The following is a 72,089-nucleotide window of genomic DNA, read 5'->3' as shown; positions in this document are numbered from 1 at the left end:
GGTGGGGTGCCACTTCCATCACATCTTATCAAGGGCACGTGGGCTCAATGTGATTTATCATTGCTGATGTTGACTTTGATCATGTGGCTAAGGCAGTATTTGTCAGGTGTCTCAGGGTAAAGCTACTCTTTTATACTTCTTTGGAAGACAGTTACTATCTGCAGTCTTCTTGGAAGATAGTTACTATCTGCAGCCCACACTTAAGAAGTGGAAAGTTGTACTCCACCTCCTTGAGGACAGAGTATCTACAGGAATTATTTGTAATTTTTCTGCATGTGGTGTTTGTCTAATGTAATCTAATTTGTCTAATATAACAAATGCCTCCCTCATTTATTTATTCAAACACATATCAGTATGGACTCATGGATATTTATTTTATAAGTTGAGTCTACCCACATCTACATTATTTATTTTCTTGCGCAATTTATTCTGGCTTTCGATTAAAAAAAATGATTTTTACTATAATCCAGGAATAACTTCATACACACTCGAGTTTTAAGTATGCCTCCAGAAACAAATTATCTTCAGTAATAATTTACTGCTTGATTGTGCCTTTTTATAAGTCCGGCACAGTAGTAAATACTTTAAGCATCATTTTAATCCCTGAAACACTGCAAAAGTTCTTAAAGATGTGTAAACAGGGGACCCACTTACTTATCTCTAATATTTTATGGACATGTCCGGTTTTTAATTTCATTCACATGATGGAACGAGTCTCCGGTCACCTCTGTTATCCATATTTAGTTGGTTTCATCCATTTTGCTGGAGCTGCAGTACATGTATGAAAAACTTGTCAGCTACTAAAAAAATAAAAATGCTACTTTTTCCCAAAAATGTATATATGAAAGCCTTCACTAGATTCTAATGTTTGATAATTCAACTTTGCTCTCAAGGGTATCTTTTAGCTCAACTAACTCTTCCTGTAAAACTTGGCTAGTATATTCCATCTCTATTTTAAATTAATTAATATCCTAACCTCCTATTTAAGTTCATATGGATTTTTAAGTCCAAACATCGTATCTTTTTAGTAGCCTCCACATGGGAACACATTATTTACTCACAAACATTTATAAACTTATCACTTATCTCATTATCTAAAAAAAAAAAAACAAAAAACCCTATAAAATTCTAGATCTGACAGACATTTTTAAAGTAACCACTTTATTGATAAACCAGTGGTAATTTTGCTCACTTTAAGAAAATCTACTGCATATCGTTACACATTTAAAAGAAACTCTTTGAAATATTTTAATACATAAAAAAACTTTGTCAAACGATTTCACATATTTACTGTTTTTTAATTGAATAAAAAATCTATAACATCAAAAATTGAATGAAATATCATAAAAGAGGCATAGAAATTATATCATTTGTTTTTCCCTCCATTCTAAAGCATCCTAATAATGTCTTGGATAATTATAATATTAAATTTTCTCCAGCAGTGTGGACTTACTACAATTTGTTTTTTGTGCTGCTCTATTATTGTCAACTAGAACTTTCTTCTTTTAATGAGGTTTTCCCAAATACTCCAGTGAGTATGTTTACAATTTTCAAATTTTTCATTAAAAATCTTTCCAACTTTCAAACTGTTTCTTTGTAGAATGTTTATTTAATCTTGACAGGTTTCTTTGTCAAGTTTAAAAAGTAAGGAAAAAAAGTAACGATTTTAAAACTTAGCTCACAATGAACTGTGAACCTTCATTTGTGAGCTAAGTTTTAAAGTCTATTCTCAAACATTCAATTAAATATTTTATCACATTTTTATATTTAACAATTGAAAATAATGGCCAAAGACATTTTTTTAGGTATATATACACGCATCCACACACGGAGAGAATTTGCATTTCTTTCTTCTTGTTTTTTTTTTTTTTTAATCTCTCTCTTTTGTTTAGCTTTGGTTTGTAGAAACAAAGTTAGTAAGGTTCTTAAATCAGATTTAAAAGATGAATTAACGTGCAGATATAGTAAATGCAGCTGTTTGAAGAAAATGTTTTTACACCTGGAAGGAAGAGCATGTTTTGTTCAGGAAAAGACCTGGGGAACTCACTTGGAATAAGGACGTTCATTGTTGTCTGGCATCCTTGGCCATTAGCCACACTAGACCCAAAGCTTATTCCCGGCCAAACCGTGAAGGTAAATAATACCCCACACTGCAAACCCTAGCAAATTTCAAAAATGATCCTCTAGGGGGCGCCAGATTTCCTGCTATTTTAGATGAAGGCTGGGGAAACTGCAGGGGTTTTACAAAACAAAACATCATTGTTCTTAGAAGTTCTTTATTTATTTGATTCTGGGGCAGCCACAATGCCCACCTTTCCTCCAGCTTCTGGTCTTCTGCTATAATGCATGGGCTTTCTCTTATCACTCTTCCAGCTCCTTACCTATTATGCAGCACAGGGCGTACTTCTAATCTGGCAGTTCAGGTTTCTTTGGGAACTAAATCCTCAGGGCTACCACAATATCTCCTCCAAAGTAGTCTGTCAAAGCATTTCCCTAAATGACTATACAGAGCAACAAAGTGATCATTTTTCTTTCCTGGTACATTTTTATCAGAGTTTTCAAGAACTAGCAAAGACACTAACCACCACTTATAATCTTAATTCTCTGAAACACACACGCACGTGAGTGCACACACACACACATGCATTCTAAATTAATGATTTTTAAATTTATTTTAGACCATCATTCCTTCATAAATGAATGATCCTCAGTAATAACCAAAAGTCAATACAAATAACAAATAACAAAAAGTCAATTTTCATAATTTCTTCCAAAGTGCCTGGTTTCTTTCCTTTGATTATAATATGTTACATCGGGTTATCTTCATTCCTAATCTGCCTTGCTGAGCAAGAGGCAAAGTTAAATAAACAAAATTTCAGGAGAAAGTGAGTCGTGGTAATATCTTTCTTTCAACTTCTTTATAAATGAGTAGAAAATCATATTTGAGCTTCAGCAGTTTACTCCCTTTCCCTCTGCTCCCCGCAAAGCCCTCATCTACTGCTTCCCAAATATTTTGAACTTCAATCTGAATCGTAATTATCTGCAAGAATAGTGGTCAAGGGAACGCTTCCTATGTTCTTAGGGTCAAAAATTTTCACTACTTACCAAGGGCAAGAAAACGTAACTTTAGCCCTCAGAGATCCTGCTTTAAAGCTATCCTCTAAGGTCTCACTTTGGGGGCTCTATTAATACCCACAGTCTATTTTAAATAGTTTATAGTAACATTTATACCCTTGGATGATTAAATTTACTGTGAAATAAATGCCTCATTTTAAAAGTGTAAAAGTGTTCCTATTTCTCCACATCCTCTCCAGCATCTGTTGTCTCCAGATTTTTTAATGATTGCCATGCTTTTTTGTTTTAAAATACATAGATTTACCAGAAGAGGGAGCAATCTATCTAGTCTGTGTTTACTTGATCTATCTTTTAAAAAATTGTATACACATAAAACATTTGAAAATTACGTACAGTTTTATGTGAATGTGTTTTTTGGTGCTTCAAAGTTTTACTTTGTATTTATATAAACAAAGGTAAGAGAAATTAAGAATTCTAAATCGTATTAAGGGCAATAAATATTTCAGGTACAAATAGGTTTTTAAATTGCCTTCCTTTCCTGAAGAAATTAAGTGAACTGTTGATATAGTTAGGATAAAACCATAGAAGAAAGTTTAATGGGCTCACGGGAGTTATTGTTACTAATTTCTTTTTTTCCATTGTACGATGCCATTTTGACCATTTAACCATTAAATAATTAAGTGCTATTAAGTGATGTTTATGAACGTTTCCCTCTGGCTTTTACAATATTTTAGTAAATATAACATGTGTAAATCTACTTATGGCCAATACGCAATTATTTTGAGTTGTCACTTGAATGGAGGAAAGGGATAATATGGCATATACACTTTTCTGATTTTTTCACTTTTATTACCAATTATACAACATGTTTTCTTTTTTATTTTTATTTTTATTTTTTTATTGCATTTTAGGTTTTGGGGTACATGTGAAGAACATGCAAGATTGCTGCATATGTACACACGTGGTAGTGTGATTTGCTGCCTTCCTCCCCTTCACATATATCTGGCATTTCTCCCCATGCTATCTCTTCCCAACTCCCCACCCCCCCGCTGTCCCTCCCCTATTTCCCCCCAACAGATCACAGTATATGGTGTCCATGTGTTCTCATTGTTCAACACCCGCCTATGAGTGAGAGCATGTGGTGTTTAATTTTCTGTTCTTGTGTCAGTTTGCTGAGAATGATGGTTTCCAGATTCATCCACGTCCCTACAAAGGACATGAACTCATCATTTTTGATGGCTGCATGATATTCCATGGTGTATATGTGCCACATTTTCCCTGTCCAGTCTATCGTCGATGGGCATTTGGGTTGATTCCAGGTCTTTGCTATTGTAAACAGTGCTGTAATGAACATTCGTGTGCATGTGTCCTTATAGTAGAATGATTTATAATCCTTTGGATATGTACCCAGTAATGGGATTGCTGGGTCAAATGGCATTTCTATTTCTAGGTCCTTGAGGAATCACCACACTGTCTTCCACAATGGTTGAACTAATTAACTCCCAGCAACAGTGTAAAAGTGTTCCTATTTCTCCACATCTTCTCCAGCATGTGTTGTCTCCAGATTTTTTAATGATTGCCGTTGTGACTGGTGTGAGATAGTATCTCAATGTAGTTTTGATTTACAACATGTTTTCTTAAATGACTTCATCCAAAAATGTGTCAGTGATTATTTTTCAATTTAAACAATGAGGAAAATGTTGAGATTCATTTCCATGGTAGATATGATGTTTATTGAGATTGTTGCATTTCTCTGTGTATGTCCTTTAAATAACAAATTGGTTGACTACATTAAACATTAGAATTATGGAAAATATAAGACATATGAAATCATAAATATACAGGTGTAACTTAGAATACACCTGTTATATTTAAATAATCATTTTTTTTACAGAGGCTATATTGGGAGAAGGCAAATTTTGGTGGCTCTGTGGCATGGTATACCATCAATCTCAGGCCAGTTAATTAGTGAATTCGAAAAAACTAGTCTGCTTGTCAGAGCTGTTTACTTGGCTCATCTGCCTGCAAGAACCACGTTGCTGAATGCTGTTCTTCAGGGTCTCTTTTGAGCAAAAAGGCACTCCTCAGCTCTCTCTGTCTTGGGAGAGAGCCTTGGGAAGAGTGGATGCAATCCAAGGGTGTTACTGGAATTAGGGTTTCACAGGGCCAGGTTAGTGTGAGGGTGGTTGTGGTTTGGTTTTAAGGGCTTTTTTTTTTTTTTTTTAAGCTGCTTTCTCTGTGAAGCTGTCCCTATGTGAACTTCCAGTTCCCTCTTCCTTGTGGCATAGATGGAAAGGAAAATGAGAACTGGATTTCACATTGAGCCCTATTTCTCTCTGTGCCAAATATACTCTCTGGTTATAATAACATATATGTTATTTTGCTGTAGGCACACAGTGTTTCTTTAAGCTGCCAGATTCCATGTAGCACGTGGAAGGATCTGTTCGTGGAAACCCAATAAGCAATCTAATTCACCTGTGTTGCATCCTTTCCGCCCCTTTAGTGCCCAGGGTAGTAACACACAGCTTTACTAGTGCCAGCTGGACCTCTCTAGCCTCAGAGTGTTGAAGCATCTTCCGAAATATCAAATGCATTGTCATGGAGTCATGAAATTCTCTCCAAAAGTAATAGAAGCCATTTCTGTCAGGCTAATTTACTTTAAACATCAATGAAATGGCATTTGGTTTTTTAATTTCTTTAACAGTGGAAGAGCATGAGCTTTGGCAGGAAGGTAGTGTTCTCTTCTACAGTTTCCACTGGAGAGGAGACTAGAAATTCTCGCCAGTTTTCAGGCAGGCTTGACAACTAAGATCATTACTAGTACAACAGGGACTCACAGGTGGGAGGGCAAGGGCTGCTCCTCCTCTCCCTAACTCTTTATTACCAGCTCCTTTACCTCTCCCTTGGAGTATCTCAGCACCTACAGGACACACAATGGAGAGCACTGCTTGGAGGAGAGACAGGCAGATAAATGCTGAGGCTGATGAAGATGAAGCTTCAGGGCCCATCACCTGCCCAAGCTCTTTCCAGGAACTCATGAAAGGAATTAACAATATGTTCACCTGGTCTTATGTTTTTACAAACTTTGCAAAATACCACATTTTGATAACAGCCAGTTAAGAACTCTGACTCTGTCATTCCTCACACTTCCCCTCCTGTTCAGTGATATTGAAGTAGGCCTAGAGATTACTGAGTAAAGAAGGATGGAGTTGGGCAGCTAACTGTCACGTTGAGAATTAGAGGGATATGTTTAATTCACAGTCTCTTCTAAATATAGTTAAGGTATTGCTAGCAGCTGCCTTAGGAATGGCTTCTTTGATGCTGAAGGACAGGCAGTATCTTTCATCCCTTTAGAAACTATCAAAATGTTGTTATCATCCAAAGACTAAATGAATAGGTATCATAGTGTTTCATGCAGTGACAGATTAATGCCTTATACTATTTTTCTGTTCTAGCCTGGGATCTTTTACTCCTTTGTAGGGCAATGTATTTGTATGAGACTTTGATAGAGAGCTGCCAGATCTGGTTGACTTCTAGTTTTCTGTGTGGACAAGGTCAACATTACCATCAACAAATATTTATTGAATGCTTATTAGGTGCAAAGCACTGTGCTAGGCAATGGAGATTTTAGGTTGCTAATTCCTAATCCGAAGAGATTACTTCATCTTTACAATGATTAATTTTAGGTATCGGCTTGATTGTATTGAAGTATACCTAGATAGCTGGTAAAGTATTGTTTCTGGTTGTGCCTGTGAGTGCATTTGAATCAGTGGACTGGAAAAGGAAGACCCGCCCTCAGTGTGGGTGGACGCCGTCAAATTAACTGTCAGTGTTCCTACAACAAAGTAGCTGGAAAAAAGTGGGATAAGTCTTGCCGAGTCTTCCGGCCTTAGTCTGTTTCCCATGCTAGATGTTTCCTTCTGTTTCTCCTGCTCGTGGACATCAGACTCCAGATGCTTCAGTCTTCGGACTATTAAACTTACACCAGTAGTTTGCCAGGATCTCCGGCCTTCAGTCATAGACAGAAGGCTATACTGCTGGCTTCCCTGCTTTTGAGGCTTTGGACTGGGGCTGAGTCACACTGGCTTCTTTCTTCCCCTGCTTGCAGACAGCCTATCGTGGGATTTCGCCTTGTGATCGTATGAGCTGATACTCCCTAATAAACTCCCGTTTTATTTTTTATTTTTTGAGACAGAGTTTCCCTCTGTCACTCGGCTGGAGTGCAGTGATGCAATCTCCACTCGCTGCAACCTATGCCTCTTAGGTTCAAGCGATTCTCGTGCCTCAGCCTCCGTAGTAGCTGGGATTATAGACGTGCACCACCACACCTGGTTAAGTTTTATATTTTTAATAGAGATGGTGTTTCACCATGTTGGGCAGCCTGATCTCAAACTTGACCACCCACCTCAGCCTCCCAAAGTGCTGACATTACAGATGTGAACCAATACACTGAGACCCTAATAAATTCCCCTTCATATATGGTAAGAAGGCTCAAGAAGGTACTCAATCTAGCAGACATACTCATGATTCAGATCTCTCTGTCTCTCTGTGTAAAGGTAACAGATGCAGACAAAGCTTCTTTGTAACTGTCTCCGCTGTTTACATCCCTCGGTCACTCTATTATCCTCCCTAAAGGGAACCTCCAGTTGATACTGATGTGTATTCATCTCAGGCATGTGTTACTTTATTTACTCATGTACAACTGTCTATGGGTAATGGGATGTGCTTTGCAGACTTCCAGCATATGGCAAGTTCCATTAATGTCAATATGAGAGTCCATATTTCACTACATCCTGGCCAGAAATTATTGGTATTCATTATTTTAATTTCTCTCATTATTAATGAGATAGTATATTTCATAAGTTTGTTGCCATTCAGTTTTCTCCTTCTATTCTTTGACCAATTTCACCTGTTGAGTCATTTGTGTTTTGCATGATGATTTTTTTTTTTCTGAGATGGAGTCTCGCTCTGTCACCCAGGATGGAGTGCAATGGCACGATCTCAGCTCACTGCAACCTCTGCCTCCCGGGTTCAAGCGATTCTCTTGCCTCAGCCTCCCGAGTAGCTGGGACTACAGGCATGCACCATCACGCCTGGCTAATTTTTGTATTTTTAGTAGAGATGGGGTTTCTCCATGCTGGTCAGGCTGGTCTCAAACTCCTCACCTCAAGTGATCTGCCTGCCTCAGCCTCCCAAACTGCTGGGATTACAGGCATGAGCCATCGCGCCAGGCCTTTTGCTTAATGACTTTTGAGGTATCTTGCTTACTGTGAATACAAACTTCTCATTGATATATTATCTTTTAATCTTTTATTCTTTTAATCTTTGGTTTGTCTTTTAATTTTATTTTTGATTTCTCTTATTTTATCAAAGCTATTTATTTTTATTATTGCTAAATATATCATTTTATTTGGAGCATTGTGGTTTTTTCTTCTTAAGAAATTATTTTGTTTCCTGATGGTAAAAAGACATTCTTCCTACATTTATTCTACAAGTTTTCAGCACTCCTTCATGAGGATCTTTAATGTAACTGGTACTGTTTTTGTGTTATGAACTAAGTCTACAAATCTGTTTTTCCCTAATGAAGGTAATTACTCACAGCACCATTTATAGAATGGCCCAGTCTACTACTTTAAAAAATGCCACATCTATTAAATATCAAGCAGGTAGAGAGAACGTTGTTAATAAAATGCAGTCAATCACATGGGACAGTATTGGCTATTATTTTTTCAGGTCACAACTTTAGTTACCGCCTTTAATTGGGCAGAAATCATCATGGGATGCGATCTACAAAGAGTGGCTTCCTGCCAACTTAGTGCTGCATTCTTAACATGTTGAACGCTTCAAGGGCAATAAACTTCTCTAAGAAGACACATGAAAATGATTTGGCTGGTCATGGTGCTCAGTTATAGATTTGATTCCTCTAGAAAGCTGATTTCAGAGAAATGGAGTTTTAGAAAGTCTGCTGGAAGTGTCTCTTAATAAGACAAATTCCACCAAGCTTTGCCAACCGTGGTACTCCAACCTGCGGTAGTAAGCACTCTTTTCCTAATAGCTTATCATTGACCAAAGGAGATGACCCCATTCAAGTTACCTACTTTTGTTAATGATTTTGTTTTCCACTTTTTCCAAAATCAAAAATTCAAAAATCTTCTGAACGTGCAACTAGGGTCCTTTCATTTCTTCAAAGTTTGTCCAGGTCAACTTTAGAAAGGATGAGAGTTGGTGTCTACACAGAAGGACTTTGTCCTGTTTTGGCCTCAGAAGTTGAAAAGAATATGACTTTGATATATGGAAAGAATTGAAATCCTATCATATATTATAAAATTTTCACCACCATAAACTAGAATCAGTAAAAAACAATATATGTGGAAATCGTCCACCTGGATAGAGCAATCAGGTGGAAGCCATTGGGTCCAGTTTTATAATCAGACAGTTCACTCAATCATCTAATCAAAAGCTGCATTTCCCCGGTGATTTTTTCCGTCTCCCTTTATTCTATTAGCACCTGTGGCAGGGGAGGCAGTTGGTCTTGATAGGTGTCTGTCAAGACTCCTGAGAACCCCATCTCATGCAGCTTCGGGAACCAATCCTCAAATTTCATCCAAAGTAGTATAACAATTCCATTGGAAGCCCAATCAAGCAAAAGCTTCTTTTATTAGAGTACACAATGAATACAAAGTTGAGTGGCTGAAATTTAATTGGAAACTTATTCTTCTACTTAGAAAAGTAATAATTTGGCTATAAAAACATAGAAAACGACAAAGAAAATGTCCATGAGCTTTGAGTCCTCCATTCTTTTGAATCAATTAAGTTATATTGGTTAAACAATGATTCTATCAGACTTGAGTCCAGAAACAAAGATTATTTCTTGTACTGAAAATCTCGAAATAGCAATGAAATAAAATGAAAATAGTGAAGCTGGAAAAATAGGTGGAAATATTTTCTCAGAATATGGAACCGATGTTGTTAGCTATCCTTAGCAGGCATGATGGCCTTCAAATTTGCCATAATTAATTAAATGCATATAATTATGAAATTGATATATTGAACACATTTTATTTTTTCAGTTACTAGCTTCAGTGGTTAAACTTCAAGACTAGACCAACCTTTGGCTTTCATATTCTCTCATCATTGTGAAAGATATGATCCTTACATTTGAAAACAGAGTAAGTCAAACCAAATTATGACATTTTCTTGGCATAAACCTCTTAAAATTAGGACAGTTTTAATTTTAAAAATTGACAATGCTTTTCCAATAATTTGGCTTAGTAAATTTATATACACAAATGTAGTTGTGATTTTTTTTTACTTGTGCTTACTTTTTCATAAATATGAGTAAAGAAAATTTTCTGCTAATGTAACTTTTTATCTATAATTATGCTAATAATAATTTGAAGTTGCTCCTTTTTATAATCACCCAAAGGTTTTTACCTTGTTTTTATAAAATAGATGAGTAAGTGAAAACTAAATTGATGAATAAAATACATTTCTAGAGGTTTGTTGAAACTCTCTGCAGGTATTTTCATGATGTTGATTGCCAATGAAAAGTAATGAAAGTCAAGTATACTTATGAATCAGTAAGTCATAATTACTGAGTATTCATGAAATACCAAGACAGAGCTGTTTCTGTCTGAGGATATTATATTCTCCCTTAGACGGCCACAGCAGTACGGTGACGCCAGGGCTATGCCACAAGCTGAAGATCAGTAGCAAGGTATATTTTACCAAATTAAATAGCTAAAAATTTTTTTTCAGAATATGATTTTCAGTTAAATAGGTTTTAAAGATATAAACATGTTAGAATTAAAAGTAAAGTGAAGCATCACAAACAAAAATTTGTCTATTAAGATAGTAAGAAAGGGGAATTATGGATAGAATAGTAAAAAGGGTAACAGTAAAAGAAAGGGTTTATTATATAACTTTATATTCTTTTTCTTCATGTTTGCATTTCTTTAATTCTATTCCTATCCCTTGGTTTAACAAAGTGAGCCAAGAGCAAACTTTAAACAAATGGTGAGAAGCCAGAAGGGGAACAGGAAATCTGGTTTGATAAAGTAAAGGCATTTTTTTCAACATGTGAGTGCTTCATCTTGTTAATAGATGGTTGGTGGGCTGAATTGTTACTAACAGATAAGCTATTAATTTAAAATAGAAATCGAATCTATCTTATGGGATTTGCAGAAGTAATGGTTTTTCTTACCTGCTGCTTTCCATATGTTCTTTTTATAACTACAGGCAATCTTAATTTTCAAATGTTCCAAATGTATAATTAAAGTTACGGTTTCACCCCAATTTAAAGTATTAAATCTTGAACAAACTTGGATAGACTGCTGCTTTGGCAAACCAAGAAATGTGTCTTGCATTCTTCTGATTCTTTCTTCAGCCATTCTGTCTGCCATCTGGCTATCAACCACTCTTCACTTCTTAAAACACACACACCTACTTCTTCCTTCCTGGCACAAGCGTGACCCTACATTTTAGAACATGAGTTCCTTTACATAATATTGTTCAGGGCAGGAAGCCATTGTATTTCATTTTTCCTTTCCTAATATCAAGAAATATGTCTTACCTTGGATTTAAGACTGTATGCTTCCTGTTGTTCAAGTCTTTAGTCAAGTGAATGTGACTTTTTATACCACCAGACCCTTCTAAATTCAAGAATCCCACTTAGTTTGAACCACTCTTTCAAAGCTTTTTTAAAATAATATGCCTTATTTCTTAAAATATAACATTAGCTTGTCATTGACTAAATCAGCATGTTGTGAAGACTCACAATAAAAGTTGTCAAAAGTTAAGTGACTAATAAGGGTATTTAGATATTAATTAGTAAGATTTAGAAACTTCAAAACAGAATGCTCAGCATGCATCTTTGCCATTAGTTTGCTATTTCTTATCTACTGTTCCCTACCTCCAACACCATTTTTACATTTTCAAAATATGCTTATACCTGCAAAGCAAAGAACTGAAGGTGAGACAGGTTTGGTAGCAAAAAGAGGGAGGGTATGGCAAGCACAGGAGCTTTGAGAAAAAGGTTTATCATCAAACTCTGTTCAGACTATTCATAACAGCAAAGACAGGGAATTAACCTAAATGCCCATTAATGGTAGACTGGATAAACAAAATATGGTACATATACACTATAGAATACTACACAATCATAAAAAAGAGCAAGATCATGTCCTTTGTAGGAACATGGATGGAGCTGGGGGCAATTATCCTTAGCAAACTAACACAGGAACAGAAAACCAAACACCACATGTTCTTTTTTTTCTTTATTTTTTTGAGACAGAGTCTTGCTCTGTCGCCAGGCTGCAGTGCAGTGGTGCAATCTCTGCTCACTGCAACTTCCACCTCCCAGATTCAAGCTATGCTTCCACCTCAGCCTCCCGAATAGCTGGGACCACTGGTGCCTGCCACCATGCCTGGCTAATTTTTTTGTATTTTTAATAGAGACAGGGTTTCACCATGTTGGCCAGGATGGTCTTGATCTCTTGACCTCGTAATCTGCCTGCCTCGGCATCCCAAAGTGCTGGGATTACAGGCGCGAGCCACCACGCCTGGCCCACATATTCTTATTTATTTATAAATAGGAGCTAATTGAGGAGAAAACATGGACACATAGAGGGGAACAACAGACACTGGATCCTGTAGGAGGGTGCAGGATGGGATGAGGGGGAAGACCAGGAAAAATAACTAATGGGTACTAGCCTTAATTCCTGGGTGATGAAATAATCTGTAAAACAAACCCGCATGACAAAGTTTATCTATATCATAAACCTGCATGTATATCCTTGAACTTAAAATAAAAGTTAAATGAACAAACAAATATAAATTCTGTTCAGGTCATGATCTCTGTGAACCTCAAAAACATTTATTTCACAGTTGTTATAAGATTGGCACATTAAATATAAAAGTATTTATCAGTCTTTTGCTGTGACAGTTTTGTGCAACAAACATTAAAATATTAATATTTTGGCCTGGTGTGGTGGCTCACAACTGTAATCCCAGTACTTTGGGAGGCTGAGGCAGGCGGATCATCTGAGGTCAGGAGTTTGAGACCAGCCTGGCCAACATAGTGAAACTCCATCTTTACTAAAAATACAAAAATTAGCTGGGTGTGGTGGCATGAACCTGTAATTCCAGCTACTCGGGAGGCTGAAGCAGGAGAACCGCTTGAACCTGGGAGGCAGAGGTTGCAGTGAGCTGAGATCGCGTCCCTGCACTCCAGCCTGAGTGACAGAGTGAGACTGTCTCGAACAAACAAAAAACAAAATATTAATATTTCTATAAGGGCTTACAGAAACATCTGTTGGGCATTCATGTGTGTTTGTGTAACTGACAGTTCTAGATACTCTGATTATTACACATTATCTGTATGTATTAAACAAAATATCACAGATATCCATAAATATGTACAATTATTGTGTATCAATAAAAAGGAGTAACTTTCCTTTTAGACAGAAGCAAATCTTAAACAACAATTATCACTTTCTCTGATCTAGTCAATGAGCGGAGAGAAAAATTAGAGGAATCAATAATGAAAGAAACCCAGTAATACATTAACAAAAAATATTAGGGGCTTATAGAAACCTTTACTGGGTGTTTGTATATCTGGCAGATTGGCTGGGTCTTGGCTGGCCTCAGCTGGACTAGGTTAGACTCCAGGGTTTAGGTCAATTCAGACATACTCAAACTAAAACAACAACAGCTACCTGGGTATGCTGTTCTGATGGCAGAAGGTAGAAATTCAAAGAGGGCAAGCAGAAATGGCCATGCCCCCAAAAATCTTAGCTTGACATAGATACTCTGTTACCCCCACTCACATTCTATTGAGCAAGGCAAGTCAAATGTCCCAGCCCAAAGTCAATGGCAAGAGAAAGAAGATTTAGAGGCAAACACTTCAGTCTATCACTGCATGGAATATACTTGGTTATCAATAAATGGTTTTTTTTTTAAAGTCACTTCCATGAATAGTTGCATTTTTGCACCTAAATTCTAGCAAGTACCTATTAAATTTAATTTTGCTTATTATGAGTTTGCATAGCTAAGTAATACTTTAAATAAAATGTACCTGTTTTAACGATCCTAGTATCTGGATCAACAGTGTCATTAAACTTTCCACTTAGAGAAGAGGATTTTCTTAATTCTAAAAAACATGTTCTTCCTGTTGAACTTTGCTTTCTTTGGGTATTTGAGGATATGTGTAGATTTTATATTGTGGGTAGAATAGTTCTATGTGAGGATGATTAGAAGTCATTGGAAGACTTAGGATTTGAGATGAAACTTGAAGGAGAAGAGAGATATAGGCAGCGATTGAGAGATGTTATAATGTGGGGAATAATTTGGGGAAATAACACAAGGACAAAACTATTTAGAGGCAGAGAGAATGGGTACCCATGTTAAGAGCACTGCATAAAGCAAGATAGAAGAAAAGCAAAAGGCACCTTCTGTGAACAATGCAATTACATATAACAGAGGTTATGGATGCTTTAGATCTGTATGTGAAAGCTGGTTATTTAGGCATATTTCTATCTTTGTGCTCTGTTTATTGTTTTTAAAATTGTTATTTAACAAAACCTTTATTTTGTCGTTATTTCATTTTTTTAAAACAATATTTCTAAACCTGTTAATTCTTGGACTTATTCTCAGGAGATAGTTAGATTTGACATTACAAATAAAAAGTTGCATATTTTCTTCCATATTTTCCATGTTTTCCCTGCAACTGATCTCATTTTTTTTTAAACTTCTTCCTTGTGCTCTCATGAAATAATGTGTTTAACAATCAAACGCCACATGCATAGGCCACACATAGGCTATTTTTAATGTATTTATTTGTATGTATTTGCTGAATCCAGGGATTTTAAGCGTTTCACTTTTGCAAAATGTGACTCTTTAAAATTACCATTAAAAGTGGACTGCAAGGTTTTTTGCCAACTATTTTGTCATGGGCTAACTAACAACAGGTGAGAAAGCGTTCATCCTCCTTATATTAGGATGAAAAGCCTGTCTCTGACATTAATTCTGTAGATAAAAGAGTGAATACCTTTCCTTTTACAATGCTTGCCTTTCAACTGCGCCTCTGGTGAACCTGAAAGGCAACCTCTAAGCCAGGCACATTGTGAAGCACTTCTACAGATATAGAGAAATGAGAGATGAGCAAAAGATGAAGCTGCAGCTAGATTTCTCATGCACCTTGTATGGACTTCAGAAACACTTTCTTCATTTTAAAACCTTTTAGCATTATCTGCTGTTCTGGATATTTTGTGATATAAAGAAATTAAAATACAGTGCTTCGACCTTGATAAACAGTTTTATATCAGTGAATTGCTCTTTTTAGTTTTACATCTACAGCTACTGCTGTGACTTATGACAGTCTTATGATACTGAAATGCTGACACTGTATACGCCAGATTTTCAAATAAATGATAAAGAGATTTATGAAACTATAAACCATCAATTGATAAAACATATGTAGTAGAATATCAGTTAAACAAAGCATCATTCTGAAATACAATTCTTAATAAATGTTTCAGTCTTCTTTCTACTTTAGAAAAGATTTTCCTGTGGGTGTTAGGAAGGGTATATTGAAAAGGGTGAATGGTCTAGAAATGGATTGCATTTTCCTCTCTCCTTCTTTAAATGAAATATTTACATATATACATTTTAATCTCAGTGAATGGCTGGGGCAGTGCTTCTTAACTGCTTAAACACTGAAAAGCTGTTCATGGTAGTGGGTCTGCAGATATTGAAGGGAGCAATTATGCTATGTCTGGTACATCCAGGGACACCATGTACTTTTCTAAGAAATAGAGACTATTCCAAAAATCCAAATTTATTTATTCATTAAACGTATATGGTAAGAAATACAAAGATCATATCATCATAATCTCTCTTCTCAAAGAGATTTTAGCATTTTGGGAGAAATACAAGCATATGAATAGCTATAATTTACAGAATAGAAAGTGATAGCATTCAGAAAAATGTGAAGTAACAGAAAAAAATGACTGGCTAGAACAATTAACATCTTTGCAATTGGATGATTAGGGTGTGGATACTCAAAAAAATACATGGAAGAGACTTCAAGCTGTGAAAACAGTATCAGGAAAAGCACAGAAACACATATAGAAATTATTGACATTTCTTCAGATGCACAGAGGATAGTAAAGCAGCAGAAGAAAATTAAAAACGAATTATTACATTTAGCAATGGAAGATCAGTCAAATTTCAAAGAATGAATGACAAAGTGGGTTTGCAAATCTAAAAATAAGCTTAAAACGATTACATTCCCACAATCAAGAAATATAGAGTTTTTGGATTATGGTATTAATAGAGGCCTCAGCAGTAAAATACTTTTTTGTCTTTTTAACACTTTCATAGATTTAGGGGGCATGAGTGTAGTTTCGTTGCATGGATATATTGTGCAGTGGTGAAGTCATCCGGATAGTGAATATTGTACCCAATAGGTAATTTTCCATCCCTGACCTTCCTGTCACCCCACCTTTTATAGTCTCCAGGGTCTATTATTCCACTCCGCATGTCCACGTGTTTCCACTGCTTATCTCCCACTTATACGTGAGGACATGTGGTACTTGACTTTCCATTTCTGAGTTATTTTACTTAGGATAGTGGCTTCTAGTTTAATTCATGTTTCAGCAGTTATATTTTTAAATAATCCAATTGAAACATCATAATAATTCTAGATTTAAGGAACAATGGCATTTTTTCTCTCTCTTATTCTGAAACCTGAATGTTCTCTAAAACATGAATTTTTTATCGTGATGACAAGTAATGTAAGCTTTTTTATAATCATTGTAATCTTACCTTTTTCCTTCATATTATAACACAAAAACATATTTCAGATAGATCAAAGATCTGACTGTAAAATGTAAAATAATAATGCTAGAAGATAACAAAAGAGACTTTTCTTTATGCTTCTGGGATAAGCAAATATTTCTCTTCTAGGTTCCACAGAACACTAACCATAAAGGAAAAAATTGATAAACAGGACTTCATTAAAATTAGGACATTCTTTCTTTAGTAGATATAATTAAGAAACTAAAAAGGCAAAGCCAGGAGAGGAATAATAAATGTATGATATACTTTATGTCTAAAATGGACATATACCAAAAACAAAAAAATTCTTACAAATTAATAATAAGAAGGTATACAACCTAGTTTACCCACTCAAGTTCTACAGAAGCATAACTTAGGTCCCAGTAGTTCTACTCTAAACTACATAGCCAAATTGTTTAAAAGTGTAAATATGTGCACAAAAAGACATGTATGAGAATGTTCTTAGCAGTGCTATTTTTAATAGTCCTAAACCGGAAGCAATCCTAATATTCAACAACAGAATAGACAAATAAATTGTGATATGTTTATCAAAGCAAAAGCACAGAAGTACATATAGAAATTACTGACTTTTTTTTCTTTTTTCCAACTGCATAGAGGGAAGCAAGGGTGGTGAAACAAAAATAAAAATGAAGTTTTAAAGGTGTTTTTATTTTGATTAAAAAATTTTTTTTGAGACAGAGTCTCCCTCTGTCACCCAGGTTGAAGTGCAATGGCACAATGTCAGCTCACTGCAACCTCTGCCTCTCAGGTTCAAGACATTCTCTTGCCTCAGCCTCCCAAGTAGCTGGGATTACAAGAGTGTGCCATCATGCCTGGCTCTTTTTTTTTGATCTTTTTTTTTTGTATTTTTAGTAGAGACAGGGTTTCACCATGTTAGCCAGGTGGTTCAGGAACTCCTGACCTCAAATGATCCACCTGCCTCAGCCTCCAAAAGTGCTGGGATAACAGGCATGAACCACTGTGCCCTGCCAAAGTTTTTTTTTTAAATTGGCCATATAGTTATTGTATATATAGCTATATACAACAACAGGAATAAATCTCACAAAGATATTGAATAAGAAAACAGACACAAAAGCAGCCAGAAATGGAATTGTTATAGACCACAGACTCTTTGGCTTCCAATGTAATGAAAATTAAAACTGGACAAACAGATTTCCCAGACAAGGCTTTTATTTGTGCTTGAGTGTAAGGGAGACAGCAGAAGCAAAAGAATCCTCCCATTTACTCCGTGAAAAAGCTGGTGTGGATTTTTTTAATTAGACAGAGTAAGAGAACTAACATCATGTGTAAGAATTTATGCAGGCTAGCTTGGGCACACCTTGTGAGGGGTCGCAGATGCAGGCTAGCATCTTTGGATGGGATGGTTATCTTGAGTAATGGGCCATGTGCTGGTCTGGCCAGAGGCAACAACGATGCAAACCAATTTGTCAGCATTCCTTCCTGAGATGGGACACTCCACAACCCTGATTCCATATTTGGGTCTCCTAAGGCCAGTTCTGGCCTTAAATAACATTTACCCCATTTAAGTACTTTCTACTTACCTGTTATGTTTGAAGTGCTTTCATGTATTAACTCATCTTAATACACAAATTAACAGATGAGGTAGCTACTGTTATTTCCCTTTAAAGAGAAAGGATCCAGGGCTGCACAAAGTCCACTGACTAGCGGCACTTCATGAATCTAATTTAGGTAGTTTAATTTATATTCCAGGTTTTAAAACATTGCCCTACACTGATTCTACCTCCCAACATAACAGGATCTATTCTTATACCTCCGAAATAGAGGATGGACTTACCAAAAAAGTGGTGATAGAATAGACATGGAGTCAAGAAATTATACAGTGAACAAAATGTCTATCTATACCCACTTTTGCAAGTTCTGTGATAGAAAGAACACATAAGAACAGATTTAAAGATAACTTATCCATGCACATAAACAGAAATAATAGCTGCATGGAGAAAACATTATATTGACAGAAACATGTATCTCCTTTGTAGAAATTTATCTGTTAGAATGCTTTGGGCTGCAAGTAACTGAATACTCAAGTCACTGTCATTTAAACAATTCATGCATTATTGATTTTAGCAAGAAAAATGAAAGATAGGTGTTGCAGTGATTGGCCAATGGCAGGGAGGTTCATGCACAGTTCATCTTTTTGTTTGGCCAGGGTAATGGGTTTCTTCCCTCAGGCTGGTCTGTCTTCTTTGCAAACTAAGAGCTGCATCTTTCAGTTTCACAGACTCACACATTGGTACCTAAATAGACATTTTCTTTTTTTGCATATCTTTTTATCACAGAAGTAAACTCTTGCCAGCCCTTTTCCTTACCCCTACCAGCCAGGGTTGCATGACATGGCCATGCTAATCAGTCTCAGTAACTGGTGGCAGGGATAGATTGTGATGACTGGCTTTGAGTAATCAACATTCACCTCCTGAAGATGCCAGTTTGACAGCATGTGAAAGGGTGGATACCCCCAGTAAATTGAAGGCTATGGGCTTGGAAGAAAGAAAGGGGTGGAAGACTGGTTGTTGGTTAGGCAACCACAAGAAAGTAGTAAGGCTAAAAACAACCAGGGCTTTACAAGTAACAGCCTTAGCCACAAACCAAGTGCCACTTTTACATGAATTCTGTGTGAAGAAGACATTTTCTTATGTCTACACACAGATTTCTCAACAACAAATAAAAATGTGAACAGTATCATCTTTGAGTATTCAAGAATACTGTGTTCAATTTTACTGGTCAAAATGGCATTTTTGACATATATACTCAATCAGGAATGACGAGATGTATTATTGAAATGCTAATGTTAACATGAAGAATGTTTAAATCACCTGCAGTACCCAAATTAGAAGCCAAAAGAAATGCAGAGTCGAAGGATATTTTATTTTTCCTTGCCTAGAGAAAGATTTGGAATTAAAACCTTAAAACAATTTTTATTGTAAGCCTTTAGGTGTTGGATGCACATATCATGTAATGTAAGAAATATTTATAAATGAAATATTCAAGAGTTACAAATTCATTTAACTTCACTTCCCTATCATTTTAATTCCCTTCTTTCTAACTTGAATTCTCTTTGCAAATGTTTCAAGTAATATTATTACTTTCAATGGCTCTTTATTCAATATTCAGTATACTTTTCAATGCCACATGAAAATTGCAGTAGAAAAACATAGTCTTCATCTGCTGTAACAAATGATAGTTCTTTTGCCATGAACTTTGGGGGGTTTCTATCAGTTTTCTCAACCTTGTGCATGAAAATTATGAATATTTGAAAAATATAAAGTTAAAAATTTTTTGTACTAAAAACTTCTGTAATACTGCAAAATTACACTTCTACGAAAGCCTTATGTGCATCAAAACTTTTCGCCTTCTGCATCTTTCTAGTAAGTGATGCTTCCCTTTTCTTTGTGACAGGAAGCAAGGTCTCAAGTTCACCTGAGGCTTAGATTTGAGTTTTTAGGTTTGATAGCTACAGTGTAGTTGAATGGTGGAAAGAGGCAGGTAAAAGCTTGGAATGATTTGAGTTACTACCACAATGTTTTACTTTACTTGATCAAATGCTAGATACCTTAGCATTTAGAGAGAAGGAAAGTTGAGATTCTGATTTACCACATTAGGGAAGCAAACAAATGGCTTAAATAGTTAAAAATAAGAATAAAAACAGCCCCACACTCAGTAGGGTGAACTGTTGTGAATTTAAAATGAGTAATTTTCTTACTCCAGATTACAAGAACAACAGAACGGACTCTCCTTTCAGTATCTATTCTAGGGCTGGGGTTTCAATTCCTGTCAGCAATTCCTGGTATATTAATTAATGGTACCCTTTATATCAACTTCTTAAATGTATACAACATCAGAAAAAAAAAAAGGGCTATGGCCGCCTTGAAAAGGCAATGTTTCATATTTTGTGAATAAAGAGAGGGTCTCAGCTGTCAGGCGATTCTGAGTCTGAGTCCCACCCCAAATTCTATTGAACACCTTCCCCGTCTGGTCTTCATCAAGGATGTGGATGCCTGGAAAAAATAAAAGGAAAAACCTTTCCCTCTCCACTCTGTCCCCTATTTCCCCTTCTGTGCCTCCAAGACCGAAGGTGTTAACCCCATCCCCCACCCACTCCATGCTCTGTGGGGCAGCCCCTCCTCTGTATGGACCCTTAAAGGCATTTCCGCAACTCAGCAGAAAGGAACTGACTGGGAAGAGGATCTTTGAAAGCAGGCAAGCTGGGATGGTTGAGGGGAGCTGGGGGCCCTCCTTGCACCCATCTCCGACGGGTGGGCAGACCTTCCGGGCTCGGGTCTCGGGAGCCCGAAGCACGCCCACAAAGGCCGACCGCCCTGGCTTCGCGGCGCCCGGGAGAAGCAGGGAGGGCTGCTCCTCGCCGCTCCAGCGGGCCTCTGGCCAGGGCTGGCTGGAGGTGGGGGTGGGCGAGGAGGGGCGCTCACGTCACGTGCCCGCGCTGGGGCCGCAATAAATGCCCGCGAGCGCGAGGGAGCGACGGAAGCTCTCGGCGCCGGGTTCTGCGCGCCCGCGCTACACCGAGCAGGAGCGAGAGGTCGCCGCCGAGTCCCCGCTGCCGAGCCCCCGCCCCTCGCTCCTGCGGATAACGCTCAGGGAAGCTGGCGCGCCCACCCTGGCAAGCTAACGAAGCAGCTCCCTTCCCACCCCAACCGCAGGTCTGATTGAACGCTTTGCCTGGCACTTCTTCCAGGCTGTGGGAGCCGCAGCGGCGGAGGCTCGCGTACCCCTGCAGTCAGCGCCCCCCTCGCCCCGGACGCGCGCTGCTCGGGCCCTTCCCCAGCGGGGCTCTCGGTCTGCGGTCCCGTGTGAAGGCTCTGGGCGGCTGCAGAGGCCTGCGGTCTGGTTCGGCTCCGCTCTCCCAGGAAGCTTCACACTGGAGAGGTAAGGACGATTCTAAAACTCATCGCTGGGTCGTCAGGCTGCCACCCTTTCCTATCTCCTTTTACTTCTTAAACTGTACTTAAACGAAAAAGCCAAGTTGTAGAGAGTGGTCAGGCACGAGGGGTGGGTGGGCTACTCGGAAAGCAGCGGCATCGAGACTAGTGGGAGCTCTAGTTATTGTAAGTGACTTTGTTGGCTTCTCCTCCTTCCTCTGTCGCGCGCTTTCCATTTGGGTTCAGAGAAAGAACAGTGTGTGCCTGCAGTGGAGGGGAGGAAGAGCTCTCAAGTTGCCGGGGAGTTGCTGGCTTCCTCGGGTGCAGGTCACAGATTAGTCACAAACTTTCCAGGAAATAAAGATTGAGTTCTTGACCTGAATCTGAGTAAGAAGAGACTTCCCCTAGTGACCCAAACCATTCATTCTCAGTAGTTCCCGGGGGCCCCCTAGATGTACCCATGGATGCATATATGAATAGCCTTTTGTATTTCTTTGAAACATTCACCCTCAATTTTAGAATGATGTGGACATTCTGAATGTGCAACAGAGATGGGACACTGGAATAAAATAATACCATAAATAAAATGTAACACTCTTCATAGAGAAACATGAACCTCCAGACGGAAATCAAAATTTCTAGGTATATTACATCCTTTGCGGGATATATGTAATGTATGGCCACTTAAAGTCTTGCAATTCATATTTTCAAGCTTTGACTCTTCTAGGCTACTTTTGCCATTTAATTTTGGCCTCACGGGTATTATCTTGGATAATAGAGTTGTCTATTTTGTGGAAACTGCATTGTGAAAAGTCCTCTGGAAGAAAAAAATGTGTTGGAGATAAGTTATTTCAAAACGTGGGTGTCCATTTTCTGCTGTTAAATAGACAAATCAAACTGGCACACCTCCTTGGTAACTATTGTTTTGCTTGTGTTATTAGAAAATTTCACATCTGGCATTTTCATCTTAATCACATGACATGTCGTTATAGCCAAAAGGAGTGGAAGAGCCTGTCTTGGAGATTTTCCTGGGGAAGTCCTGAGGTCATTCATTATGAAGTGTACCGCGCGGGAGTGGCTCAGAGTAACCACAGTGCTGTTCATGGCTAGAGCAATTCCAGCCATGGTGGTTCCTAATGCCACTTTATTGGAGAAACTTTTGGAAAAGTACATGGATGAGGATGGTGAGTGGTGGACAGCCAAGCAAAGAGGGAAAAGGGCCATCACAGACAATGACATGCAGAGTATCTTGGACCTTCATAATAAATTACGAAGTCAGGTGTATCCAACAGCCTCTAATATGGAGTATATGGTAAGGACATTTTTCAAGTGGTATGTACAAAAGAAATGTTTATTTATGCTTTCAGTAAGCAGTCCTCATGCTGTTCTTTACTCTTTAATCATTTGTTTTATACGAAGTTTGAAAAAAACATGTTCTTTGAGGGCATTTTCCTCTGCATATTCATTTATTAATATTTCTATTGTTTTTAAGAGCTCCTGACATTTGAATAGGATTAAATGCCTTTAGAGGCAACGTTCCTGCTAAGTGCCCTGGATTCTACTCTTACCAGGAAAGTTAACATAGTGAAAATGCAAAACAGCTGGTGTATTTGCTTTTAATTGACTTAGCTGAAAATTTACTTCCTATTTCCTGATAGAACTTTTAATGAATGGGGGATTTGAAGAATTCAGAGACTAATAATTGGAAGAAACTTTCTGGATTGCAGATGCATATGTAGTTTCTTACAAACATGTAAATGAGATTGTAAAGGATACATTTTTATGGTTGCTTTATGTTGAAGAGTGCTTTGGCAATGGCTTTTTTCTCCCCTTGGATTTATTATTTGTGAACTTGAAGCATGAAAATAAGCCTGGGCAAAGGATTAATTAAAAATATGCAACTTACTCTTAACAATCTTACATTTGCTCTGAGTAAATTAGCAACTTTAAAGAACAAAATTACTTCTTTAAGACTACTAGCATATAACTCGTGAGTATACTGTTATTTCATACCCCAAATATTTAGAAAACTTTTAAGAAATCCATATTACTTCCATGAATGAGGAATGCACTAGCAAAGCCTGATAATAAATAGTTGTTGGTGATGGCAAACTTATTTAACAAACATTGGAAATGGCATTTTCATTGCAGTTAATTTTCATGCATTCTGTTTTTTTTTTCCTGCTTTTACCTTAGTTTTGGTGAATATTCTTGATTTAGATAATTTTTATGAAGCATGGAAGTTCTAAGTTCCTATTGCCCATCATAAAATATGACATTACACTATTTTAACTTTTACCAGAAAATTAATTTTACCCTGAAGAAAGTAGGTGTCACTCAAGAGAACTAATCAGAGATTAAGATTTGAGTCTCAGGAATGAGTTGTTTGGGTTAAACTTTTGGCACTGACACCCACTTATGTGACATTGGGCACTTGCTAATTTCTTGCTACTTCAATTTCCTGGTGTCTAGCATATATATACTCACCTCAAAGGGTTGTGAGGATAAAAGGAGATAACCTGGGTGAAGTTTAGCTCATTATCAAACATACTTCAAGATCTCAGTAAATGTTACCAAGACATATATAACTAATTTTGTTTCCTTATATGGTTTAAACATAATATCTAAGGAAATCGTTAGCTCTTCTGAAAATGCTATGCAGGATATGACATCTGTAATGTCTCATATTTCTGCTTCTTGTGTAGTGTTTATCCAAAGTGAAAAATTCTATGACTTCTTCATCTGTGAGAATTCAAACAGAGCAGCTGGTTCTGGAGCCTTTCCAACTAGGCTACTGTATGCTTATTCCATGTGAATAGGTATTCCGTTGCTTTTTATTTAAAATAAGGAAAAACTTGGAGTTCAAACCCACAAAACGAAATCTGAGAATATTTGTGTATGTTTTAAGGAATATGGGAATCACGAAAGAACAGTTCTATGATTCGTTCCATGTCTGGCTTCCAAAAAAAATAATAACTACCTATTGTATGATGTCTGGTCTGGGATGTTATATGAGTTTCTTTTTAGTTTAATTGGTTTCATTCTATCCTTGAAATGTAGATTCAGAAACCAGCCAGGGTTTATATTGTGCTGCTCTTAGATAGGAACTGTGTCTCGGCCATTAACTGGGTTGAGGAGAAGTATATTGCCCAACTGTAATACAAATTTTCTAGAATACACATTTAAGGTGAAGTCTAAAATATTATTTTATTTGAAATACTGTTGATTTAGGCATTTTATAACAATGAAATGTAAATCATTCTTATAAAAATCCAATTTATTCAAATCATTATTTAAAATAGTTTATTCTGAGAAAACAAAACATGTAAAATCAGCAGTGTCCTATGATAAGTACCACTGGTTTGGGCCCCTTATACCCTATGTGTCTGTCATTTCATGTTAAATGTTTGAATAACCAATTACCTTATTTGTAATTGGTGCATATTTTAGTTAACTCTTTAGCCTTAAACCTACGAGAGCCAGGTCATATCCAGATATTATTAATATTACATTTCTAATCCTACTCTTGTACTCATTTAACTTGTAGAGTTAAAAATTGAGTCTCGGCTGGGCACAGTGGTTCACACCTGTAATTCCAACACTGTGGGAGGCTGAGGTGGGAGGATCACTTGAGGTCAGGAGTTCCATACCAGCCTGTCAAACATGGTCAAACCCCATCTCTACTAAGAATACAAAATATTAGCCAAGCATGGTGGCACATGCCTGTAATTCCAGTTACTGGGGAGGTTGAGGCACCAGAATTGTTTGAATCCAGGAGGGGGACATTGTAGTGGGCTGACATTACTCCACTGCACTCCAGCCTGGGTGACAGAGTGAGACACTGCGTTAAAAAAAAAAACAAAAAAAACAAAAAACTTGAGTCTCGAATGCCTTACCTTCCTTTAAAGAGCTTATAGTGTTGATTCAGAAGAACAAAATAGGCTCATTTGAAAATTTGCTCCTTAGCAAAGACACAAAATTCTGCTTGTTCATGTCTGTGAATAATGCCAAAGGAGCACAGAACAGTAGAACATTCCTAATTTTGAGAGTTAATCAGTGGGTAAGATGAGGTATAGATTGTTTCTGAAGGTGGTCAGAAACATGAATCGTAGGAAAGAGTTGGGGGGATACGCCAGTTAGAGGAAGAGAAAGAGAAAAATGCAGGGTGGCAGGAATTGGCAGGCTGGTTGTAGGGAATTGGAAGCAGATTAAGTTCATGGAAGTGGATTAGTTGGTAAAAGCACGACCTTGTGGCAGAGTCAGGAAGGGGAGAAATAAATTATTGGTGATAGAAACCAGTAATCCTAAGGAAGGAGATTACCTACATTTAATTTGGGGTACATGGAGAAACTGGAACTTTTAGGTCATTCAGTGATACAGTTGCTGAAGAGGCAATGGATTTTGGAGGAAAATTTATTGACTTTGGACCTAGAGTGCAGCACATTCACATTTTGCTTCTGCTGCCTATTGGCACATGAACCCTGATGGTCAGCAACCATTCTAGGTGTTATTCTTCTCATTGGCAAAATAAATGAAAGAATATAAACCTTATACGTTTGTTGGACATTTTTGTGGGTTTTTAATTTGAAAAGTGCCCGTTCATGTCCTTTGCCCACTTTTTCGAGGGGTTATTTTTTTCTCATTGAATTGTTTGAGTTCCTTGCAAATTCTGGACACTAGTCCTTTGTCAGATGCATAGTTTCCCCATATTATCTTCCATTCTGTTTCACAGATTGTCTGTTTACTCTGTGATTATTTCTTGCTTTGCAAAAGCTTTTTAGTTTAATTAAGTGCCATTGGCCTATTTTTGTTTTAGTTGCATTTGCTTTTGAGGTCTTTGTCATAAATTCTTTGCCTAGGCCAATGTCTAGAAGAGTTTTCCCTGAGTTTTCTTGTATAGTTTTTATAGTTTCAGGTCTTACATGTAAGTCTTCAATCCATATATCATACAGTATCGCTCAGCCATAAAAAGAATGAAACATGTCTTTTGCAGCAATGTGGATGGACCTGGGAATCACTGTCCTAAGTGAAAAAATTCAGAAATAGAAAGTCAAATCCCATATGCTGTCAGTTACATGCGGGAGCTTGAATACTGTGTGCACATGGACATAGGAAGTGGAATAGTAAACCCTGGAGAGTTGGAAAGGTGGGAAGGGGAGAAGAGATGAGAAATCATGTAATGTTTATATTACATTATGTAATATATGTGATTATGTAATGTACATATTGTACATTATTTGGGTGGTAGTTACACTAAAAGCCCAGATTTTATCACTACACAATATATCAATGTAACAAAACTGCACTTATACTCCCTAAGTCTATTTCTTTCAAAAAAGAATACAAACCTCACAGGTTGTAATGAGATAAGACATTTGGTACTATCGAATAGATTTGCTTTTATGGGTTTTAAGACCCTATTGCTTGGTTCTTTTATGTCCCCATGCCCTTGTTTCCTATGCATCTCTGGAAAGTTTGTTCCCCAAGTTTTCACTTCTGTCCTTTTCCCTTTCTATAAGACCTTACTACTCCTTTGACTTTAAATATCCTATATTTGTGGGTCCATACTCTGTATCTCCAGCTGACCCCCCTGTTTTTGAGCTTCCTTTTTTATATTTCCTGCTGCCTGTTGGACCATCTCCATGTAATATTACTCCATAGATACAATACTGAAAGCTGCAAGTGTCGAAAAAAGAAAAAAAAGTGCCTTATCCTTTTCCTCTACCTTCACCTGCCAGCCCCTTAGTTGATGATGAATAGCATTAATGTCTGCTCAGTACTTTCTAAGAAATGTACCCAAAAAAACCCCAGAAAATTGGGCACATCCTTAACTTTTTACTATACCTTTCCATATAACGTCCACACACAAACATCGGTATACTATTACTTGCCAAATTGTGTAGATTCTGTCTCAAATGTCTTTTGAATCCCTCTCTTCCATTTTATTCTAATCTTTGTTCATCTTATACCTACATTGGTACCACAGCTTCTCACCTAGCACACTGTATCAACTTGTTTGTTCTTTCATGCTTTTTTCTATTCTTTCTTTTCTTTCTTTCTATTCCCTCCCTCCCTCCTTCCCTTCTTGCCTTCCTTCCTTTTCTTTCCTTCTTGACAGAGTGGCACAACCTGGACTCTGCCACCTCTGCATCCAGAGTTCAAGTGATTCTCCTGCCTCAGCTTCCCAAGTAGCTAAGATTACAGGCATGCGCCTCCACTCCCAGCTAATTTTTGTTTTTTTTTTTCATGGAGATAGAGTTTCACCATATTGGGCAGGCTGGTCTCAAACTCCTGATCTGAAGTGATCCCTCCACCTTGGCCTCCTACACTGGCATTACAGGTGTAAGCCACCATGCCAGGTCTTGTTCCTACTTTATTTCTAATTTAGCTCACTTTCCTCACCATTAGTAAAGCTGACATTTCCCTCAAACCAATCTACACTGGTTGCTCAGTTGCGCAAAGGTCTGTTGACTCCGGGCCGCACACAATTTAAAACTCCCATGATTGCTTATAAACGGAAGCATGTTGTCCAGTCTGCCCCATAGTGGTCAACTACCTTGTGTTTATTTGAACCTGTGTTCCCATTGAATTACTCCATGTTCTTAAAGATGGGCTTACTTCCTCATGCCCTCATGCCTCTTTACTCATTCGGTGTCATCTGTACCTGGAATGACTGTTTCCTGTCTCCTCCTAACAAACTTTTTTTTGTTGTTGTTTTTTTGAGATGGACTTTTGCTATTGTTGCTCAGACTGGAGTCCAATGGCACAATCTTGGCTCACTGCAGCCTCCACCTCCTGTGCTCAAGAGATTCTCCTGCCATAGCCTCCTGAGTAGCTGGGACTACAGATGCCTACCACCATGCCTGGCTCATTTTTGCATTTTTAGTAGAGATAGGGTTTCACCATGTTGGCTAGGCTAGTCTCAAATTTCTGACCTCAGGTGATCCACTCACCTCAGCCTCCCAAAGTGTTGGGATTACAGGTGTGACCCAGCATGCCAGGACGGAAACTGTTATTTGTCCCTCAAAATTCAGCTCAAACCTTGTCTTTCCTGTAAAGCTTCCTCTGCTCTCACCATTCCACTACTGCGTCTCTACTTATTTAAGCCTATTTATAGTATTCAAGCCTATTTTTTTTTTGCAATGAAATAGCATGTTTGTTTTCCTAAGACTGAATTCCTACAAGGGTAGGTATCACACTTTTTTTTTAAATCTTTATAACTAGAGCTTGGTGAATAGAAGGGCTACTCAGTAAATGTTTGTTGATTGAATGTTGTTGAATGCTCAGTAAATGCTTGTTGAATGAGGGGATGGATAGATGAATAGGTAAGATTATATGAGACAAATATGGTGGACAGGTAAGACAGAGAAATTAAAAGAATAAAAATTCTGGAAGGTAGGATATCAAAACCAGAGATATTGATGTGGGAAATTTTAAACACTTGAGAACAAGGTACAAATGCTTCAGATAATTCAAGATTTTTTCCCTACTTTTTCAAATTTTCATGAGCTGCTAAAAATTGTCCTATGACATAGAGCTACTAAGCTATTAGAAAAGGTATTGAAATGTTGTGGAATTTAAATAATAAAACAGATTGAGTATTTACCCCTTGTTACAAGTTTTTAACATAGAGTCCCTAAAACAGTATAGATAAACTTCAAAATAGTTTGCTACTTTAAAAAGTGTACCTAAGTGTAGAATGTACTTTAGCAACCAGGGAGGGCACATGTCCTAAAAAGGACACATGGGCCAACTATGTAAACTGTTTCTTGCTGTTACTACTGCTTCTCTGTCTTTTTGAGAACGGTTGGCAGACACTGCTGGAGGGTTGATTGCTATGCATGCCTCCTCTCCCCTCACGTATTGGAGAGGTTTTGGGCGGAACCTTGGCATGACACTTTTCTAAATGTAAAATGAAACACATCTGAATACCTCTCCTTTTGCTAGGCAACCAGAAGCCAGAGGCCAAATAACTGGTGGTACTTTCAGTCCTGGATATACATTGATACAAACAATGGCTTGGTTTCAGTTGGTTACTTATATTTTTTCTAAGGCCTTGCTTAAATTTAGAATTTATGTTTTTTTTTTTCTTCTGTGCTTCAGTACAGAACATAACTCCAGAAACTGGACATGGGACAGCCTAGTTGGTTGAACAGGGTGATGCTAGTCTGGAATATGCAAAAGCGATCTTTAGCTTGTGAGTTGCTTTGTTTATTTTCTGAGATTGTTTGCCATCAGCGACATATATCCAGAATAAATGTAGATAAAGAAATGATGGCCTTATAACTTACTTGCCCATAGCTTATTTTGTAGTCTCACTACAAGTGCCAGGAATTCATTGCAATAAATATTTTATTGCACTTAAGGTTTAATGGCAATTAAGGTTATTGTAACCTTTGATTCCTAAAATAATCATTTTCTCTTTGTATACTGTTACTTGACTGGTCATTTTCAAAAATTAAATATTTTTATTTCTTTGACATATATACACCTAAATGTACATGAAATTTCTGTTTATTTAAAGAATATCATTATTACTGAAAATTACGAAAATTCCCTTATTCTGAATTTGAAATAGCTTATTTAATTTTCTTAAAGTGTTTTTGTTTTAATAGTATTATTTAGGTACAATAAAGTTGTTTTGTCTTAAGTATCATTTTATACAGAATTTTAAAGTTTACAAAACCTTAATTTTAATATTTTTAAGACTTCGACCTTTAAAATGACCATATTTTTCTTTTTGAAAATTGCTCCATAGATGGCAGTACCTATAGAAAGAAAAGTGACAACGCTGTTCTATCCTTCCTTAAATATTAGCAACACATCTAGGGGTTTAGAAAGACAAGAGAAGAAAAGTGGTTTCCATAGGAGAATGGAACACCTAGAGGCTGAGATACACCATAAAATTTTGGAATTGTACTTTTATTCATTCCTTTATTCAGCATGTATTGAGAGTTTACTAAATGCCAGCCACTATCTAGGGTCCCAGTAGTAAACACAACAAACATTCTTCCTTGCATAGAATAGATGTGAGTCTCCTGACTCAGCCAGGGTGCCCATGTGGCAGACAGAGGGAGCATGAGAAGAGTGGCAGGAGATGAGGTTACAGATTTAACTGGGGAAGGCAGATGCAGACTGTCGTAAAGACTTCCTTTTAGCTTAGTGATAAGAAGCTGTTTGAAGCATTTGGACAGAGAAGTAGGGTGATCTTATATTTTACTCAGGATCATTCTGGCTTTGTTGAGAACATACTTTAGGTGGTCTGAAGAGGACTTTAGGTGGTGGGAGGAGGAGCACAGCTGTGAACAGGAAGACAAGGCAGTTGCAGTAATCATACAACAGTTGGTGGTGGCTAGGAGTGTGGTGGCAGCCATGAAGGTAGTAAGAAATGACAAAAGTATGAATATAAATCCCTATGTGGTCATAAAATTAATCTTGAAAAATTCAATGAGGGCTTGTTGCAAGATGAATGAAATTGACTTGGCTGGCCAGCCAGCCAGTAGACTGGGATTTCCTGCATTTGATGCAAGATCTAAATCCATCCAAGCCTTGGCTGCTGTGTTTTGAAAACTGATGGCGGTTTCCACTCTGGTTTGAAAATCAATGGAGAAGATTCTGGATCCTTCAACTTGCAAGGACTCCCAGAATGGTTGTAGAGATTCTAGAAATCACTGATTACCCATTTTACCCACACACTTTCAAGAGATTAGAGGAGGTGGAACCCAACCTCTGTCTCCTCCCTTCCTAGGATAGGTATGCCTGCTGTTTTCTTACCTAGTCTAACTTCCCTCTCAAAACCCAGTCTCCTCCCTTTCTGCATAAAAACAGAAAATGAGAATGTCTGCATGAGAAGTAGAACAGGAAATTGTCCAGTTTCTGTCCAGCAACCACTATTAACTTCACTATCATAGGGAATGTCTTTGGGATTTTATTTCATTTTGGAGGTAGTAGGGACAGATTTTGCATATGGGGTATAGCTGTACTGTTTTCTCCACTAGAACTTGGAAGCACTGGTGTTGTTATTTTCTAAGTAGACCAGTTTTTGGGAGAGAAAGCTGGGGCTGTTTGAGATTATTAAAACTGAGATTTATCTTAGATATCCAAATGAATGTCTCAAGTATGCCATTAGACACAAGGCAGTTAATACATGAAGGCCAGTCTGGAACATGAAACAAGGACTCACCACCATTTAGGTGATATTTAAACTCATGAGGAGAGATGGCACTGTCAGGAAATAAGTATAGATAGAGATGTTCAAGAAATGAATTGTTGACACACTTTAAAGTCTAAGGGTAGGGAAAGTAAGAAGGAAAACCACAAGGAAAATTGAGAATTAGGAAGAAAACTAGAAGAGCGTGATGGCCTGGAATTCAAATGAAGAAAAGCAGAAAGGGTGATCAGCTCTGACAGATACTGCTTATAAAGCTCAAGTAAGATGCAGATATGGCAATTTTATAACACATTTAACAGTATAGAGGCCACTGAAATCTGATAATACAGTTCGGATAAAGTCATAGTGGTCCAAGAGTGGTTCAAGAATGTGATCAGAAAAATTACTCATTCACTTATTTATCACACATGCAATATCTCCTATGGTCAGGTGGTACCCACCACCACACCCAGCTAATTTTTAAATGTTTTGTAGAGATTGGTCTTGCTATGTTTCTCAGGCTGTTTTCAAACTCTTGGGCTCAAGTGATCTTCTTGCCTTGGCCTCCTGAAGTGCAGGGATTGTAGGTGAGAGCCACTGTGCCCGGCCCCAGAATTCTTTTTGGTCTTTTAGGTAAACAAAAATTTGTTTTATTTTTAATGAAATGGAAAAGCACTGGACAGTTTCTAACAAGGGACTGACCTGCTCTTATTTCCAGTTTCAAAAAATTACTCTACCTTATAGGGAATGATCTGAAGCAGGAGTAAGGCTGAATGCAGAGAGATGAGTTAGGAAGCTGTTGCTATATTCTGCATAAAAGATTATGTTTACTTGGATCAGGGTGATGGGGTAAAGACACTGAAGGTCTCAGGGTATGTTTTGATGGGATTCCTGACTGGTTTTGGTGTAAATAATGTGAAGGGTGAAGGATAAGGAGGAATCTGGGATGTTCTTAGGTTTTTGCAAAGTTCTTTGGTGGATAGTTGAAGCATTTGCTGACATGAGGAAAAACAGGAGAAATTGAAGATGAAATCAGGACCTTCTTTTTGGCTGAACTTTGTTTGAGATTCATGTCATCCTTAGTTATGTTCAGTGGTCAGTCAAGTAGTGTGACACAGGTAAAACTATGGAAATCATATTGCTATTATTAGGAACTCTCTGAACTGACTGAATAACACCACCCAAGAAGATTTTTATGGACAAGGATTGGATGCTTTATATTGAGCCGCAGGGCATACAGCTATATAGAGACTGAGCAGACAGGAGTTAGACAAGAAGCTGAGAACCAGTGGTCAGCAAGGTTGGAGGAAAGGACAAGATAGACTGGTGTTCCAGGAGCCAGGAGGAGAGTTCAACAGGAAAAAGTTAGCCTCTTTCCCTATTGCTGAGAATGAGATGAGGAGGAAAGTCTGCAATGGTTTTTTCAATACTGAGGTCACTGGTGAACTTTCTAAGAGTAATTTCAGTGGTAGGCAATGCCCAGAAGTCTTATTAAGCAGGTCAGAAGAGAATGGGAGGTGAGGAAGTAGGGAAGTAATTATCTCCTCAAGATGATGTTGCTGTGAAGATATCAGAAAAAATGGGATAAAGCTAGAAGGAAATCAGGGAAAGCTTTTGCTTTTTTGTTTTTTGGGGAGCATGTTATAGGGTTCTGAGAATAAACAGGTTGAGAAAAAACTAGGCATAGGAAGAGAAAATATAACTGCAAAGTCAGCCCACATATTCTAACAGGAAAAGCTGGAGGTTGTTGATATACAAGCAGGTAGTTTGGAGCATTTAATGAAGAAAACAGAAGGGAATTATGTGAAAGCTTCTCTTTTACCCAGACTCAGTGAGCTATGAAGCAAGATTATCAGCTGAGTTGAGAGTGCAGGAAAGAAGGCGGTCTGAGGATAGGACATTATGAAATAGTAGTTTTGGAGAAACTGCTGTTAGGATCTTTAAGGATCTTTGTGGAATCAAGTGTATGGGAAGTTTTTAAGTGCTTTAAATTAACCCGTTTCGTGGTGCTTTAAAGTTCTTAGGTTTAGTCCACCGAGGTGGCTCAAGCCTGTAATCCCAGCACTTTGGGAGGCTGAGGCATGTGGATCACCTGAGGTTTTGAGACCAGTCTGGCCCACATGGTGAAGCCCCATCTGTATAAAAATACAAAAATTAGCCAGGTGTGATGATGCATGCCTATAGTCTCAGCTACTTGGAAGACTGAGGCAGGAGAATCACTTGAACCTGGGAGGCAGAGGTTGCAGTGAGCCAAGATCATGCCTCTGTGCTCCAGCCTAGGCAACAGAGAGACTCCATCTCAAAATAATAACAACAACAATAATAATAATAATAATAAAATTAAAAAATAAAGTTCAGAGGTTTAATAGCAACAAAGAGGTTTACTATATTATGTCAAGGTATTGCCAAAAATCAGAGATTTAAAGTAATAATTTCTTCTCTGATTTGCCATTGGTCACACTATACTCTATCCAGCCACTTTACATGGTGTCACCTGCTTGACCTTTGGAGACATTTGACTAGGCAACATGTGGACATTAGAAAGAGATAATCAAAGACATGTTAGTAACAGATCAATTTTTAAAGTATTCAGATATCAGATAATATAGATCAAGTACAGATACAGACCAAATAGCATGTTTGGGATTCATATTGCAGATTGAATGCTAAATACAGATGGTTGTACAGGAATCTAAATTATGAAAATTACGGAACAGTTGACCCAAATATGTAACTTGGATTACTGGGTTACTAAACTGGCTAAAAATAAGAACCTGAAACTGATCTGGCATATCTTACTTTTTTTATTTCCTTGATTTTTTAACAGAATCAGTAAGGTATGATTAATCAACTACTGACACATACTTGCTTATTGAGAAAAAGAGCAGATTTCCTATATTGGCAGCTCATAAACATCAAAGGCAAACATTTGAACAGGGACACAGTTTATTTAGTAAGCCATGCATGCTTTAAATTTTAAGTTTTAAGCCAAAAAATATTTTGAAATTAGGAGGATATTAAAGATAGAAAGCATTTTTTTTTCATGGCAAAGAAAGTAGGTATGCTTTAGGGGGTTAGAAATAAGGGGTGGTTTAGTTTAATACTGCCCAATTTTAATATGCATATGAATCCTCTGGGAATCTTGTAAAAATACAGATTTTGATTCAGTAGTTCTGGGAACCCCAATATTCTGCATTTCTAACAGGCTCCCAGGTGATGTGGTGGTCGCTATTCTAGGAACCTCATTTTAAGTAGAAAGATTTAGCCTTCCTGGAGAAAGTGAGGTTTAAATTGGGACACAAATAATTGTAAAATACAGGTTCTTTATTTTCCCCCTCCTCAACTATCACATTCACCTCCCTTTTTATAAGGTAGTAACTTTTTAAAAGGCAGGAGAACATAATTTCTTTTTCATTTTTTTACAAAGTACTTATAATACACAATATTGAAGAAGTTTAAACAATATGATTCTCTCCTCCAAGGCCTAATGTTGAAGTCAATCTAATTGGAGGAGAAATGGGAAATGAATCTCAAAATTAGTTGATGACACAATTCTGCTGGTTAGTGAAAAGTGAAATACAGCCAGTGACAGAATAAACCTTAATGGACATATGAGTAAGAAGGGAGGAAGTAGAATATCAGCTGGGCAAGTATGAAGGGTTGGAGGGCAGCAACTAGATAATAAGATAATGAGCTATTAGGCAAGAGTAGGAGTGAACATGGGAATTACTGTTTCTAGAATGTCCCCTGTATGTTGTTGCAACTCAAACAATACAGAGTAACCAAAATGCTGGACAATCCAGTAAAGGTGCTACTGGTGATAAAACATAAAACTGTATCTTAACTTGCTCAAGACATGTCAGTCGATATCTGAAATAATAAATGAATGAGATCAGATGTTGTCCACAGAAGGGAAATCAAAATGATAAAAGTGTTGAAGGAGGGGCAGATCTTGAATGAAGATGGAATAGTAACATCAGAACTCCTGTGTGGAAAGAAAAGACCAAGAGTCTGTTAAATCAAGAGTACTGTCAGTAAGTGAGCACCACCTGAAGAAATACAAAGCAGTGCTGTTTCACATGAACATCTCAGTGTTATTCCATATGCCTTGAGGTCTTTGATGCTGAACAGATCTTGCCAAGCCTGCTCCCCTTTGTGGATGTGAGAATGCCTATCACTCTCCTTGTTTTCTTTGTAATGAATTTCTACTTTCTACTTCCTTTAAGACTCACTTAGAGCCTAACCTGCTTTTGTCTAAACCCTCCATACAGAGTTAAGTGCCTCCCCAACCCAGTTCCCTGGCTTCCATAACCTCCTTTACATGCCTCTGCTTGTGGTGTTTACATCCTTGCCTCTTTCTGTAGCCTCACATTCCTTTGTAGGAAGGGACTGTGCTATAGTAATCTTTGCATTCCCAGTTGCGTGGCTGACACATGCCCTCAGCTCAGTTTATGTTAGCTGTAAGGAAAACAAAATGGGATGAATGAAAAAAATGAAAAGATGGTGAGATTTTCAACAACAATTTAAAGTGGACAGAATGAAAAGGATTTAATTCTGTCTTGACAAAATAGTGTTATTAGAAAATTGCAGAAACATTCTTTGTAGTCAAAGCTTTTCACTAAAATTATGTTTTACATAATTACATATCATTGTAAGTTTGATGTGATATGTAAAACATTGTTTTGTATATCCAGAAGTATTCTTTTTTAAAATATAAAATTATGTAAAACAATAAAAATATAAAATATATAAAATATTTTTATATATTTTAGACATATAATTTTATGTGAAACATAATTTTACATAAAACAATTTTATGTAAAATATAAAATTTTTTAGTGGAATACTTTTTGAGTTAGGGCAAACTCATTCTTTAATAAACATGATAGGTGGCTAAATTATCACTGGATTTCAGTGACTTTCTGAGTTGCACTGGGTCACTGACATCTCTGTCTCATGATTTGGGAGTGGCCAGAACCCCTCTGAAGTTCAGGCTAGGATCTTCCAGGAGATACAGTGATCAGAATGCCAAGAATCTTGATGAGGAACTGTTTTCAAGACGTAAGTCCCCATATGGTAAGATGTACAAATTAATATATTTTAAACTGCATATAAATCATAAAGAATTTCAGAATAAAGCAGTGACCCGGAAAAGCTTCTTAGAAAAGGCATGTTTTATGTATTTGGTGGAGGTTACCATCATTGTGTGGAAGGAAATATGGTGAGAACATTTGGATGATGAGTTGTGAAAATATGTGTCCACCTGATTAGTGGGGAGGAAATGGCAGTGAAAATCTACGTGAATTGATCCAGGCCTCAATTATGGAGTTATATAGGCTTGGTCAGATTTGCCCAAATGGTTAAAAAAAAAATTGTTCTGTCAAGTGTGGATCATGGCAGACTTGAGCAGCATAGTACTATTCCATTTTCTTACCTGCTTACTCATGAGGAAACACTTTATTTAGATAATTTGGCAGTATTAGTATGACTTTTTAAAATGAAACACTTAATACAAATTATTTCAGAACTTTAAATTTCTTGATCTTTCTTGACCTAATATATACATATATACATACATATATGTGTGTGTGTGTGTGTGTGTGTGTGTGACCTAAACTTCAGGGGTACTTGGAGGCTCCAGTTGGAAATGAATCTTGGAAAAATTTCTTTTTTAACAAAGGTCTTAAATTAGGTAATTGTCAAGAATTTTCAGCAAAGCTAGGAGTAACTTACTACGATCTTTGTTTTGTAATTCATGTTGTCTTAAATATGAATTCTAAGACTATTTACTCTCTCATTGGAACTTTAGATAGCAGTGGTTATCTTATTTTTCAATCATTCAAAATTTTTTATTTTAATTTATCTCCTACTCGTGTAAATACCAGCAATGTTCCAAATGTGAAGAAAAAGACTACATTTTAATTAGAACAAATCAAGCAGATTCTATAGGAATTGGGAAAGAAAAGAGCATCCCTTAAGATCTAGTATGTTGTTAGGCAACATGTTGTTAGGACATTTTGGGTTAGGGCATTTTGGGTTAGAAATGCCCTAATCAAAATTCCGTGAAAGATTTTTATTTTCAAATATTTATTTCTCAGCAGAAAACAAATGCCACAATAGCTAGGGTTCAATGGTTAAAAAAATATATATATATATATATATATATATATATATATATATATATATATAATGAAGGGCCTATATGCAGAGTTGTCGGCAGGATTAAGGCCAGCCATAGGGTATGGCAGGGTGCCCAGGCATTTGTGGTCCTGACACAGGCTGGTGAAGACAGGCGCCTGGAAGCAGGGTTATGTGAGAGGACCCAGTCACCATAGCGGTGAGGCTGAGAGGACTCAGAGGGGCAACACATTCTGAAATTCACCTCCCACGTTTGGAATGCCTGTTTGTGTGTTTCATTGGCCAAATCTAACCAGAAGCCAGGGGCAGGAGAGCCTGAGGTAACTCAGTATGTGGAGCTGTCTTATGAGACATAGAACTTGGCAGTAAGGGGCCGAGATGGCTGTGTGGGGGAAATGAATATTTAGCACCATCTTCTTTTTCAGAGTTTTAAGTAAGGACTTTTGAAAACCATCCTTTAAAAAAATCATCCTTTTAGTCATTGTTTTAATATTGAGGAAAATAGTGCTACAGTGATATTCCTGAGGAATGTCTAAAAATCTGATTGAGAATGCTATAGTTCTTAAGTCAGCTTTGAGCTTTGTGGCATTCAAGGAAAACAGGAAGCCATATGTTGTTTGTAGCTCTCACTGCCTGTTTGCAGGCACACCTTATCATTTTTGAGGCAGGAATTATTAGTGGAAACTTATTACAGAATTCTTAATATAGCAATATACAGACACTGAGCAATGTCATATAGCAGTTTCATTGAAAGTATATAAATATACTTTTAAATGTTTCTTAGTTATCTTTGGTTTAAATCGAAGTTTGGGTGTCACATTGTAGATTTCAGTTTCTATGTGTCCATGAACTTTCTTCTTTTTTTTTTTTTTTTTTTGTTTTATCTCATTTTGAAAATCTGGTATCCCTACGTATAATACATAAAAGCAATTATTTTTTATTTACTTTCAAAACCTAAGTTACGGTTATTTTGCTATTTGGATATAAAACGTAAGCTAATTTATAAGTAGATACTGTAGAGTGATTTTTTAATGAGTTTCCCTTTCCTATCATGCATTTTTGTAAACTTGACTTTTAGATCAATCCTGCATCCATATAAAATTTACTGGGTTATGAATAAATGAAACACAGATGTTTATTCTTATAAAGTGAGCTAGTGTCTATAGGTCAAGATTTAAAAGATTAAGAACATGTAGAGATCAAGACTTAAAGTACCATCAATTATATGATACATTGGCAATTACTAAAGGATTTCCTTAAATACTAAGATAAGTGAGGTAGATAAGGTATGGTCAAACTTGGGGAGGGGAACTTGACACTGAGATAAGATGAGCTTAATCAGTAGAAATTCTATAGAAAATGTAAAAAGTGTAATTCTATAGAAAATTAATGGCTTTGCTGCCCCACAAAGACAGTCAGCCCTATATCATGCATCTGATATAATATTAAATATGTTATCTATATATATTGGTACAATAGGTTTAAATGAAATAATCTTTGAGTATATCTGCATGTTTCCATTACAAAAGTTGTTTTAATTTTAATAAAATATAGAGGCAGTTTTCTAAATTATTATGTTGCTATTTTTCTTTTAAGGTTTTAAGCCTTTGAGATTTTAAGTGAAACACTGCCACACATGCCTCACATCTCTGAATTTCCAGGAGACCCTAATTTGTGCATTGCCTTAAGGTAATGCTTCTTTCTCTGTAGTTGGCAAAGTCACCGTGCCCTGTAACACAAGTGTTTCCTCTGAAATCTGAGCCTCATGCCTTTTCCATGTAACTACAAAGTCTATTTAGAGTGGGTGAAACGCAACAGTTAAAATACCTGAAGTAATTGAATTGTAAGGAATGCAATACAGCTGCTTGCCATAGTACATTTAATACCAGATGATTTAGTCACAAAAGCATCTCACACTCTTTCAGCACAGATTTATTTACTTATTCATTTCATTGATATCTGTTTGGGAAAAAAATTACTCAGCTTTACAGATTTTATAATGAGCCTTTATATTTGGAATTTGAATCTGGTGTCTTCTGAATTGCCCAATGTGTTATTTTCATAGAATAACAAACTATTGATATATCTTGGAAGTCAAGCTATTGCTGTAGTTAGGATCACATTGACAACTTACTCTGTCAAGATTCTTGGATTGTAGTTTCTGATTTAAATAGGAAAAAACAAAAGTTTTGGGGAGAGAGTGAATTAAGATGAATATTTATAAACTTGTTTTTTTCAGGAGTGGTAGCATAGCAAGAATTGTATTTTAAAGCAGTGTTTTAAAAAAGATAATTCTATATGTCTTTGATTTTCTGAAATCACTTCTACATTCATGAGCTGCCTGAAAAATTCTGGTGTTCCTGCTATCTGTGCAAAAAATTATATTTAGAAGTCTATGTTTTATTTCAAAGATTTTGCTGTCATATTTTCAAGACCAAATGGAAGAGAGGCCTGGTTTTAACTTTTTATTAAGATTATCTTCTTATTCAACTAAATGGAATGTTTTATTGAAGGTTCTGTGTTGTATTTATCTGTTATGAACAATATTAAATACTTCAGAAACATTTGAACTCTGCTCTCATGGACTTATAATTAGAAAATCTGAAATCTCCTGGGTTATGTGTTCTTGCAACTTACAAAACAGCTTTTACTTCTTAGGTAATAGAGATGCTCTTCATTGTCATCTTACTTGTCATCAGATGCCCTGATTTGTCACCAGAAATATTATTTTACAGTTAATTCTTATAGGATACTACAAGCAACACAGGGTATTATCTAAGATACTGTGAAGTATAAACAGTGAAATTGGAAAGTTAAGTCTTTTTGATTTAAGTACAAAAGAATTTGGAAAGACTTGTTTTAGCTCCGTAATGTTAGAGATAAGGAAAGAGAAACCAAACTTGGTGTAATCAAAGATATGAATTTGCAAATAAGCAATTTAAATTGGGAAGAGAACTCTTCCAGGGTGTTTCATGTATTTTAATTATCTATAGTTTGAATTATTTGAACAATGCAAACTTTTGTCTCTGACTGTATAATAAAAGAAGAAGAAAATTGATCATGAATGCCCTTGCTTGTATGTGTCCAGAGCACACAGCACTAAAGAAGGGGTATTTTCAACACCATTGAAAACTAGAGCCATCATTACTTTTGTTAACCCTTTGACTGCTCAGAACTGAGATAGGAAGGATTAGAGACCCTGGAGTGCTTTTCAGAGTTTAGCATGCACATGTATGTGTCTCAAAAGAAGGATGTTTGGGGAGTTTATTGTTCAAAACTTACTGCAAATGCTAAGACAGTTTTAAAAATAATTTTCTTATTATTTTCAGCTTTCACTAGTGGAAAGGTAAGACTTTAGAACCTCCAGCCTACATCTGGACTTCCAGCATAACTGCCTATGCAATGCCACCATGTTTTCATAAGATTATTGCTTTGCCAGAGAGAAATGCATCTATTTATTTATTTTGCTTTATAGATTCAGGGGGTACACATGCAAGTTTGTTACATGGATATCTTGTGTAATAGTGAGGTTTGGGCTTCTAGTGTGCCCATCACCCAAATAGTGAACTTGTACCCAGTTATCAGTAGGTGATTTTTTCATTCCTTATCCTCCTCATATCCCTCCCTTTTGCAGTCCCCAGTGCCTATTATTTTCCTCTATATGTCCATGTATGCCCACTTTTAACTCTCACTTATCAGTGAGAACATGCAGTATTTGATTTTTTGTGTCTGAGCTAATGCATATTTTAAAAGTCTATATTGTGAATTATATCATAGGCCAGTATTTGTCATCTAATTAGACTACTTAATGGTATAATAGTCGAAGACCAATGAGGAATTTATTTGGCATTTATCTTGGAAGTCCTTTAAAGCTACATCAATTTGACAAAAGGTTGTACAACAAATTCAATTATTTCTATATTACCTATGTACTATACATGAAATTTTTAGGTAATTACAATTGTTGCTATTTTTCAGGTTTTTTTTTTTTTCTTTTTTTTTTTTGGAGAAAGGTTTATCTTATCGATTTAAGACATTTTTCTCACTGTGTTTTTAAAAGACTCATTGTAGCTTCACCCAGTTTGGTGAATGTTTCTACGATGGTTAAAAATCTTACAATCCTATTTCTCCCTATAAGGACTAGCATTTAACAATTATGAAATTATGTGAGAGTTTCTAGTCAATAGTTATTTCTGTGTAGTGGTTAGAGGTGTTAAGCTGGTCAACTTAAAAAAATATTATTTACTATTTTATTGTATTTATTGAGGAATCTAAAAAATTCTTCAAAATAAACTGCTTAACAAATTCAGTGTCATCTCAGCCTCTGTGGTAGACTAATTACAAAACTTACCAAAAAGCTTTGTGGATAAATGAAGGCCCATCACCTCTGCCCCACCACTAATCTTTGGGTATAATTTATGTGTGAAAGTCTAATTACACAAATTTGCATCAAGCAGATAATCTAATAAAACTTTACTCTATATCCCTTAATATAATCTAAAATAATGCTGACTGATGAAAAACATATTTAACATTAGATATTCTCTGTGAAATTATGTTTGATATTTATTTGAAAAATAATACACCTTCCATTTTAGTTTTTTATTAACATTCTTGGAGCCTCAATTATCAAAAAAATACTCCTCTTCAGATAAATTTTTAGTGATTAATTATTGGTCTTCTACTCTTGTTTAATGTAGTACTATAATAATTTTGAAGTTATAAACAGTGAACAAGCCCCAGGAAATGAATTTTCAAATTATGTAAATCTGGAAAGAGCTATAAATTTACTATGGTCAAGAAGTATATTTGAAAATCCTAAACATTTTTAAGAGAAAAAAACTATGTGTCAAGGAGAATGAAAAAGTTGATCATTGATGACTGTTTTTGCATAATATACAGTGATACAACCTACCAGTAAGCTAGCAGTTTTGCTAGCTTAAATTGCATTCTTGAATGATTTCCAGCTGTCATTGACTCTTATTAGAGCAACATAACAGGTGTTCCAGTGAGAATATGACTTGCATATGCTCATTCATATTTCACAAAGGATAGCAGTCAATTAAATTTTCATATGTGTCTAGATAGCTACATAATTTCCCATTTCTATGATATTTTAGTACTAAAATTACTATGTTTTCATAGGTTTACTAGTTTTTTGTTTTTTTTTTTTTTTGAGATTGAGTCCTGTTCTATTGCCCAGGCTGGAGTATAATGGCGCGATCTCCACTCACTGCAACCACTGACTCCTGGGTTCAAGTGATTCTCTTGCCTTAGCCTCCTTAGTAGCTGGGATTACAGGTGACTGCCACCATGCCTGGCTAATTTTTTTGCATTTTTAGTAGAGACGGGGTTTCACCATGCTGGCCAGGCTGGTCTTGAACTCCCAACCTCAGATGATCTGCCCACCTGGGACTCCCAAAGTGCTGGGATTACAGGAATGAGCCACGGCGCCTGGTCTGGTTTGTTTTGTTTGTTTGTTTGTTTGTTTTTAGAGACAAGGCTTTACACTGTGGCCCAGGCTAGGGTGCAGTAGTATGATCATAGCTCTCATAGCTCACTGCAGCCTCAAATTCCTTTGCTCCTCACACCTCAGTGTCCCAAGTTGTTGGGACTACATGCACATGATAATGCACCAGCTAAATTTTTTTTATTTTTTACTTTTTGTCAAGACAGTTCTCCATATATTGCCCAGGGTTGTCTGGAACTCCTGGCCTCAAGTGATCCTACCACCTTGGCCTCCTGCAAAGTGCTGGGAATGTGGGCATGAGTCACTATGCTTGGCCTGGTTTAATTTTGAAAGTTATTTGTCAAAGTTTAAAATTTCTCATATACACTCTTGAGAAAGCCTTCATGCTGGCCTAAAAAGATCATTGGTGACAAAGAATGTCAATAGTATTCTAAATATTTCTTTAAGTAATATAACTTCATTGAAGACTTAGCTATACTCTAAGAAGGAACAATTTTCAGATGTGGTTAGGAAATAGAGTTGTTTTCATTTTTGCACACCTCAAGTGTATAGAAATGAATACTTAAGTATCCATTTTATAGAAAAATGGTAATTGTAGTGTGGTTTGACTCTAAATTAGTGCTGGGTGAATAGTTCAGAAGAAGAAAAAAGCTCTTTAGGCCATCTTGATTTAATTTGCAAACCTGAATTTAAATAGAAATGTGTAGAGACTAACCTACCTTTAATGGTATGGATATGAATTATTGGCAGTTTTAAAGCCTGAAATATGTTGTAACATTGAAAAAATGTACCATGCTTATTGTTAAATCATGATAGAATTTCTTTCAGTAAGTTTTTAAGACTTTTCTTTATTTGTATCATTGAACTTGGCCTAAACACCTATGCTTTATTCAATTCTTTGAATAATTACTTTTAGTCACTAATTAATACTCATATTGATAAAGAACCAAATTTTAGTTGCATGCCCCTCTGCTTCAGCACTTACATTAAAATAATGTATGCCCTTATTTTAGCAATATTATACTATATTCAGTATGCTTTTCTCATTATTTTTAATGGATTAAATAAAATCGTAAGTCATACCTTAAATACAGCTTTTGCATTGTATATATTCAGCATTGAATTTTAGTCCTCAAAGGATCTGAGTTACCTTCCATTTCAGCTAACAAATTTACAAATAAGAAAAATTAGCCTCAAGTATTTGAAAGATATATTTTACATTTTATTCCAATTTCTATACAACAGAAATATAAGTGAACTTGAAATATAACACACTTGAAATACACTGTAGTATTTTAAACTAGTTTGGAACTAGTTGTATATCATTTCTTAAAAGGATCTATTTTCAATTTCATAGGGAAACTGACACCTAAGATTGTAGAATCGTGTGAAACAAGAGGAAATTGATCTTGAGTAGAGGCTTTAAGGATTCTTCTAAGAGCTCAGCTGAATGGTCCCCACTTGAGGTGTCTCACGATTTCCCTGACTTGTGTTGCCATCATCTGAGGGCTCACAGACTCACAGGTTGCATGCCTAGGCTGGAGACAATCACATCTCTGGAGCATCATCTGCATTTCTCTCTGTCTCTGTGTGGCCTCTCCATATTTTCTTTCCAGCTGCCTATTCATGGTAACTGGACTTCTAATTCATTGGCTTAGGTCTGTCAGGATGTATCCTAGCAGAAAAAAAAACAACAAAAAAACAACAACAAAAAAACCCAGAATCTTTCTTTCCCAACTTAGCTACTGAAGTCTCCCAGCTTCTTTCTGTTTATTAGAAGTGAGTCACTATTTAGCTCAAATTCAAGAGGAGACGGGGAAATTCAACTCTACCTTTGGTGGGAAGGGTATTTTAAAACCATCACAATTGTTTCAAAGCAATTATTTTTAGCCTTCTAGGAACTGTTTCCTCTGTTTTCTGGCTACTCTTTGAATATCAGTTTGATACATTAAAAAAACCTATGGATAAGTGTAATTATGTCGTGTGTATAACTAGAGTACTCTGCAAGAGTCTGATTTCTAGGATTGCAGACAAGAATTTATCCCTTGAGGACAACCTGTGTTTCTAGGGAACTCTACCTGGAAACCTGCTTGCTTCTGAGAGATGATTGCTTTTCCAACTTTCTAGATACAAAAGGAAATCAACATTTTGCCCATTTTCTGGGCAGCCAAATTCATTGTTTCTTACCTAACTCTTTTTTGGACAAATAGTGACCACACTTGAATTATACTTTTGTGTAATAAAAATTATATGTAATTATAAAATTAGGTCAAAGTTAAATGGTAAAGTTAATTAATAACATGCCCATAACTGGTAAATAAAGTATATATGTGATAAATATTTGTTTATAGCATTTGTTTCTGATGTCTGTATCTTAAAACCAGTCATCTTGAATATTTGTCAATAATTCAAAGTAAAATTAAAACTTTTATGAAAAGCAACAACTCTTGCTGATCTTATTTTTTAGTTGCATATAAATCAACTTTTTTTTTGTAGTTTTGCTAGAAAATTAAGATACATTAACGATGAGAATAAACTTACTCTAATTTTGTATAAATTTTCCTTTGTGACTTGATAGGTATTTCGAAGCCACAATGGAATGGGGAATAGTGTTCATTTATGAAAAATTAATGAATTAGGAAACGTCTCCTCAAGCATATTTTTTTCCATGCCTCTTTCTCCCTAAGGTGTTTTCCTTTTGGTGTATTGATGTGATTAGATTTCCTGTATCCTTTAAAACTCAAAGCAAGTGAACAAATTCTCCCTACACTCTGGCATCTCTGGCTTCTGCCACATCTCTCTTCTTCCTCATCTCTCTTCTTCCTCCCTAAAGTACTGACAAAGTAACTCACATTTATTTTCTGTACTTTTTTCTTTGTCTTCACTTATTATTGATCTGTGTTCTGATTTCTTCACTCATCTTGATCTGAAGTTGCCTTTAGTCATGAATTAGTACTTAGGAAATCTCAGTTTTCTGTGTCATTCAAACTTGTTACCACTTTCTACTCCCAAAATAGCTTCTCTCTGATTGCTTTTATAATTTCATATTAATTAATTTTTCTTTAACCTATTTTATCCTGTCTTGCCTGGCTTCTTTTGTTATCTTGTTGGGTTTTTTTCCCTTTAGATTTTGATAATCCCAGAATTTTCTTATTATTCCTCTTCTTGTTCTAAATCATATTCCCAAATAAATTTATCTCTGGGTGAATAACTTTAAGATTCATATCTTCAGAAAAATATCTTCCTATTTTTCCTCTGGAGTCCCAGTCATATAGCTCTACTCTCTACTTGGCATATGTGCCCCCATTACATCACTCTTGAAATATTCATGGAAATACATAGACACACACTTTTATTATAACCATCTATTTCTCTTTCCCTGTTTCCTTCCTACCAAATTGATAGTATCTTCAGTCATTACCTTTTCTTTTCCTTGCCGCTTGCTGTAGTCCTTTATCAAGTTCTAGGAATTTAAATTCCTAAACATCATTTCACTGTCTGCACTTTTCCAACTTCGTTGATATCACTTAAGTTGTGTCCTCAGGTTCCATTCCCAGATTTGTTTTCCCATCTTCATAACATGCCCAGAGTCCTGGAATTGTTGTGCTAAGATTGAACCCAGGGCTACTGAACTTGGTGTTTTTACCACCACACATATTATACTGCATATTTTTCAAATTAATAAATTGAATACTAAACCCAGAACTTGCAAAATTATTTCAGTAATCATTTCACTAAAATAATTTAATCAGCAATTTAAATTATTTTGTTAAAAATTGTTTTAAAAGTATGAATTAGTTATCCTCATTTAATTTTGTGTAAAATACATATTTTATAAGAATCAGATTTGTTCATCATTCATGTATTTAACAAGCATTTATTAATCACCTTGTCCAGATAATAGATACTAGAAAATACACCAAAGATACCAGCAGCACTGCTCCATGAAATTTACAGTGTCTTGAAAGAGATAGCTATGTAAACAAATACTAACATTACAATGTAATAAGTGCTAAACAAAGGAATGTAACAAAGCCCTAAAAGTTCCAAAGGGGTAGCTTACATCTAAAAGAATTGATAGGATGTCACAGAAAAAGGATTTTATAAAGCTGGATTATGAGGGAAGAGCAGGCACCTGTCTGACAAATAACTGGGAGAAGGATGCTTAGGCAGAGGAAACAATGTTGGCAAGAGCAAGGCCTTGTATGTTTTATGAGAGGGAACAGTGGGAGCACGGATCTTGGACTTTATGTATGTGGGGATTTATTTTTGTGTGTTTAGACAGAGGAATCACTTCAGCATGTTTGTGTTTACTTAAGTAATTCTAAACACGTGGGGCAATTTGGAGGGTTAAGAGATAGAAACATGGAGATTGATTGGGAGACTATTGCAAACGTGGATGATTTTTTGTCTGGTGAGAATCCAGCATTTATGATGCTGACTTTGTAAAGAAAGAAAGAAGAGGGTGTAAGAACTGCTCAACGCTATATTCTGAAGAAGTGTCCAAATGCTACATGTGCACATTTTGCTTTTGTTTTAAACTGTAGACATGGGATGTAGAGCTGGAAAGAGCTGCAGAATCCTGGGCTGAAACTTGCTTGTGGCAACATGGACCTGCAAGCTTGCTTTCATCAATCGGACAGAATTTGGGAGCACACTGGGGAAGGTATCTTAAGGAATAATTTTTTGTTTTTGAAAACATAAGTGTTTAAAATGAAATGCTTATTAATTCATCATTGCAATTTTTCAAAGGCTTGGTGCCTGGAAGAAAAGTAATCATGAAACAAGTAACAACAAATAAATAGCACACTAGAACAATCAGCAGTTTTTTAGACCGTAATATAAATCATCAATTTATTAGTTATGTAATGGGCATAAATATTTAAGTTTAATAATTCAAACAAAGCATATTTTTACCAAATTATACCAATTGCAATATTTAGTTTTGTATTTTCTCCAACTTTACTTGCCCTCTGTGACTATTTTCTTTCTAATAGATATAGGCCCCCAGCGTATCATGTACAAGCATGGTATGACGAAGTGAAAGACTTTAGCTACCCATATGAACATGAATGCAACCCATATTGTCCATTCAGGTGTTCTGGTTCTGTATGTACGCATTATACACAGGTATGTTTGCAGGGTGTTATACTTAATTCCCCCAGATTGAATTAATGTAACTATGAAAGAAATTAGGCTGATGAACTTGTCTTTTTATATCATTTAATATAGTTAAAAAATTTATATTGATTATGTTGAATAGGCTTACAAAGTTCTGTAAACAAAGTATCACACAAAAAAGTCCAACTATCTACTTTAAAAGATATTATTTAAATGATTTTGCATATCAAACATTTTTAATATGGGCCCAGTAGTATGGGGAGAAAGATATCATTTTCAAAGTATTTACCAACAACATTCAATATTTACATGTGCAACATATGTATATTTTTATATTAAGTTTTCACATTTGGTGTGTTCTAAACTTCCAAATCAACAACTAAATGCAGATTTAACTACATAAAGCTCACTGCTGCTTGGATTTATTATCAGTGAATATAAAGCAGACTAATTGTTCTGTATGCTCTGCATGTGATAAAATTAAGGACAGCATCAAACTACTTGATAACCAGTGGCCTGATGAAAACATCATGTTGTATAAGAAATCTGAACATGTAAATTTTTGCTCCAGTATTTGCTGTTTAGGAGGTGATTTTCTGTTCGTTTCTTCATAGAAACGTTAAAATGACAATTGTGTTTGTGAGGATGTAACTTTTCAATTATTTACTAAGTTTGCATTTGAAAATGCTTGCATTTTATAACCAGATACAGTATTTTTCTGTAGCTCTCTTTTTAAAATTGAATTAGCTATTACTCAAAGTCTCAGGAAAAAGACTTTTTGATATAGTCTCTGTTCATTTTGAATGATAAATGTTGGTTTCTCACATTCAGATTTTATGCATTTTGATCTCAGCCTGCTTTTTCTGAGCCTTTCATTTTTCTAATATAGGTGGTATGGGCAACTAGTAGCAGAATCGGTTGTGCCATTAATTTGTGTCATAACATGAACATCTGGGGTCAGATTTGGCCCAAAGCTGTCTACGTGGTGTGCAATTACTCCCCAAAGTGAGTAGACAAAACACTATGTTCAGCTGTAAGTTTTTCAAAACAAAATGAAAATACCTTTATGTTCTGATTGTTTCCCATTTGCAGTGTGTATTACTGAGTAAAGTGTACTGTTTTAATTCTGTTTATTTAATATGGCAACAACTATAGTTGCCTAATGCATAAAATAAATGCTTACAGGGGGATATGAAAGTATGATTTTTGTGAATATTTTTATGTCTTCAGTTTTACTTTACTATCCATAAATATTGAGTAATTATTTATTAGGGATTCACAACCATACATTAATTGAGAAATGTATTTTCATCTGTATAAAGACCATTGAAGGGATTACGTTAACAATGCGACACAATTGTAATTAGGATCAAATTCAAGTTTAATATGTGTTTTTATTAAAACCAATGGAATATAAGTGAATATTTCATGGCAGAGTTTAGCTTTCTGAAAAAGTTTGACTTTGTACTTTTTAACAATGTATGTTGTAAATTACTTTGGAAATTTTCAAAATGAGACAGTAATATATATTTAAACCTAGTAACCAAAAGAGCTCTGTAAAAAAACTATATAAATGTCTTAAATCTATACACCAAAATGTTCATATATAGAGATGTTTCACAATATTTTATAAGTTATGCCTTTAGACTACTTTTTAATAGAGTGTCTATCATCTCTTAAAGGGGAAACTGGTGGGGGCATGCCCCTTACAAACATGGACGGCCCTGTTCTGCTTGCCCACCTAGTTTTGGAGGGGGCTGTAGAGAAAATCTGTGCTACAAAGGTAAGTGCTGTTGTGTTGTAGCATTCATGTTGATTTATATTTTAGTCCAGCTTCTGCATTACTTGTGTTTAAAAAAAGCCAGAAATGCACTTAATGATTACATGAAAAGTCTCTAGAGCTCTATTTCAAATATTTTGAAGAAACCTTTTAAAAATATTTATATGAATAATAAATCTGTTTTACTAATATGAATTTTTAAATTTCCATGATTATTTTAGGTAACTATTTCTGATTCTACTTTGAAATTACCCCAGAATGACAAGTATATTTATAGTCTTAAAAATCATCTTGATGCATTGTTGACGAGTTATTTCCATAACTGTCATCATTTTTAAAGGAGTTAGCAATTTAACACTATTTTTAGCACTTTAAACATTTTTAACAAAATACCTCTTTTTGTATCTTATTGAAACATGCTCAGTGAATTATACTGATATTTCACTTCTCACTGCACATTATTCAATTTCTCAAGCTAAAATAAGAAAAGTATAATAATAATATAAAACTACTATAAAAGTAGTACTCTGAAATGCATTTGATGTCTTAAAAAGTAAATATGGTTTTCTATTTATAGCACCTAAAGGTAAACAATTATGACAAAGCTTTGTAAAAAGTCATGCTCTTGTGCATTCAAGTGAACATTTCTTACTGCCTTGTACTTTTTTCTTAATGATGATTAAATGAGGAATAATGTAGACTAAGTGTATTAGGAAATATGTGAACAATTGCAGCCCCTTTTCAGTGCTCATAATGAGATGTGTCTCTTTTTTCCCCTTAATGATGCATTAACCAAAGTGAGTAGACAAGAAGTGCCCATATATGTCCCTCTGTTGTACAAGCTATTTAAAATTCCTGGAAGAATTTGCAACTTTTTTTTTATGTGGGTGTTTTCCATACTCTCAATGTCCAAACCTCCAACCTACCTGCCTCTTCAACAATGACCATTGTCTTTTACTTAAAGCTGACTTCCTGTGACTTCATACTTTTTTTTTTAGGTTCTGAGTTATTGGGAATGCATCAAAACAATATACCTCTCCAGAATGTGCCATTGTCAAGCCTTTCATAAAGGCCAATCTGGAAAAAAAAAAAAAACATTAAATTCAAAGTTTGAAATTATTCTCCATAGTCACATTTAAATTTCTGCATGTTGAATTTCCAACTAAAGGAAAAATACCTTTCTATGGAAATGGATTTTGTCATAAATAATAAGGGCATGTCAGTCCTTCTTTAGGCCACATTTCCATTTCAGAGAATTCTAAATGTGATCCTCCTGAAAATATTAAGAATATGATTTTAATTGAAAATAAATATGATTTTGCTAAGCCATGACCTTATTAGATCTCTGTGAGGATTTCATGTTGCCATTATGAAAATCAAACAATGATACATTGAAATGTAACCAGAGTTTAGAAGTGGCTTCACTGAATATTAGTCAAACATTAACATAAATGAGTCAAGGACTTAAAGGCTTATATGTGTGTTTCATTTACTCCAATGCAGTACCTAAGGTCACCACCCTAAGCTAAAAATCTGTGCAAAAAACAGTACTGATTTTTCTAGTTCTAAATGTTAAATAGGAGTATCAAAGTATGTTATTATTTGATAATTTGTGCACATGTAAAATAGAGTTAATATTTCCTAAATATGCTTTCTCTAACAGAAGGATCAGACAGGTATTATGCTCCTCCAGAAGAGGAAACAAATGAAATAGAACGACAGCAGTCAGAAGTTCATGACACCCATGTCCGTACAAGATCAGATGATAGTAACAGAAACGAAGTCATAAGCACACAGCAAATGTGTAAGACCTCTATTTTATTTATAAAATTTTTAAAGCACCTAAATGGTATATCCATCAAGATTTTATTAATTTGAACATTTTTAGAATGGAAAAAATTTTGTCATTTGGCTATATATAATGAATTATAGCTGCTTTTATATTATTTAAGTTATTTTGATATTTCTTTCTTTCTAGCCCAAATTGTTTCTTGTGAAGTAAAATTAAGAGATCAATGCAAAGGAACAACCTGCAATAGGTAATATTTTTTATTATTTTGAAAATTTATTGACAGAATATAAGAAATAAGTTTATTTTGTATTGACATTCAGAGAAGCTAAATTTTGTGCCCAATTACTTCCATTTAGGTATGAATGTCCTGCTGGCTGTTTGAGTAGTAAAGCTAAAGTTATTGGCAGTGTACATTATGATATGGTAAGTATTATAAATATATATAAATATATTATAAATATAATTATTTGGGGATAGAGTCCTTCCATATATTTGATTTTTATTGTGCAAAATAACAATAGTATAGATATTTTGGTCAGAAATGTTTAATTTAAATTCATGTAAGTGCCAGTAGTTAGGACTTACACAGAACTCTGATATTTTTAACATCTTTTTGTCTCCTCTTTTTTTCCCAAGCATTCCAGCATCTGTAGAGCTGCAATTCATTATGGTATAATAGACAATGATGGTGGTTGGGTAGATATCACCAGACAAGGAAGAAAACATTATTTCATGAAGTCCAATAGGAATGGTATTCGAACAGTTGGGTAAGTACCCAAATAATCTTTTGGACCAGATAATTTTAAATTGTAATGAGCTAACACATTTTTTAAGAGCAAAGCATAGAATTATTTAAGAAGAAAGAATTTGGTAATTTTCAAGGTTCATTTTAGTTTATAATTTTCTTTGACAAAAAGAAGATAAAGCATCTAAGTTCAAAGTTAAACTCCTTTGCTTGTAGTGGGCATGCTAAAACTCCGAATTTTTTAGTTTCATTAAAAATGTATAAGTTTACAGTTAATTCCTAATGTAAAGCAATATATGTTTTAGCTTGACCAAAAATACTCCCGAGAAGGGTAATTCATTTGCATATTCTTCCTGTCCTGTTTAGGGAAGGAAGATGGCTTATTTCATGCAACATTAAATTTGTTGATAAGATAAATTACATTAGAGAAAAGAGAGCTTTGAAAAGTTCTCTAAATATGTATTATGCTATGTCATCTTTCTATGTCCATTTAAAAGTATCTCAATATAAAAGCATTTAGTTTTATATATGTTTCTCCTATTAGGCACACCAAATACCTTACTCCAAAACACTGTGCATTTTTGGATGTACTGTGTAGAGGTAGAAAAATGGGGGCTTTTGAAATAACATTTTAGTGTCTTTTTTTCCTCTAAGTAAAACAATAAACATTACTGAACTTAATACAGAATGCCTTTTCTGAGGAAATTTGACATTGTCTCTTTTACTGCAATACAATTGTATGAAATGTAACAATGGGTTAAGTTATAATTAATAACTATAAAAAACTATTAGGAACTCTCAAAAATTTGTGGAATAATTTCCTATACATTTTTTGTTTTTGTTTTTGTTTTGTTTTGTTTTTCTGAGATAGGGTCTCACTCTGTCACCCAGACTGGAGTGCAGTGGCGCAATCTCAGGTCACTGCAACCTCCACCTCCTGGGTTCATGGGATTCTCCTACCTCAGCTTCCTGACTAGCTGAGATTACAGGTGCATACCACCATGCCTGGCTAATTTTTGTATTTTTAGTAGAGACAAGGTTTCACCATGTTGACCAGGCTGGTCTTAAACTCCTGACCTCAGGTGATCCACCTGCCTCGGCCTCCCAGAGCGTTGAAATTATAGGCATGAGTCACTGCGCCCAGCTTATTATGCAGTTTTATTCAGTGCCTTGATGGGTAGTTTTTAGCTGTTAGTGATAACTCATTTTAGCAAAAGTTTGTTGTTGTAGTTTTTAAGACAGAGTCTCAGAGGTTCAACTTTTCCTGCCTCAGCCTCCCAAGTAGCTGAGACTACAGGTGCGTGCCACCATGTCCAACTAATTTTTGTTATTTTTAATAGAGCTGGGTTTCACCATGTTGGCCAGGCTGGTCTCAAACACCTGACCTCAAGTGATCCTCCTGCCTTAGCCTCCCATAGTGTTGGGATTACAGGCGTGAGCCACCACACTCTGCCGAAAGTTCCATAGAAATATTTATTAACTAACCTATTTACTTGGCAAACATTTACTAATTAGTTTCAATAAGCAATATATATAGTTGTTAGTTTTAGTAAGCCAAACAGTGAGTGTTCCATTAAAGGAAATTTATCTTGTTATTTACTTTTTTTTCCTCTTAATTTTTAATTATCTCTATTATAGAAATTCTCTTAAAACTCGAAGGCTATATTTAATAGGTTGTATATTTTATGCCTCAAAGAATGTTATTTCTTTTGGACACATTATAGATGATGAATATTAAATACTGAATTTGAAGCTGACAGAAATAAAGAATTGTTGAAATTTTACACCTTCAGTTCTGAGCTAATGTATTCAGAGAGTATATCATGTTAAAGTACCGTCACAAATAAGCCTTACGTTTTGCAATAGATGTTTTTCTGAAAATTGGATGTGCATAAACCAATTAAAATTTTGATCTAGAATTGTGTGCCTAATCTTATATTTCAGCTTTTTAAGAATGAATGTAATGAGGAGAAGGTTTTTCATTGTACTGTAGGTGTTTTGCTAGATACTAGGGGGAACAAAAAAAGAATAATGTACACTTGCTTAGGTACGTATAATTTCGTAGTCTCTTTACAACATTGTCTTGTATTTTCTGTTGTGTAAATAGTTTGGTCCTGTGGAGGCAGGAAATTAGTATTTGAGCATTTTAATTTTGATAGGAATCAAATATGTGTGTGTGTGTGTGTGTATAGCTTCATGCTATTATCTAGAAGTTTTGAGATTAATAATGAAAAGAGATCACCTTAAGAATGTTGATTTGGTTAATACCTGATGGTAATGTGGATTTACCTTAAAATTAATTATGTGTTCTTATAATGCTACTCATCTATATTAATAAGTGTTTAAAAAGAACATGAAGTGTTCATAAACTTGAAAGATACCAGAAATTATGCTGCTGCTGCTGATGCCTGTATGAAAATAATTAACATTTATGTATTTTTACCTTCAGCAAATATCAGTCTGCTAATTCCTTTACGGTCTCTAAAGTAACAGGTGAGCACATTTTTCATCTTGCTTTCTTAATACTGTATAGTATGATATTGCTTTGAAAGGATTCACTCATTGTTTTGTGTTTAAATTCTTCAGTTCAGGCTGTGACTTGTGAAACAACTGTGGAACAGCTCTGTCCATTTCATAAGCCTGCGTCACATTGCCCAAGGTAAACCAGTGTACACATAGGGGCTTTGGCCCCATTATAACTGTTTTTGCCTGAAATTCTAGCATCTCTGGGGTTCAAAAGTTGTATAATCTTGAACTGCCAAGAAGGAGGGAGCAGTGGAACATCATAAACTACATGCACTCCAGGCAGGCCTAGTGTGCTTTCTCCAAATGCAAAGTACTCTCTGCTATTTTATAATGTCAGAGTTTATGCATGTAACCTGTATGTTCATCTGTGCTACAAAGAGTCCTTTATTAATCTGCTCTGGCTGCTGTAACCAAACAGCATAGACTGGGTGGTGTAAACAACAGAAATTTATTTCTCACAGTTCTGGAGGTTGAGAAGTTAAAGATCAAGGTGCTGGTTCATTCGGTTCCTAATGAAGGCTCTCTTCCTGACCTACAGATGGCCACCTTCTCTGTGTCCTCACATGGTGGAGGGAGAAAGACAGTTCACTTTCTTAAATCTTTTTTTTATAAGGATGCTAATCCTATTGGATGAGGGACCCACCCTTATGACCTCAATTAACCTTAATTACCTTCATAAAGGCCGTGTCTCCAAGTTCAATCAAATTGGGGATTGAGACTTCAACATAATAAACTTTGAAAGGACAGAATAATTCAGTTCATAACAGTTTCTTACAACAGAAACTAAAATGGCATAACTCTTATTTTTTAACATTATTATCCAGTTTTTATTTAGATCAGTCTGATTGCATTTGGTGAGTTAAAAAGCCCATCTTCACCTTTCTTTTATTTTTGTTTTGTATATTCTCTTTTACAAAGTTACAATGGAATTTATCTACTATAAAATAATGAAAAAAGCTTTATTTATCTTGACCAAGCTAAGATGAAAGCTGTTAAAAGTATTATGGTTATAATCCATAATCAGTAATAAGAAAACAAAGTGTGTCTCCATATATCCAGCATTAGTTCTATCCACACTATTTCCATTAATGCAAATATCCACACTATTTCTAAAAACTAGTAATGAGATTTAAAAATATAAATGTAATTTGACAAAATATTTTAGCCTAAAAATTTAAGGAGCTTATTTTTATGGAAAAGTTTATCTACTTTGGAAAAACTTCATTATTTACCCTTTTATAACAAAAGCAACGTTTCACTTAAAGAATGGGGTTGGTTGTTCACAAGGCACATAACAGAGTCTTTATTACAGAAGACTGTGATCTTGATATAACAGAGTACTTCATTTTCTATCAGTTTCTAAGTTACAGATGTGATATAAACAATAAATTTTGTCACATACATATAGCCAGCCTGTTTCCTTTAAAATAATGTGTCTCTACTAATGCAAGACTGCTGTTGTAATGTTTTTGGTCAGCTAACTTGATGCATGCTAATTGAGAATTTTAAAATTCTTCGGTTTGTGTGTTTGCTGAAATCAGCAGATTACCAAGTATGTGGGATAATTTGAGGACCTCTTACTGGGTGAAGTACATCATATACTTTTTACCATCTGACCACCAATGAATTATATGCCGAATATTTTTGTGATAAAAATATAGTCTCCTGTTACTAGAGCTTGACTAGCTATGTTCTTAAGGCTAACATCTTTGATTAAATCATTGTTTGTTCTGTAGCCTTAGAAATTTGGTGGAAATATTTTTTCAGATTTCTCAAGCCCCTTACACTTACAAATTACATTTTTATAGAAAAAAGGTAAAGGTGTATTGGTAGGTGAAGCTGGTAAATTTTAGCATTATTTCATTTTCCTATGGAAAAAACAGGAACTTTAGAATTTAAGTTTATGAATATTTATTAAATACCTACTAAGTACCAATATTATGCCTAGCCTTATGTCAGCCACGTGACTAGGTTTATGGGGACCAAATCATAAGGATAATCTCTGTAGAGCATTCTAACATAAAGGCCTTCACTAGCAGATGCTCAATAAAGGATAATTTTATAACTATAAAAAAACTATATCAATATTGTTGTAAAAGGGAAAAATCAAGTAAAGCATTAATAAACAAGTTCCCTCTTTCTTGACTTGTTTCAGAAAGCAAAACAGAAATTAGGATAATGATATAAATTTTTAAAATTTAATTTTAGTCTTTACTATTATCAATATAATCCATACAAATGACCATTTATACATAATATTGACTTAAGTAGTCTGAAAAGCTCCTCCCTTTTTTTGTTTCAGTGAAATACAATTGTCTTTTCTTTTTCCCGTATGAAATTTGTAATAATTTCATAAACTAGGTTGTAATGATATTATTTATTTGACAGGTTATAACGTTTAGGGAACCATGTAATTGGCACATCCCTTTTAGAATTTTATGTCATTTAAGTAGGCAGAGGCATAGTATATTCTGGAGAAAAATGACAACACTAAATAAATTAAATGAAATTAGCTCAAGAAGACTTTGAAAAAACAAGATTTATCTGCAAGTCATGTCCTTGAAAGTTTACATGTCTGGTACAACAATTCAAAATAAACTCTATTATTTAGTAACCATTTAGTTATTATGTAGTAATTATTACTTAGCGTCTTATAAAATTATAAGAAATGTTATCCAGTTTTAAATATACCTATAAAACAATAAGGCCTTTAAAATTTATTGAATGCTCAAGATGTAAAAGTAGATATTAAAGTATGCCAGCATTTTCATTTAAAGCTTATAGGCAAATTATAGGTTAAAAAATGTTTACTAGACCACTACCTACCTCCTCAGTAGTGTATAATAAGCTGTTAAAAACAGATTGGAATACAAACAAGCAAAAACTTCCCCCAATATTTGTTTTATCTGAACTCATCTAACTCAACTTGGACTACTGATTTTGGCAAACCAGCAGCTGAATATGGGCAAGAAGGAGCTTGCAGAGCATGCAGAGCAGGTGGTTTTACAACCGTAAGGATGGCAGTAAATGTCCAGCAGTTCTCAAATACAGTAAGATCAGTTTCCAGTCAAAGGGGATACCCTTCCTCCTGCAGAAACCCCAGACAGCATCTTTTAAGCGATCAACCTTTTAATTCAAAGTTATGGAAACTCAGATTCACGTACTACTTATATTTAAATGGTTCTTTTTGGTTTCCATGTTATGTGAAGTATATACAGTGTAGAGTATACAGTGTTATACAAATTTTAGAAATAAGAACTATAGCTATTTCTTAAAAGCTATCTTAAGGAAGATCTGCTTCAATTGGCAAGGGTAGTTTCAACTGAAGTATGTTTAGAATACTTTTAGGAAAATTGTTGATGCTATCATCCACCAATAATTATCATATAGTTTTGTTGAGAGTCTCATTTACTACATAAAATTGTGTTTTTTTCAGTTTTAGTTTGTTTCCTTTTAGTGATGGGTGTGTATGTGTATGAATGCAGAAAAGCCACTTGATTAAAAGTAAAACACCATTTGACAGTTTCTTGAAATTTGGGAGTAGGTTTTTAAAAATATCGTGTGATTGATTAAACATTGATAATTGAACCCTATGTTTAAATAAAAAGCTTTTGGTCATATTTTATTTAGAGCCTGAATAACAACAACAACAAAAAATGGTTGGAAATGTCTTTTAAATGAGCTATGCCAACCAGGTATCAGTAATGCAGTAGGATTTCTGGAGGAAGAGCATTCCAGGCAGAGAAGATAAATGCAAAGGCTCTAAGGCAGGAGCCTATTGTGTGTGTCTGGGTAATAACCATTAGGCCAGTGTGACTGCAGCAGCGTGATAAAGTGGGAATTGAGTAAGATATAAAGTCAGAAAGGCAGTGGGGACAGAAGATGTGGGGCTTATTGACCATTATTGACCATCCTGAGGCTCTTGTCATTTACTCTGAATGTGCTGAAAGCTGCTGGAAAATTGAGAGCAGAGGAATGATGTGTTTGGACTTGTACAGTTTTTTTTGTTTGTTTTTTGAGATGGAGTCTCAACGTTGTCAGCCCAGGCTAGGGTGCAATGGTGCAATCTCGGCTCTTTGCAACCTCCGCTTCCCAGGTTCCAGCAATTCTCCTGCCTCAGCCTCTGAGTAGCTGAGATTACAGGTGCCCGCCACCATGCCTGGCTAATTTTTGTATTTTTAGTCCAGACGGGGTTTCACTGTGTTGGCCAGGTTGGTCTCGAACTCCTGACCTCAGGTGACCCATCTGCCTTGGCCTCCCGAAGTGCTAGGATTACAGGCATGAGCCACCGCACCCAGCTAGACTTGTACGTTTTAATATAAGTATGGAAAATAGATTGAGAGGGCCAAGTTGAAGGCAGGGAGACCACAGAAGAAACATAGAAGAGCCTATTGCAGTAACTTAGACAATAGACTATAAGGCCCAGAGTTATCATTACTGATGTGCTTGGAGATGCTCTGATCTTAGATATGTTTTCATGTATAGCCAATAGAAATTGCTGATGGATTGAATGTAAAGTGTTAGATTAAGAAAGGGATTGGGAATAAAGATTTCTGGCCTGAGCACCTGGAATAATGGGGGTGCTGTTTATTGCAATGGGAATTTTACAAAAAGAACAAATTTGGGGACTAGAGGAGATTAGGAATTTAGTTTCATACATGATATGCTTGAGATGATTATTCTAGCTAAGTGGAGACATTGAATAAGCAGTAGGATATACAAGTTTGGAATTAAAGGACGTCCCAACTGGAAATAAAAATTTGGAAATCAGCCTTTTAAAGATGATAATTAAAACGTGAAATTGGATGAGATACCAAAGATGTGAAGATAGAGAAGAGAAACTGTGAGATGTGTGAGGCAGACAATAATTCAGATTTTCCAAGTTAGCAGTTTACTGGATTCTACAGATACATTGGGTTGCAACTTCTCAGATACATAGAGATGCTTTCTGATGTTTCTTTTGGCTTCAAATCCCCACATTAGAAGGCTTCCTGACTAAATTTTTTAAAAATCACATTTATGCCAAAACATAGAAATAGATAAACAGAAGCAATTGTGTCTACTGCCTGAGCTTGTCCAGTTGACCTATTTCAGGAAAAAAAAATGAGAAGGTTTAGAATGTTGAACTTACTTTGTATATGCATACCAATGATTTTACTAATAGGAAAGTCTTAAGTAACCAGCTTACTTTATATGTATACTTTTTTTTTCAGAGTATACTGTCCTCGTGACTGTATGCAAGCAAATCCACATTATGCTCGTGTCATTGGAACTCGAGTTTATTCTGATGTAAGTATCCTAATTTATATAGCTCTCAACATTCATGTATATATATAAATGTATAGACACATTTAAATGTATATATGCACATTTGTATACAAAGCAAGGAAACAGACTTTGTTAGTATGCATTCTCAGAAGAGCTAAACATCTATATCACTGAAAAATTATTATCCATATGTAATATATGAGTGTATAATTATTTGACAAAATTTTTCTTCATATTCTCCCCATATGTTTTGTATAAGACACATAATGGAATAGCCTATAGTAATTGTTGGGCAGGAAAATGTGTTTTGCTTTTTTGAAATGTTTATTTTGGGTCTTTAGTATTTGAGGCCTAAACTGGACAATTAAGAATTTGTTGAAAGTCTAAACAGTATCTTCACTGCCGAGCAGCCATTTAAAATGTAGCATAGAGTCATAGAAATGCTACATTAAAATATATGCAAAAGAGGACTAGTTGAGGGGATGTTGTAATAGATGACTATAGTGGGGTTGGACAAGGAATACGAGCTGTGATAGCTTCAGTGTGGTTAAGTACTTTTTTAATGAGATAGAGTTTCTTCTGTTGCCCAGGCTGGAGTACAGTGGCATGATCCTGGCTCAGTTTAACCTCAGACTCCTGGGCTCAAGTGATCCTCCTTCCTCAGCCTTCCAAGTAGCTAGCAGAACAAGTACATGCCACCATACCTGGCTGTTTTTCTGTTGTTGTAGAGATGGGGTCTCACTGTATTGCCCAGGCTGGTGTGGTCTCAAGCAGTTTTCCTGCCTTGGCCTTTCAGAGTGCCAGGCATATTAAGTGCTTGTTGAGCCAGATTTGAAGTCAGTTGCTAATGAGGATCAGGGAACATGTTCTAGTGGGATGAGTGACATTTACAAAGTATTGGAGTTGAGAGTAAATGAGCTGCACATCAGTCTAGCAGATAGCTTTGTCTCTGAGCTGCTGAAAATCGGAATAAAAAGGAGCTTCAACCAAGTTAGTCTGAGAGAGAGAGAGGAATCCAGCTCACAACAATGAGTAGATAAAGTCTGAAAGTGTATGCTGATGAGCTTACATTTTATGAGGCAAACACTTACTACAGGTTTCTCTAAGCCAGAGAGAGTTACAAGTGCAAATTTAGGAAATGTCTTATGCACATATTCAACAGAAAACTAAGGGAATTTGATCATGTAAAGAGGCGTGAATATGCACATTACCACCTGCTTCTCTTGGTGAGCTTATTTAGGTCCAGATTTTTTTCAGTTCAGCTTTACCTTTGCAGTTATTCTTCAATTCTGAGTCCCTCTCAAGCTCCAGATTTGCATTAGTCTTATGTGCCACTGAAATGTCCTGCTGGTATCTTGAACATGCTAGTCTTCATATTTGTGCTTATAGTCTTGCCTCTGTTGAAATACAATATTTTTGAAAATTTTGTGTCAAAAATGTGGTCACTTCAAAACCTAAATTATTGCCACTTTCTCTGTGAGGGTGTGTTGCTTGACCTTCTAACCCAACTTTGAAGTTGGCCTAATTTCAACCCCTATAACTTCGTTTCTTCCTTTTGGCCCTTAGCCTATTTTATTAGGTATTAAGATTGTTACCCTAGCTCTTTTATTAGTTTGTAAGTTTCTCAAGAGCAGAAGCTGGGTTATTCATTCATAATTTTGATCACTAATTTGATGTCTACCAAGCTGTGAATAAGACAGGCTTGTCCTGCCTAAACAGAGCTTAGAGCACATAGTGACATCAGATATTAAGTAAGTACCTTGCACATAAATATTTGTTGAAACAAGTAGATTAAGAAATATATAGGAATGTGCATATCTTAACTCATTAGAGATTGTCAGAGAAATCATAGTTTTCAGATTTTCCCTTTAAGCAGAACTTTGTTGTCATGTCTAGCAAAAGTCTTTCAAAATATCCTGTATACTTCTGTACCTTTAAAGCCATCTATTTATTAGAGTTAATGTTTTGTTAGAACTCATATCTTGAGATCATTTTATCTTTCTACCTTCAGTGAAATGGATGGGTAATATGTGTATTATATAGGTCCTTTGAAGAGTAAGTTGAAAATATAAAGATTACTGTCACATAGCAAGTACAAAATCAGAGATTCAGCCATTAATTGCCAGTCTTCCCTGCCCCTACAAAATACATTATCTCTCCAAATAAAGTATGGAAATGTGAGAATCAATTAATCAGCTTCCTTCCCTCCCTCCTTCCTTTTTTTCTTTCTTTCCATTTATAGAGTTCACCCCTGTATATTCTGTTGCTTTGAACTTTTATTTATAATTTTTTAATATATTAATTTCTGCATTCATTTAAAAAATCTGTTTTCACAGATAAATGCTTCTTTCTTTCCATCAGATATTAATTTTTATAAAGTCTGAGTATGAAAAGAAAATGTCTTCTGACCTCTGAACTCAAATAGGAATGCCTGCTGACTGCATAATTGCAGGCAATACAGTAGTCTCAAAACATATTAAGTACTTGGATTTAGTAAATATTTTATCTAAGCACTTTTGTTGCCCTGGAAAAAATGCTGATAATACCCTTGTAACAGAACAGAATAAATACTGAAATGTGCACGGAATTATTTTTAATTCTATCTTCTAGGAACCATATTGGATGCAAATATTATTATAATTCAGTGAGACTATAAATGGTGAAGAAAATGCCTTTGAGTAAGGATGCAGGTTTTAGATGCATGATATTTTGTAATATAGCAAAAGCACAGAAAGGATTAAACAGTTGGCATTCACACTCTGATCTAATAAATACTGACTGATGCTCTAGAGTTCACAGCACAGTAATGAGGCATGGTCATGTAAGATATACATGCTTATGTGAACTTAAAAAAGTATATTAAATCACGCACATGTGCATAGAGATGAGAAAAGAACACACCAATGGGATCAGAAAAGACCCATGTACATTTGACGTGGACTGCTTTATACTGAAATAGTTCAAGTATTTCTTTGGTGGGATTTCCTTGGATTGTACTTAGTTGTTAACAAATTTTGGTAAAACATTTGGACTAAAGCAAATGATAAAATCTTGAGAAGATTTTAATGGGCCAAAAGAAATGATCTGACTTTTAGAATTCAGTAGTTTTAAAAATTTGAAAGTAGTGGACCTGAAAAAATAATTTTCTTCTCCATAGAAATCCCATTCAATTCAGATCATATGACTAGTACAATGTAATCATAGAACTTTCCTAGTATTTCATGTCAGACCATTCAAACTAAGTTGACAGGCATTACAAATCTAGGTAGAAGCTATAATAGTTCTTCATTTTTTTCTTTTTTGGGTTATTCTTTGGCAAAGTTTCTCTGTGTAGATTATATTATTTACTAAGAAAAAAACTGCCCCATTTCTTGTATTTTGGAACAGAGTCCATAGTCATATGCAGAACTATGGTGGAGTTTGTATTAGGCAAAAGTGGACATGCATGAGGGATGAGTAATCTAACCTGTGAACATTGGTCAGAGTGAGTCCAGTTTAGAACAAAGGCTAAAATTTAAGAATGACAGACCCTAGAAAAGATAAAAGAAGCAAATTTGCTTTTTATTGCTTTGATACTCTAAAGCCTACTGTTTGTACAGAACAGGTGTTTGGTAGATTAGATGGGAGAAGGCTCTTACTATTGCAGCCACCCTTAAGGTTGGCCTTCAGACTTGATCCGAATTGGCTTTGACTTTGTGACGTTTCAGACACTCCTTTATGCACAAAACCTCATCCTATAGCTGCTCACTGGCTATCCATGACATCCAGATGTCAGCAACTTCAACCTATTAATAATAGAAGAATAGCCTGGACAAGTCCAGCAGGAATTTCCACTAACGCCGGTTTGTTTGTTTCCTTGCCTTCTCAGCTGTCCAGTATCTGCAGAGCAGCAGTACATGCTGGAGTAGTTCGAAATCACGGTGGTTATGTTGATGTGATGCCTGTGGACAAAAGAAAGGCCTACGCTGCTTCTTTTCAGAATGGAATCTTCTCAGAAAGGTAAAAACAAGACATATATATGTATATTTGTAAATGCCATCTATCCCTGTATTCATGATTGCTTTACAGTTGACCCACTTTAACATTTTTAGCTTTTTTCAAAGTTAAGTGGCAGAGCCACTATGTTCCTTTGCACACTTGTGTACCAGTCAGTCTTCCAGGGATGGGAGAAGCTTTAGTACCAGAGGTGCCTGTCTCCTGCAGGCTAATAAAAATCAACATGAAAATCGGATTACAAGTCAGAACTACTCTTTTGTTAATTGATCTTATAATTAGGAACTTTCTTTCATCCTCTTTTGGATTTTCTAGATTAGTTTTTATATTTAATTCTTTCTAGGTGAGCAAGGCACTGAATATTTCTCTAATCCAGTTATCTGACGAAGTATTTGACAAAAACAATGTCTGATTTTCCCTAGAACCAGATTCTCTTACTAATTTGAAGTTGGACGCCTAGTATGATATAAATGAACTCTTTGAAGTCATATTTCATATTATTTAACCCACCCACTAATGTCATATATTTTGGTGATTTGAGAAAATTCATGTAACTCACTTTATCAGGTATTAATACATATTAAAATAAATGAATCAATGGTGATTTTTTTAATCACTGATATTTCTGAAAGTAATATTAAAAGTCCTATTTATTTGTATAGAGATAGAAGAATCCCTAACTTTTAGGTATTTCCTGGGTTCTTCAAAATTGCCAATATAGGGCACATACATGTAGCAGTTTCTCTAAGGGACACCAAAGGATGTGTCACACGGGGTATCTAGATTACCTTCCACATAACCATCTGGGTGTCATCCTCACAAAAATACAAATCTGTATTAGTATCTGTTTTCATATTAGACTATGTCAAGAGGTGATTGTTAAGCATGTGACATCTCTACAACCTGCCCATGGGCTCCTTAAGCTAAGTATTCCCCATGATATATATAATGGAAAAATTGAGCTTATAAAACTTAGCTTATAAAATACAATTTTATAAGCTAAACTGAGTGATGTGGCTTTATTTATGCCTAATAGTTCTTAGATATATTTTTAAACTATAAAATGATAGGTGATATCCTAATAAAACAGTATAATTATTTTTGAGTACCTACTATGAATATTCTAGATGTTACATGCTCCTGGGCACTCCAGCTCAGCTTCAACAGCCCTGAAACATCAGTCCTATACCCAGAGATATATGTGTGTGCATGTATGTGTATGTAGATGCATGTGGGTATGTCTGTGTATATATGTGTGAGTGTGTATATATACATATACTATATTACATATATACATATATATATTAACTGAGGCTTTGAGGGGTTAAATGATGTGCCCAAGTTCACATAACTTGTAAATATCATGACTCAGTCTGTGGGCTCAGAGATATGTATTTTTCCAGTATTTAACTGTGTACAAAAAAGAAACACACCAAACACATTTGCTTCCTAAGGTGTCCCATCAGTCTGTTTCTCATAAATAAAATGGCTTTGGATTGGCCATCTACTTGTTTAAAAACTCTGGTATGCGTGCAGGCACATGCATGTATGTGTTGTGTGTTGCATACTTGTGAAACCCTTATTTCACTCTAAAACTGTCTCCCTTTTTTCTTGTACATGAATAAATAATATGAGAGAAATTTCACTTTGTTTCTTTCTTAGCATTTATTTTATTGAGCTCCAAAAGTCTTTTGTAATTATTAAGAAAATAAAAGTTTATGTAAAAGCTTCAAAAACTTACAGTTGATTTTAATAAATAATGATTAACGGTACTACCAATCTGTTTCAACTTTTAGACATTTAAACAAAGCATACCTTGATTTATGTTGCTAAATAAATATAAACAATTTAATAAAGAGTAAAATTTATGAGTCTGCATTACTTTTAACTTCTAATTTAAAAGGAGTTTCAAAATGAGATTGAATGCTCGGGGTGTGTGTGTGTGTGTGTGTGTGTGTGTGTGTGTGTTTGTTTTACTTCAGTGAAGATATTCTTAGGTCCTTTCAGATTTGACCATTAAATATCCTTACCAACATTTTCCTTGAAATTATAGCTGTTAAGAGTATTAATCTATGATAGCAATGTAATTTAAATTTTGTCAGACTTAGCCAATGATAGTAAGCTAGTGCTCTAGAGAGTGTTGCTCAAGTACCAGCTGTCTTTTTTTTTTTTTATTTTTTGAGATGAAGTCTCACTCTGTCACCCAGGCTGGAGTTCAGTGGTGCAATCTCAGTTCACTGCAACCCCCGCCCCTGCAAGTTCAAGTGATTCTCCTGCCTCAGCCTTCTGAGTAGCTGGGGTTACATGCACCTGCCACTATGCCTGGCTAGTTTTTGTATTTTTAGTAGAGATGGGGTTTCACCATCTTGGCCAGGCTGGTCTTGAACTCCTGACCTTGTCATCCATTTATCTCAGCCTCCCAGGTGCTGGGATTACAGGCGTGAGCCATTGGGCTCAGCCTCAGCTGTCTTTTAAGCTTGTAACCATGCATATCAGTTGTAAATCTGAGTCTCAGTATTCCCCATGTAAAATTGAATAACAGCTGTTGAACTCTGCTTTATTAGAATGAAAAAAGGCAATATAGGAAAACATGATCTGGAATCTGTGAAGCTCTGTAGAGATTACTATTATTACCATTACACATCTTAAATGTCTTTAGCAAACTTGCAGTCCAGCATACATCTAAGATTTAAGAGTTATGTCATCTTCATTCAAACTTTCCAATAACTATAAATTATAGTAACCTAAGAAAGTTGACCATCTGGATTTGTACAGCTGCTTTCTTGACTGTCATAAGAAAGCATGATTTATAAGAAGGCTTATGTATAGAGATGACATCAATATATTTTTGTATGTTTTTGCAGTTTACAGAATCCTCCGGGAGGAAAGGCATTCAGAGTATTTGCAGTTATGTGAAACGGAATACTTGGAAGAGGATCATAAAGACTATTCCAAATGCAATATGTCTGAGTTTTGTATAAAACTGTAACATTACTGTACAGAGTACATCAACTATTTTCAGCCCCAAAAAGTGCCAAATGCATATAAACCTTGATAGACAAAGTCTATAAAGTAAAACATGGGACATTAGCTTTGGGAAAAGTAATGAAAATGTAATGGTTTTAGAATTCCTGTGTTAAATATTGCTATATTTTCTTAGCAGTTATTTCTACAGTCAATTACATAGTCATGATTGTTCTACATTTCATATATTATATAATATGGTGCTTTGTATATGCCACTAATAAAATGAATCTAAACTTTGAATGTGAATGGCCCTCAGAAAAATATCTAGTACATTTAAAAATAACTCTAAAACTGAAAGAAACCTTATCACATTTCCCCAGTTCAGTGCTATGCCATTACCAGCTCCAAATAATCTCAAATAATTTTCCACTTAAAAACTAAATTTTTTCTTCTTTTAATTTAGGCATATAGGATAGTAAGTTCTGATATTGCACTTCTTATTTTATATAAAATAATCTTTATTATCCAAATGAATCTGTTAAAATGTTTGATTTCTTGGGAATGGCCTTAAAATTAAATATATTACAGTCAGAGTGGTGGTATGAAAGCGTTCCTAGTGATCATGTAGTAAATGTAGGGTTAAGCATGGGCAACCAGAGCTTTTTATGTACTGTTAAAATTGAGGTCACGTATTTTCTCTTGTATCCTGGCAAATACTCCTGCAGGCCAGGAAGTATAATAGCAAAAAGTTGAACACAGATGAACTAATGTATTACATCACCATGGCCACTGATTTTTTTTTTAAATGGTAAATGACCTTGTGTATAAATACTGCCATATTATGGTGCATATAATGGTGATATATTGTTTCTATGAAAAACGGATTGTGCTTTGAGACTAAAAATCTGTAAAATGTTCCTTTTGGTAATTTTTTTTTCTGCTGGTGGATTTACTATTTCCCTTAAACATTAAAATTAATCATGTTTCAAAGTTTTATTTTTAGTTCCTTTTGCATACTTATTTTGATTTAGAAATTAAGATAAATGAACAAAATTATTGTGTCTTCTAAATTTGGTTTATTGACATTAGCATAAATAACATACTTACTACCAGATGTCTACAAAATCAACCTAATTATTTAGGTATTTGTATGTGAAAGAGAAACACATATTTAGAAACATAGCAGGGGAGATTTTAAATAGATGAATTATTAAAGTAGAAAAAAGTCTGAACGATACAATGTGATTAAAGAATTGACAGGACAATCAATACTTCAAATACTTTTAGAAAGTAAATGGGTAGGAGTTTAGGAGAGATAAAAGATAAATTCCATGCAGTGATCAAGGAAAGCAAGAGAGCAGATAATACAATAGAGAAAGAAGAAGTGCTCACATAAATATCTTCTGGAGTGCAGATTTTAATGATATCAACATTTTTTGATCATTTAATAAGTATTAGCACAGACCTAAGTGGTTCCAAATACTGGTAGTTAAAACAATGATGTATATGTTAAAGATTGCAAAACTTAAAGCAGATTTTTATGGGAACATTTTTTCAAAAGGATACATTACCACCTTCTTAAATAGTGTGACTTTATACAGACTCATCTTCTGGTCATTACTGCTCCTTCCACAACAGGTAAGCCCCATCAGTTCCATCAGTATAAGGTTTTCTTCTATTTGCCCTTAGTTTACATCTCTATCATCAGTTCCCTTTACTATTGCAATGTCTTCAACTGGAGTGTCTTCTTTGTATCTTTCTGCATTCCTTTTTTACTGCATTTGTATTTCCCACCTTCCAGAACCCTCAAAATTGACTCTCTTCCTTTAGTTTCCATTGGTTAAGGAAAAACCAAACACCCTTGTAAAAACATTTAAGAACTTCCAGTCTTGTTTATACTGTTTACCTATCTTTTACACAAGGCATAGCGTCCAGTAAGTTATTTTGCTTCAATTACCTTACCTGTAAGATGGAACAAATAACATCTCCTTGAGATTGCTCTAAGAATTAATTGACACATAATGTGTAATTTACTTAAAGGAATAATAAACACAATATGTAGTCAATGTATGCCATTTTCTTTCATTATTTTTGTTATTTAGTTTGGGGAAACCATGCATCTGTCATATACTGTTGATCCTTTGGCACTTAGATCCTCCAGGAGTTTTCCTGTGATTCTCCTTATAAGAATTAAATGCTCTCTAATATGATGTCCTTTTAATTTGATCATTTTAATTATTTAATTTGTGTTTTATTCTTTAAAAGATAAGCTCTTTGAGAATGGTAATACCCTTACTCATCTCTCTCTACCCAAGAGCACAATTATCTCAGTGATTGTTTTACTTCCTTGCATCTACAAATAGTAGACCGGTATTGTTGAGTGAGCATTCCAACAATTCCTCATTTTATTTTTGATTAAAATATCTTTTCCACATTATCATATTATGAGGTCAAAACAAACATAAAGTATTACAGCTAGTGAAAATAGTTTATTGTTATATGTGGATTTAAAGCAGATCAATGCTTATAGTTTAGTGAAATAATCTGATCCTCTTTTATTAATTTGTTGGAATTAAGTTGAAATCATATCATTTGAGATTTTAAAAAGTCAGGCAAACTTGTTAGAACGCTGCTTTTGTACTTAGCAATTAGATGTTCTTTACTTCATCTTATCCCCCCAACCCTTCTGTCACCTTGCATGGAATAATCAGAACATCAACAGTGCTGGTAAGCAAACATCCTTGCACTAGACCATTAAGTTATGAAAACTAATTTTCCAACGATTATTAACAAATATTTTCTAATTAAAACCATAATGAATTGTCAATTATTTTTACCACTGTACTGATGAAGATGAAAAGCAGAGGGCCTACACATGAGTGTTTCTGATAAGCTCAGTTTTAAAAAGAAATGTGCAGAAGATGAAGTAGAAATTAGAGATACATAATTAAAAAGCATGAACTGATTACAAATATCATTAGAGGCTGGATGTGGTGGCTCAGGCTTGTGGTCTCAGCCCTTTGGAAGGCCAAGATGAGTGGATCAGTTGAGCCCAGGAGTTTGAGACCAGTCTGGGCATGGTGAAACCCCATCTCTACAAAAATTAACCAGGCATGAAGACGCCTACCTCTAGTCCCAGCTATTTGGGTGGCTGAGGTTGGAGGATCACCTGAGCCCAGGAAGTTGAGGCTACAGTGAGCCGTGATTGCACCACTGCACTCCAGCCTAGGCAATAGAGCGAGATCTGGTCTCAAAAAAAAAAATCAGAAATGCTATTTAAAAGTCTAGTCTGATTAAGTCCTTACGCTAAGACAAGCAAGAATTTTAAAAATAAATGATAGGAGAGCAGCATGATTAGGGACAATTAATGAAAAGCAAATCAATATTAGCCTTTTCTGAAGCTTTCTGCTTTCATTCATGCAAAAACTACTGAGTTCCTACAATCTGCTATGGATTTGTGCTGATCACAGTAGATATGTGTATAAACAAAAATGCCCTCAGGAAATTAGATTCTAGTGAGGTACACATTAATTAGATAGTCACATAAGTAAATATATAACAGTAAACCTCTGGAGATTATAGAACTTTGCAACTACAAGGAAAATGTTTATAGTGCCACGATAGTATTGAAGAGTGAGACTTGACCTTGGGGGAAGAATAAAGATGACTTTCTTGAGGAATTGACATAAAGCTTAGAAGAACTGAAGGATGAGTAGAAGTAACTCAGAAGGGTAATAATTTCTTAGGTAAATAAACACTTTGAAAAATATCTTATGGCAATAATACTCTTAAAAACTACAGCAACAAAATGTACATGAATCTGGACACATAAGTGGGGGAGCAGAGAAAGCTCGAAAGAGTCTCTTTAGGGTTAAAATACACTGTTGGTGCTCTAACAGATGCTTAACATGAATAACACTATGACATGACACATACTGGTATGCTCAAGAGGAACTCAGGAATTCAGAGTTTGAGCACAGAAACAAAGTATGAGATACATTCTATAATAATAATAAACTTAGAGTTTTATAGCCCTTTACAGTAAGGCTCTTTAACACTCCTGGGATCTAGAGGTTGATTCTTACATGATTAATATGTCTATAAGCAATGAATTGTGGATGATTGAGAGCAGGAAGAGGACATGATGTGTATTGAGAACAAACAATATTTTAGAAACACAGCAAAAATTCTTTAGAGTCCTACCTAATTATTTTCTGTAAGCCTCTAGTAATAATATTATATCTACAGAATAATAATACTTTTGCAAAATTTCACAATTATGCACTGGAAATGTAGACAAAATTGGATAGCTCAT

General features: G+C 35.5%; 1 protein-coding gene across 3 annotated transcripts; it reads left to right on the top strand.

Annotated features, from left to right (window-relative positions):
- Window positions 1–21,401: 21,401 nt before the first annotated feature.
- Window positions 21,402–69,840, top strand: CRISPLD1 (cysteine rich secretory protein LCCL domain containing 1). Of its 3 annotated transcripts, XM_032250964.1 has the most exons (15): window positions 21,402–21,831; window positions 22,817–23,136; window positions 48,130–48,248; window positions 48,580–48,712; window positions 49,593–49,708; window positions 50,386–50,486; window positions 52,147–52,287; window positions 52,462–52,522; window positions 52,632–52,698; window positions 52,912–53,042; window positions 55,470–55,513; window positions 55,607–55,679; window positions 60,760–60,835; window positions 64,683–64,813; window positions 67,672–69,840. In XM_032250964.1, the coding sequence occupies exons 2-15, from the start codon at window positions 22,879–22,881 to the stop codon at window positions 67,721–67,723; spliced, it is 1,503 nt and encodes a 500-aa protein (XP_032106855.1). In that variant the 5' UTR covers window positions 21,402–21,831; window positions 22,817–22,878; the 3' UTR covers window positions 67,724–69,840. The 3 variants fall into 3 exon arrangements, with proteins under 3 accessions (XP_032106855.1, XP_032106856.1, XP_032106860.1); XM_032250965.1 differs by lacking the exon at window positions 22,817–23,136 and having other exon boundaries at window positions 21,411–21,831; window positions 67,672–69,833; XM_032250969.1 differs by lacking the exons at window positions 21,402–21,831; window positions 22,817–23,136; window positions 48,130–48,248; window positions 49,593–49,708 and having other exon boundaries at window positions 48,645–48,712; window positions 67,672–69,833.
- Window positions 69,841–72,089: the final 2,249 nt, after the last annotated feature.

This window comes from Sapajus apella, unplaced genomic scaffold, assembly GCF_009761245.1.
Source record: "Sapajus apella isolate SASKATOON/1434 unplaced genomic scaffold, GSC_monkey_1.0 scaffold3, whole genome shotgun sequence".
NCBI classification, from domain to species: Eukaryota; Metazoa; Chordata; class Mammalia; order Primates; family Cebidae; genus Sapajus; species Sapajus apella.
The sequence above is the reverse complement of the archived record's forward strand: the minus strand, read 5'-3'. Positions and strand labels throughout refer to the sequence as shown.

What these genes read in the sequence shown, in the direction of transcription:
- CRISPLD1 (XM_032250964.1), top strand. Translation starts at nt 22,879, where the DNA reads ATGAAGTGTACCGCGCGGGAGTGGCTCAGAGTAACCACAGTGCTGTTC. An exon ending in TACGGTCTCTAAAGTAACAG is followed by an intron (nt 55,514 to 55,606) that starts GTGAGCACATTT and finishes TAAATTCTTCAG; the next exon opens with TTCAGGCTGTGACTTGTGAA. An exon ending in GAACTCGAGTTTATTCTGAT is followed by an intron (nt 60,836 to 64,682) that starts GTAAGTATCCTA and finishes TTGCCTTCTCAG; the next exon opens with CTGTCCAGTATCTGCAGAGC.